The sequence below is a fragment of the Eretmochelys imbricata genome, chromosome 7 (genome assembly GCF_965152235.1).
Source record: "Eretmochelys imbricata isolate rEreImb1 chromosome 7, rEreImb1.hap1, whole genome shotgun sequence".
NCBI lineage: Eukaryota > Metazoa > Chordata > Testudines > Cheloniidae > Eretmochelys > Eretmochelys imbricata.
This window is the reverse complement of record NC_135578.1, coordinates 34018206-34079552: the sequence shown is the minus strand read 5'-3', so window position 1 is coordinate 34079552 and position 61347 is coordinate 34018206. Positions and strand designations below refer to the sequence as shown.

At 50.4% G+C, this 61347-nt stretch overlaps 1 protein-coding gene and 1 pseudogene across 1 annotated transcript; one reads left to right on the top strand and one right to left on the bottom strand.

The window, feature by feature from the left end:
* Window positions 1-1951: 1951 nt before the first annotated feature.
* On the bottom strand, window positions 1952-39013 carry AHNAK (AHNAK nucleoprotein). Its single transcript, XM_077821521.1, has 13 exons — window positions 38924-39013; window positions 23819-23900; window positions 22956-23106; window positions 21408-21595; window positions 18521-20917; window positions 17140-18478; window positions 15226-16896; window positions 14149-15063; window positions 6982-13971; window positions 6505-6867; window positions 5301-6282; window positions 4614-5237; window positions 1952-4529 (listed from the first exon to the last, which is right to left on the bottom strand). The coding sequence occupies exons 3-13, from the start codon at window positions 23104-23106 to the stop codon at window positions 2816-2818; spliced, it is 17334 nt and encodes a 5777-aa protein (XP_077677647.1). The 5' UTR covers window positions 23819-23900; window positions 38924-39013; the 3' UTR covers window positions 1952-2815.
* A 10971-nt stretch (window positions 39014-49984) lies between these two features.
* LOC144268021 (large ribosomal subunit protein eL42-like) lies at window positions 49985-50307 on the top strand (annotated as a pseudogene).
* The last annotated feature ends 11040 nt before the right edge of the window (window positions 50308-61347 follow it).

Below are 61347 nucleotides of genomic sequence, written 5' to 3'. Positions count from 1 at the left end.
ACAGATTAGTCATTTATTGGTAAATTCTGTTTTTCATCATAAGCAACCCGGATTCTCTAGTCTTAAAATTAAACTGTGGGTACTTTTCTTAACCACCACAACTATCAAAGCTAATAGAAACCATAGCTTTCTGAAATAAACATTCTGTGTTATTTTAAACCCCACATTACAAGGGAAAGTGACATATTTCAGTTGTATCTATATATTTTATGGAGTTTTCAATATATCCATTCTCATTATAGAAATGTAAGCCCTGCAAATAAAATCCAAAAGGTAATTAAAATGGAAACATTATTTCCATAAACTGACACTGAAAATATCCATTAAATAAATTTGTTAGTCTAACACAGCTCCTACTTTGAAACTCAGCTATATTATTATACTATCCACCCTTAGCAGAGAAAGACTCAAGCAACTCCCATAACCCCCCCACAAACCCTAGATTTTTTTTTTTCATTTGGCTTGCAGTTCACTACCCAGTGATTGTAGAGTGAGGTATAGGAAAGGATGACCCCTTATTTAGGGCATATGCACTACTGTTCTTCTCCCCTTTAGTCATGCAATCAGGCAAATAACATTTCATCACCCCTACAGCCAAGATTTACATTCATTTTAATCCAAAATGGCCAAAAATGATCACACTGGCCAGGTGGGAGTTGCCCATGCAAATGAGGACTCTGCTCACTCAATAGATGGTGAAGGGGGCTCCTTTTCTCTAAAGCCCTATCCAGATTTACATATGTCCATGGAGAGCCTAGAGCTGGGCTAGCAGAGAGGCTGAGGGTCAGGACTGAGGGGCATCGGCAGAGATGTTTGGAGGTGGTGAGGAGCCCAGGGCTAGGAGAGCAGGGGGGGGCTGTGGGTTGAGATAAAGGGGCATTGGCAGAGTTGTGGGGGAGAGACCAAGGCTAGACTACTGCAGGAGGTGTGGGTCGGTATTGAGGGCCATAAGCAAAGTTGTGTCTTGGGGGAGCCCAGGGCAGGGATAACCGGGGGAAATGCAGATCAGTCTTGAGGGGCATCAGCAGAGGTCTCTATATGTGGCAAGCAGGTAAGTCCAGGGCTGGGTGAGCAAGTAACAGTGGGTCAAGATTTAGGGGCATTGGTAAATCGGTGTGGTTGGTGAGCCCAGGGTTGGGATGTCTGGGGGATCGTAGGACGATTGAGGTGCATTGAGGTTGGAACAGGGGGTGCTGGTTGGTCTCGTCAGGTTTGAATTGGGAGGCCGATGTTTTGTCCAGTCAAGAATTGAGGGTGGTGGTGGGGTTTCTCCAGGATGTAATTAGGGGAGATGAACCTCACGAATTAGGAATGTGCACCCCATGAGCCAAAATACACCCATTCTAGTTCCTTCCCTGTGCCTTCACTAGGGGCTTTAAACCATGCTCTCCCCTCATCAGATAGGGGAGGGATTCACTGGGAGTTTCACCCTCCCCTTGTACTCCCTACCCGGGGAAGTTGCTTTGGATCTCCTGCCACCAGACCCTTCCAGCGTCTGATGTGGATTTGCTGGAGGATTTGCCCATCCTGGGTTGGGGGTGGTCACTGAGTGTTGTTATCCTCTCCTCCCTATGTAGGAGTGATTACAGTTGTGTCCAGGAGGCTGGGGACCAGAAGGGAAGGGAGCATGGCATCAGGCCTGTTCCACTTGTGTCTGCAGGATGGGACAGCTATAGTGGCTGTGTCTGGCAGGGGGTAAACGGGCTATAGGTGGGGATCAGAGAGGGCAAAAGCAGGGGAGCCAGGTGTATCAGCTAGAGCACCCGTGTCCAAAGGAGGTGAGGCAGAGGAGGGAAAGGAGTCCAGGTAGGGTCTGTTCCAGCTGCATCCAGGGGATGGGAGCAGAGAGCTAGGCACTGGGAAGCTTTTGCACATGTCTTCGGGGATAGGGGAGAGGTACAGCTGGAGCATTTTAACCCCCACCCCCTACAACAGCAAAGCGACAGAGGAGCAAGGTTAATAAACAGTTTATTTGCATTTTACAAGATCAATCTTCTTACATTCTCAATTCATTTGCCATTAAAGTGCTGAAAGATTTTTTTAAATCAAGATACATTTGTTAACAGAAATTATAACAAATATCAGAAAAGTGGCAGTCACAGATTTTTGCACCATAACTAAGAAAAGTCCTCTCTTATAATACAAATAATGAAACAAACATATGGAGACAACTAAGATGGTGTCAGTCAAATCCAACCAAAACAGGTTAGTCATTAATTGGTAAATTCTGTTTTTCATCATAAGCAACCAGGATTCACTAGTCTTAAATTAAACTGGGGTACTTTTTTACCACCACAACTATCAAAGCTAATAGAAACCATAGCTTTCTGTGATAAACACTCCGTGTCATTTTAAACCCCACATTACAAGGGAAAGTGACATATTTCAGTTGTATCTATATATTTTACAGTGTTTTCAATATATCCATTCTCATTATAGAAATGTAAGCCCTGCAAATAAAAGCCAAAGGGTAATTAAAATGGAAACATTATTTCCATAAACCGACACTGAAAATATCCAGTAAAATGAAAAGGATATCAAAATAGCTTGCTAGTAAACTTAAGCTCTCAGCATTTAATGCGCAAACCAAAGTCATGAACACAAAACTTTCAAATACATCAGATGAACTGTGGTACAGCTCCAAGGTCACTTGCTTTTAAACTCTCCTCTCTTTTGGGTAGGCAACATGAAGTCTAACATTTCCCTAGGTGCCACTCATTTTATTGCTGACGTTGAAAGTATTTCAAGCTATGAAATTTATATACAAACGCACAGAAGGTGTATATATATACACAGACATATTTACACGGACGCTTTACTCTTTCTTTTTGGCAACGGTCAGTTCTACTGCTGGCACTCGGAACCCCCCCTTTGTCCCGCTGTCATTACTCGAAGAGGAAGACAGGCGGGATTTCTTGGACGTTAACGAGACCCCACTCCCTGGCATCTTTCCTGCTTCATCGTCACTTCCAGTTACCTCATAAGAACCTTTATTTTTTGACCCTATCCCTCCAAATGTTCCAAATTTCATCTTGGCCTGCTTTTCTTTCTCTGCTCCTGAGCTGCACTCAAACTCCAAGGTGCCAGTGGGCGTTGACTGGGAGGAATGTTCATCGCTAAAGGAAGATGACCGATGACGTGGCTTTTTGCTTTTAAATAACGAAAACTTCCCTTTAGGTGAAGTGGCAGCAGCCTCTCCTCCCCCCAGTTCACCCTCCATAGAACCTAGACTTGCCTTGGAACTTTTCAAATCCCCTTTAGATCCTGAAATGGACACGGAGGCTTCTGGTGAGCCAACACTGGCGCCTTTGCCTTTAGGTTTTGAAAAATTAAACTTTGGCATCTTAATTTTAGATTTCTTAAGTTTGACATCTGGCTCTTCAAACTCAGCCTCCACCGCACCAGCATGGATACTGGCATCTGGCTGAGGAAAGTTAACATCAACCCCTACTTCTCTTCCTGTTACCTCATGTCCTGAAGACACAAATTTAGGCAATTTCATCCTGGGGAATGTCACTTTTCCTGATGCACTTTCTAAGTTACTTTGTGGAATATTCATATCTATGCCAGGACCTTTGATTCCTACCTTGGGACCTTTCAGACTACCCTCTATCTTTGGTCCAGAAACATGAAGACCCCCTGCAACATTTGGCACATTCATTTCTACATCAAAACCAGAAGATGAAAGCTGTGGCCCTTTGAATTCACCACCTGAATGCTGAATGCCCAAGTGTGGTGCCCCAACATTTACATCAGGAGCTTTCATGTCTCCAGAAATGCCAAAACCTCCTTTGATTTTAGGCTCTTTCAAATTTACATCAAAATCTGACCCAGAAACTTTTGGTGCTGATACACTGAAGGCAGGACCTGTTAAACTGACATCAGGAGCATCAGCAGCAATACCCACCCCAGAAACCTTCATGCCTTGGGAACCTGAAATGTCACATTTGGGCAGTTTAACTGACGGTATTTGAATATTTCCACTTGAACTTTTGATGCTGATATCTGGTGCTTCTACTCCAACTTTTGGGCCTTTAGCATCACCAGCAATATTAACATCACCCTTTAGGTTTGGTCCTTTTAAGTTAAAGTCAATGTCAGGTGCAGGGATTTTTGGAGCTGAAACTTTAAGTGGTTGCATTTTAAACGTAGGCCCTTTCAATTCTCCATCAATCCCTGAGCCAGTAAGGTCTCCTTTAATTTGTGGTCCTTCAATATTAACACCCATGTCAGACCCCTCAACATGAGGAGTAGAAATGCCAAATTGGGGGAGCTTCAGTGAAGGAAGTTTAATTGCACCTCCTGGACCTTCCAAGTTAACATCTGGTGCATCTACAGCCACCTTCGGGTATTTAATGCCACCAGAAAGATCAAGATCTCCTTTTAAGTTTGGTCCTTTCAAATTTACATCAAAATCTGGGGCAGAAATACCTACTGATGGCATTTTCACTGTAGGCCCTTTAATATCAAGATCTGGGGCACCGAGATGTACATCCATGCCTGGCACTTTCATGCCCCCGTCAATTTGCGGGGCAGAAAATCCAGTGTCCCCTTTCATGTTCAGATCTGCTTGAGGTCCCTCCAAAGTTGGAGATTTAAACTTGGGCATTTTAAGCTTTCCTCCAAAGCCTTTCATATCAATATCTGGTGCATGTATGTCCACCTTTGGACCTTTAAGGTCACTAGAAACATCCAGGTCTCCTTTTAGTTTTGGTCCTTTCACGTTTACATCAAAATCAGGTCCAGAGACTTGGGGCATTGAAAGGTTTACTGATGGCATAGTCACCTTAGGTCCCTTCAGTTTTGCATCTAGTCCTTCAGCTGCAGGAACACTCACACCTCCTTCAATACTCGGAACTGAAACATCCACACTTGCCGAGGGGAGCTGCACATCAGCTCCTTCTAAATTCAGACCTGGTTTCCCTATCTTGGGCAGTGAGAACTTGGGAAATTTTAGTTTTCCTTCTGGACCTTCCAGTTCTGCTGTGGGAAGACTGACATCACCTTTTACTTTTGGTCCTTTCAAGTTAATATCAAGATCAGATGCAGAGAATGAAGGAGCAGAAATGTCCACCGAAGGCAGATTCACTGTAGGTCCTTTAAGTTTCATGTCAGGGGCATTAATGTTTGCGTCAGTACCTGGGATTCTCAGATCACCTTCCATTTTTGGACCAGCTATATCAATATTTCCACTTGGAAGTTTGACCTTAGGTTTCTTAAGATTGATATCAGGACCTCTAATGTTAACATCAGGGAGATTCGCGCTGATACTTGGGGCTGTAACGTCAAGACCTGGTGACTTTATATCACCTTTGATACCTGGTGTGGAAACCTCCAAATCAGGTGCTTTAAATTCTCCTTCCATTTTAGGAGCTGTCACAGAAGCATCAGCTTTGAACTTAGGTGATTTAATATCAAACTCAACATCTGGAAAAGAGATTTTCCCAAACATTGGTTTCTTTCCTTTGGGGGATTTGACATTAATATCTCCTTTTATTGTTGCCTCTGGGCCAGTTACATTCAGATCTAAATCAGGAGATTTCAAATTTGCATCAATCTCACCACTGGGTAGATTCATATCAAATCCACCCTTCTTTCCTTTAATTTTAGGGCCACTCATATGAAGTTTAGGCATTTTAAATTTGCTTTTCTTTCCTTTGCCAGAAATGCCAATATCAGGAGACTCCACATTCAGTTCACCTTCCGGGACAGCAATATCCACTTCAGGAGATTTGATTTCTGCCTTAGGACTTTTAATTCCAAACCCAAATTTTGGTTTCTTAAATTTGGGAAGTTTAACATTTCCCTCAAGGCCCTCAGTGGTCACATCTGGACACTCAACATCAAGCTCAGGACTTCTAATCCCAAATTCTGGGCCTTTGATATCAACTTCAGGACCTTTTAGATTACCCTCAATCTTGGGAACAGAAACATCAAAGTCCCCCTTCATTTTATGACCTTTCAAATTTACGTCAATGTCTGGCATTGAGATTTTGGGTGTCTTAAAATGCATCTCAGGCATCTTAAATTTTGGCCCTTTCAGTTTTCCTTCGGGACCTTCAATGTCCAAATCAGGAGCGCCAATATCTATCTTAGGACCTGAAATATCAATCTCTCCCTTTGGAAGACTTACATCCACATCTGGGCCTTCCCCTTGGAACTCAGGCGTACTGAATTTAGGCAGCTTCATTTTGGGTAACTTCAGTTTTCCTTCAGGGCCATGAATATCGATGTCTGGTGCATCAATGTCCACTTTGTGACCTTTGATATCAAATTCAGGACCTTTCAAATCACCCTCTATTTTTGGACCAGAAAGATCTAGGTCTCCTTTCAGTTTAGGTGCCTTTAGATTCAGGTCTACATCTGGCATGGAGATTTTGGGTGCTTTAATGTGCATTTCTGGCATCTTAAAGTTAGGACCTTTCAGTTTTCCTTCTGGACCTTCAATGTCAAGATCAGGAACATCAACAGACATTTTGGGGGATTTAATGTCTATCTCTGGACCTTTTAAATCACCTTCTATCTTAGGGACAGAAACATCCATGTCTCCTTTAATTTTAGGGCCTTTTAAATTTAAATCAATGTCTGGCATGGAGATTTTAGGTGCCTTGATGTGCATTTCAGGCATCTTAAATTTGGGACCTTTCAATTTTCCTTCAGGCCCTTCAATATCCAAATTGGGGGCATCAATGTCTATCTTAGGACCCGAAATATCAACCCCTCCTTCTGGGAGATTTACATCCACATCTGGGCCTTCCCCTTTGAACCCAGGCATGCTGAATTTAGGAAATTTCATTTGGGGCATTTTCAGTTTTCCTTCTGGGCCATGAATATCAATGTCTGGGGCATCAATGTTCACTTTGGGACCTTTGATATGAAATTCAGGACCTTTCAAATCCCCTTCCAACTTAGGTTCAGAAACATCTAGATCTCCTTTCAGCTTAGGGCCCTTAAGGTTCAAGTCCACATCCAATTTAGGGCCTCTGATATCAACCTCAGGCCCCTTCAAATCCCCTTCTAGTTTTGGAACAGAAACATCCACATCCCCCTTCACTTTAGGACCTTTCAAATTAAAGTCAATGTCTGGCATGGAGATTTTAGGTGCTTTAAAATGCATGTCAGGCATCTTAAATTTGGGGCCTTTCCATTTCCCATCAGGGCCTTCAATCTCCACATCAGGGGCATCTATGTCCAATTTAGGGCCTCTGATATCAACCTCAGGCCCCTTCAAATCCCCTTCTAATTTTGGAACAGAAACATCCACATCCCCCTTCAATTTAGGACCTTTCAAATTCAAATCAATGTCTGGCATGGAGATTTTAGGTGCTTTGAAATGCATCTCAGGCATCTTAAATTTAGGACCTTTCAGCTTTCCCTCTGGACCATCAATGTCAAGATCTGGAGCATCTATGTCCAATTTGGGACCTTTAATATCAACTTCTGGGCCTTTCATATCACCTTCAAAATCTGGTACGGAAACATCCACATCCCCCTTCACTTTAGGGCCTCTCAGGTTCAAATCAAAGTCTGGCATGGAGATTTTAGGCGCTTTAAAATGCATGTCGGGCACTTTAAATTTGGGGCCTTTCCATTTTCCCTCTGGGCCTTCAATCTCCACATCAGGGGCATCTATGTCCAGTTTAGGGCCTTTGATATCGACTTCTGGGCCTTTCAAATCCCCTTCTAATTTTGGAACAGAAACATCCACATCGCCCTTCAATTTAGGGCCTTTCAAATTCAAATCAAAATCTGGCATGGAGATTTTAGGGGCCTTAATATTCATTTCAGGCATCTTAAATTTTGGACCTTTCCATTTTCCTTCTGGTCCTTCAATCTCCACATCAGGAGCATCAATGTCTATTTTAGGTCCTGAAATATCAATCTCCCCCTTTGGAAGGCTTACATCCACATCTGGTCCCTCTCCTTTGAACCCAGGCATTCCAAATTTGGGCATTTTGAATTTAGGCATTTTGAGTTTACCCTCTGGGCCGTGAATATCTGCGTTTGGTGCATCAATGTCCACTTTGGGACTTCTGACATCAATTTCAGGCCCCTTCAAATCGCCTTCCATCTTAGGGCCAGAAACATCTATGTCTCCCTTCAGTTTAGGGCTCTTGAGGTTAAAATCAATGTCAGGCATTGAGACTTTCGGTGCCTTGATATTCATTTCAGGCATCTTAAATTTGGGGCCTTTCCATTTTCCTTCAGGACCTTCAATCTCCACATCAGGGGCATCTATGTCCACTTTGGGACCTTTGATATCAAACTCAGGCCCTTTCAAATCCCCTTCTAGCTTTGGTACAGAAACATCCATATCCCCCTTCAATTTAGGACCTTTCAAATTCAAATCAATGTCTGGCATGGAGATTTTAGGAACATTGAAATGCATTTCAGGCATCTTAAATTTGGGGCCTTTCAGTTTTCCATCAGGACCTTCAATTTCCAAATCTGGAGCATCAATGTCTATCTTGGGACCTGAAACATCCACCTCCCCTTTCGGAAGTTTTACATCCACATCTGGTGCCTCTCCTTTGAGCCCAGGTGTGCCAAATTTAGGCATTTTCAATTTGGGCATTTTGAGTTTACCCTCTGGGCCGTGAATATCAACATCTGGTACACTGAAGTCTATTTGGGGGCTTTTGATGTCAACTTCAGGCCCTTTTAAATCCCCTTCTAACTTTGGGCCAGAAACATCTAGGTCTCCTTTCAGTTTAGGCCCTTTCAGATTTAACTCCACATCTGGCATTGACACTTTAGGTGATGAAATACTTAGGAAAGGCATTTTAAATTTAGATCCTTTTGCTTTCCCCTGAATATCCACATCTGGAGCACTCACATCCACCTTTGGTCCAGAAATATCAATATCAGATTTCTTAAGTTTCACATCCACATCAGGGGTTTGAACTTTAGGGCCGGAAAAACTGAATTTAGGAAGTTTAAATCTTGATTTTTTTGTCTTTCCTTCTATATCAAGTTTTGGAGCGTCAAGATCAATATCTGGTCCTTTCACTTCAACTTTGGGAGCTTTCAAATCGCCCCCTACTTTGGGAAGAGAAACATCCACATCTCCCTTCAGTTTAGGACCCATCAAATTTAAATCAATATCTGGCATGGATATTTTAGGAACGTTAAAATGCATTTCAGGCTTCTTAAATTTAGGACCTTTCCATTTTCCTTCTGGTCCTTCAATATCCAAATCAGGAGCATCAATGTCTACTTTTGGACCTGAGAGATCAATCTCCCCTTTTGGAAGGCTTACATCCATGTCTGGTGCCTCCCCTTTCAATCCAGACATTCCAAACTTGGGCATTTTGAATTTAGGCATTTTGAGTTTACCCTCTGGGCCATGAAGATCCACATCTGGTGCATCAAGGTCAATTTTAGGGCCTTTGATATCAAACTCAGGCCCCTTCAAATCACCCTCAATCTTTGGAACAGACACATTCACATCTCCCTTCACTTTAGGGCCTTTCAAGTGTAAATCAACATCTGGCATGGAGATTTTGGGTGCCTTGATGTGCATTTCAGGCATCTTAAATTTAGAACCTTTTAGGTGTCCTTCTGGCCCTTCAATATCCAAATCAGGAGCATTAATGTCTACTTTTGGACCTGAGAGATCAATCTCCCCTTTTGGAAGGCTTACATCCACGTCTGGTCCCTCCCCTTTGAACCCAGGCATGCCAAATTTCGGCATTTTGAATTTAGGCATTTTGAGTTTACCCTCTGGGCCATGAAGATCCACGTCTGGTGCATCCAGGTCAATTTTGGGGCCTTTGATATCAAACTCAGGCCCCTTCAAATCACCCTCGATCTTTGGAACAGACACATCCACATCTCCCTTCACTTTAGGGCCTTTCAAGTGTAAATCAACATCTGGCATGGAGATTTTGGGTGCCTTGATGTGCATTTCAGGCATCTTAAATTTAGGACCTTTCCATTTCCCATCTGGCCCTTCAATTTCCAAATCAGGAGCATCAATGTCTACTTTTGGACCTGAGAGATCAATCTCCCCTTTTGGAAGGCTTACATCCATGTCTGGTGCCTCTCCTTTGAACCCTGGCATTCCAAACTTGGGCATTTTGAATTTAGGCATTTTGAGTTTACCCTCTGGGCCATGAAGATCCACATCTGGTGCATCCAGGTCAACTTTGGGGCCTTTGACATCAAACTCAGGCCCCTTCAAATCACCCTCAATCTTTGGAACAGACACATCCACATCTCCCTTCACTTTAGGACCTTTCAGGTGTAAATCAACATCTGGCATGGAGATTTTGGGTGCCTTGATGTGCATCTCAGGCATCTTAAATTTAGGACCTTTCCATTTCCCATCAGGGCCTTCAATCTCCACATCAGGGGCATCTATGTCCAATTTAGGGCCTCTGATATCAACCTCAGGCCCTTTCAAATCCCCTTCTAGCTTTGGTACAGAAACATCCACATCACCCTTCACTTTAGGGCCTTTCAAATTAAAGTCAATGTCTGGCATGGAGATTTTAGGTGCTTTAAAATGCATGTCGGGCATCTTAAATTTGGGGCCTTTCCATTTCCCATCTGGACCTTCAATCTCCACATCAGGGGCATCTATGTCCACTTTGGGACCTTTGATATCAAACTCAGGCCCTTTCAAATCCCCTTCTAGCTTTGGTACAGACACATCCACATCCCCCTTCAATTTAGGACCTTTCAAATTCAAATCAATGTCTGGCATGGAGATTTTAGGAACATTGAAATGCATTTCAGGCATCTTAAATTTGGGACCTTTCAGTTTTCCCTCTGGACCTTCAATGTTCAAATCTGGGGCATCTATGTCTACCTTGGGCCCAGAAATATCCACCTCCCCCTTTGGAAGTTTTATATCCACATCTGGTCCCTCCCCTTTCAATCCAGACATTCCAAACTTGGGCATTTTGAATTTAGGCATTTTGAGTTTACCCTCTGGGCCATGAAGATCCACATCTGGTGCATCAAGGTCAATTTTAGGGCCTTTGATATCAAACTCAGGCCCCTTCAAATCACCCTCAATCTTTGGAACAGACACATCCACATCTCCCTTCACGTTAGGGCCTTTCAAGTGTAAATCAACATCTGGCATGGAGATTTTGGGTGCCTTGATGTGCATTTCAGGCATCTTAAATTTAGGACCTTTCCATTTCCCATCTGGCCCTTCAATATCCAAATCAGGAGCATCAATGTCTACTTTTGGACCTGAGAGATCAATCTCCCCTTTTGGAAGGCTTACATCCATGTCTGGTGCCTCCCCTTTGAACCCCGGCATTCCAAACTTGGGCATTTTGAATTTAGGCATTTTGAGTTTACCCTCTGGGCCATGAAGATCTACGTCTGGTGCATCAAAGTCAACTTTGGGGCCTTTGATATCAAACTCAGGCCCCTTCAATTCACCCTCAATCTTTGGAACAGACACATCCACATCTCCCTTCACTTTAGGGCCTTTCAAGTGTAAATCAACATCTGGCATGGAGATTTTGGGTGCCTTGATGTGCATTTCAGGCATCTTAAATTTAGGACCTTTCCATTTCCCATCTGGCCCTTCAATTTCCAAATCAGGAGCATCAATGTCTACTTTTGGACCTGAGAGATCAATCTCCCCTTTTGGAAGGCTTACATCCATATCTGGTGCCTCCCCTTTGAACCCTGGCATTCCAAACTTGGGCATTTTGAATTTAGGCATTTTGAGTTTACCCTCTGGGCCATGAAGATCCATATCTGGTGCATCAAGGTCAACTTTGGGGCCTTTGATATCAAAGTCAGGCCCCTTCAAATCACCCTCGATCTTTGGAACAGACACATCCACATCTCCCTTCACTTTAGGGCCTTTCAGGTGTAAATCAACATCTGGCATGGAGATTTTGGGTGCCTTGATGTGCATTTCAGGCATCTTAAATTTAGGACCTTTCCATTTCCCATCTGGCCCTTCAATTTCCAAATCAGGAGCATCAATGTCTACTTTTGGACCTGAGAGATCAATCTCCCCTTTTGGAAGGCTTACATCCACGTCTGGTCCCTCCCCTTTGAACCCAGGCATGCCAAATTTGGGCATTTTGAATTTAGGCATTTTGAGTTTACCCTCTGGGCCATGAAGATCCACATCTGGTGCATCCAGGTCAACTTTGGGGCCTTTGATATCAAACTCAGGCCCCTTCAAATCACCCTCGATCTTTGGAACAGACACATCCACATCTCCCTTCATTTTAGGACCTTTCAAGTGTAAATCAACATCTGGCATGGAGATTTTAGGTGCCTTGATGTGCATCTCAGGCATCTTAAATTTAGGACCTTTCCATTTCCCATCAGGGCCTTCAATCTCCACATCAGGGGCATCTATGTCCAATTTAGGGCCTCTGATATCAACCTCAGGCCCCTTCAAATCCCCTTCTAGTTTTGGAACAGAGACATCCACATCACCCTTCACTTTAGGGCCTCTCAAATTAAAGTTAATGTCTGGCATGGAGATTTTAGGTGCTTTAAAATGCATGTCGGGCATCTTAAATTTGGGGCCTTTCCATTTCCCATCTGGACCTTCAATCTCCACATCAGGGGCATCTATGTCCACTTTGGGACCTTTGATATCAAACTCAGGCCCTTTCAAATCCCCTTCTAGCTTTGGTACAGAAACATCCACATCCCCCTTCAATTTAGGACCTTTCAAATTCAAATCAATGTCTGGCATGGAGATTTTAGGAACATTGAAATGCATATCAGGCATCTTAAATTTGGGACCTTTCAACTTTCCCTCTGGACCTTCAATGTTCAAATCTGGGGCATCTATGTCTACCTTGGGCCCAGAAATATCTACCTCCCCCTTTGGAAGTTTTATATCCACATCAGGGCCCTCCCCTTTGAATCCAGGCATGCCAAATTTGGGCATTTTGAATTTAGGCATTTTGAGTTTACCCTCTGGGCCATGAAGATCCACATCTGGTGCATCAAGGTCAACTTTGGGGCCTTTGATATCAAACTCAGGCCCCTTCAAATCACCCTCGATCTTTGGAACAGACACATCCACATCTCCCTTCACTTTAGGGCCTTTCAAGTGTAAATCAACATCTGGCATGGAGATTTTGGGTGCCTTGATGTGCATTTCAGGCATCTTAAATTTGGGACCTTTCAGTTTTCCCTCTGGACCTTCAATGTTCAAATCTGGGGCATCTATGTCTACCTTGGGCCCAGAAATATCTACCTCCCCCTTTGGAACTTTTATATCCACATCAGGGCCCTCCCCTTTGAATCCAGGCATGCCAAATTTGGGCATTTTGAATTTAGGCATTTTGAGTTTACCCTCTGGGCCATGAAGATCCATATCTGGTGCATCAAGGTCAACTTTGGGGCCTTTGATATCAAACTCAGGCCACTTCAAATCACCCTCGATCTTTGGAACAGACACATCCACATCTCCCTTCACTTTAGGGCCTTTCAAGTGTAAATCAACATCTGGCATGGAGATTTTGGGTGCCTTGATGTGCATTTCAGGCATCTTAAATTTAGGACCTTTTAGGTGTCCTTCTGGCCCTTCAATATCCAAATCAGGAGCATTAATGTCTACTTTTGGACCTGAGAGATCAATCTCCCCTTTTGGAAGGCTTACATCCATGTCTGGTGCCTCCCCTTTCAATCCAGACATTCCAAACTTGGGCATTTTGAATTTAGGCATTTTGAGTTTACCCTCTGGGCCATGAAGATCCACATCTGGTGCATCAAGGTCAATTTTAGGGCCTTTGATATCAAACTCAGGCCCCTTCAAATCACCCTCAATCTTTGGAACAGACACATTCACATCTCCCTTCACTTTAGGGCCTTTCAAGTGTAAATCAACATCTGGCATGGAGATTTTGGGTGCCTTGATGTGCATTTCAGGCATCTTAAATTTAGGACCTTTTAGGTGTCCTTCTGGCCCTTCAATATCCAAATCAGGAGCATTAATGTCTACTTTTGGACCTGAGAGATCAATCTCCCCTTTTGGAAGGCTTACATCCACGTCTGGTCCCTCCCCTTTGAACCCAGGCATGCCAAATTTCGGCATTTTGAATTTAGGCATTTTGAGTTTACCCTCTGGGCCATGAAGATCCACATCTGGTGCATCAAGGTCAATTTTGGGGCCTTTGATATCAAACTCAGGCCCCTTCAAATCACCCTCGATCTTTGGAACAGACACATCCACATCTCCCTTCACTTTAGGGCCTTTCAAGTGTAAATCAACATCTGGCATGGAGATTTTGGGTGCCTTGATGTGCATTTCAGGCATCCTAAATTTAGGACCTTTCCATTTCCCATCTGGCCCTTCAATTTCCAAATCAGGAGCATCAATGTCTACTTTTGGACCTGAGAGATCAATCTCCCCTTTTGGAAGGCTTACATCCATGTCTGGTGCCTCTCCTTTGAACCCTGGCATTCCAAACTTGGGCATTTTGAATTTAGGCATTTTGAGTTTACCCTCTGGGCCATGAAGATCCACATCTGGTGCATCTAGGTCAACTTTGGGGCCTTTGATATCAAACTCAGGCCCCTTCAAATCACCCTCAATCTTTGGAACAGACACATCCACATCTCCCTTCACTTTAGGGCCTTTCAAGTGTAAATCAACATCTGGCATGGAGATTTTGGGTGCCTTGATGTGCATTTCAGGCATCTTAAATTTAGGACCTTTCCATTTCCCATCTGGCCCTTCAATTTCCAAATCAGGAGCATCAATGTCTACTTTTGGACCTGAGAGATCAATCTCCCCTTTTGGAAGGCTTACATCCACGTCTGGTGCCTCTCCTTTGAACCCAGGCATTCCAAACTTGGGCATTTTGAATTTAGGCATTTTGAGTTTACCCTCTGGGCCATGAAGATCCACGTCTGGTGCATCAAGGTCAATTTTGGGGCCTTTGATATCAAACTCAGGACCTTTCAAATCACCCTCAATCTTTGGAACGCACATATCCACATCTCCCTTCACTTTAGGTCCTTTCAGGTTGAAATCAAGATCTGGCATGGAGATTTTAGGTGCCTTGACGTGCATTTCAGGCATCTTAAATTTGGGACCTTTCAGCTTTCCCTCTGGACCTTCAATGTTGAAATCTGGGGCATCTATGTCCACCTTGGGCCCAGAAATATCCACCTCCCCCTTTGGAAGTTTTACATTAACATCAGGGTCTTCCCCTTTGAAACCAGGCACACCAAATTTGGGCATTTTGAATTTAGGCATTTTGAGTTTACCCTCTGGGCCGTGAACATCCACATCTGGTGCTTCAATGTCAACTTTGGGGCCTTGGAGATGAAATTCAGGACCTTTCAAGTCACCTTCTAGCTTTGGAACAGAAACATCCACATCTCCCTTCATTTTGGGACCTTTCACATTCAAATCAATGTCTGGCATGGAGATTTTGGGTGCCTTGATGTGCATTTCCGGCATCTTGAATTTGGGACCTTTCAGCCTTCCTTCAGGACCTTCAATATCCAACTCCGGAGCATCAATGTCTATTTTGGGACCAGAAATATCCATTTCCCCTTTTGGAAGCTTCACATCCACGTCTGGTCCCTCTCCTTTGAACCCAGGCATGCTGAATTTGGGCATCTTGAATTTGGGCATTCTGAATTTACCCTCTGGGCCATGAATATCCACATCTGGTGCATCAATATTAACCTTAGGGCCTTTGAAATCCAAATCAGGACCTTTCAAATCTCCTGAAAGTTTAGGAGCGGAAATATCAGCTTCCCCTTTTATTTTAGGGGCTTTTAAATTCAGGTCTACATCAGGAACAGAGATTTTTGGGGCCTTGACGTGCATTTCAGGCATTTTAAATTTGGGACCTTTCATTTTTCCTTCTGGCCTGTCAATGCTGATGTCAGATGCATCAATGTCCAATCTGGGGCCTTTCATATCAATCTCAGGTCCCTTCAAGTCACCTTCTATCTTTGGGACAGAAACATTCAAGTCTCCCTTCAGTTTGGGCCCTTTCAGATTTAAGTCCACATCTGGCATGGATATTTTTGATGGTGACATTTTCCAAGAAGGCATTGAGAATTTGGGCCCTTTCAGTTTTCCTTCAGGGCACTCAAGATCCATATCAGGTGCTTCAATGTCTAATTTTGGCCCTTTAATATCAATTTCAGGTCCTGTCAATTCACCTTCTATCTTTGGAACAGTAACATCCATCTCCCCCTTCATTTTTGGTGCCTTGAGATTCAGGTCTACATCTGGCATGGAGATTTTAGGTGCTTTAATATTCAGTTTAGGCATTTTAAATTTAGGTCCTTTCCATTTGCCTTCTGGGCCTTCAATGTCCAGCTCTGGAGCCTCTATATCTACTTTGGGAGCTGAAATATCAACCTCTCCCTTTGGCACATGTACATCTATATCAGGTCCTTCAAGTTTAGGGCCTGACACATTAAATTGAGGCATCTTCATTTTGGGCATTTTCAGTTTTCCACCTGAACCCTGCAGCTCAATATCTGGTGCATTAATATCTATTGAGGGGGCTTTGATGTCAACATCAGGACCTTTCAAATCACCTTCTAGCTTTGGAATAGAAACATCCACGTCTCCTTTTAGTCTGGGACCTTTCAAATTTAGGTCAATATCTGGCATGGAGATTTTAGGAGTCTTGATGTGCATTTCAGGCATCTTAAATTTGGGACCTTTTATTTTTCCTTCTGGTCCTTCAATATCCAAACCTGGAGCATCAATATCCACTTTGGGACCGCAAATATCCACCTGTCCCTTAGGGAGTTTCACATCCATGTCAGAGCCCTGTCCTTTGAATCCAGGCATGCCGAACTTTGGAAACTTCATTTTTGGCATTTTCAGTTTGGCTTCTGGACATTCAAGGTCAACATCAGGAACATCAGCGTCAACTTTGGGGCCTTTAATGTCAATGCTGGGTCCTTTAAAATCACCTCCCATCTTTGGAACAGAAATATCCATCTCTCCTTTCAGTTTAGGTGCATTTAGATTCAGATCAACATCTGGCATGGAGATTTTAGGGGCCTTGATATTCATTTTAGGCATCCTAAATTTGGGGCCTTTCAGTTTGCCTTCTGGACATTCCAAGTCCAAGTTAGGCACGTCAATATCCATTTGGGGACCTTCAATATCAATTTGGGGCCCCTTAACACCAATGCTGGGTCCTTTCAAATCACCTTCCATCTTTGGAACAGAGATATCCATATCTCCTTTCAATTTAGGTGCCTTCAAACCTAGGTCCACATCTGGCATGGAGACTTTGGGTGTCTGAATATTTAGCTCAGGTAGTTTAAACTTGGGACCTTTCACTTTACCTTCTGGCCCTTCAATGTCTACACTTGGGATATCAATGTCCACTTTGGGACCGGAAATACCCACATCCCCTTTTGGAAATGTTATATCCATGTCTGGTCTCTCCCCTTTCAGCCCAGGTACACCAAATTTAGGCATTTTCAGTTTAGGCATTTTCAGTTTACCATCTGGGCCGTGAATATCCACATCTGGTGCTTCAATGTCCACTTTGGGGCCTCTGATATCAATTTCAGGAGCTTTCAATTCCCCTTCCAGCTTTGGAACAGAAACATCCACATCTCCCTTCAGTTTAGGGCCTTTCAGATTCAAGTCGATGTCAGGCATGGAGATTTTAGGGGTCTTGATGTGCATTTCAGGCATCTTAAGTTTGGGACCTTTCAGGTGTCCTTCAGGCCCTTCCATGTTCAAACCTGGAGCATCTATGTCTATCTTGGGACCAGAAATATCCACCTCTCCCTTTGGAAGTGCTATATCCACATCTGGTCCCTCCCCTTTCAGCCCAGGTACACCAAATTTAGGCATTTTCAGTTTAGGCATTTTGAGTTTACCCTCTGGGCCGTGAATATCCACATCTGGTGCATCAATGTCAACTTTGGGGCCTTTAAGATCAAATTCAGGACCTTTCAAATCACCTTGTGTCTTTGGAACAGCAACATCCACGTCTCCCTTCAGTTTAGAACCTTTCAAGTGTAAATCAACATCTGGCATGGAGATTTTGGGTGCCTTGATGTGCATTTCAGGCATCCTAAATTTGGGACCTTTCAGTTTTCCTTCTGGTCCTTCAATATCCAAATCAGGAGCATCAATGTCTACTTTAGGACCTGAGAGATCAATCTCCCCTTTCGGAAGGCTTACATCCACATCTGGTCCCTCCCCTTTGAACCCAGGGATTCCAAACTTGGGCATTTTGAATTTACCTTCTAGGCCATGAAGATCCACATCTGGTGCATCTAGGTCAACTTTGGGGCCTTTGATATCAAACTCAGGCCCCTTCAAATCACCTTGTCTCTTTGGAACAGAAACATCCACATCTCCCTTCAGTTTAGGACCCTTCAGATTCAAATCGATGTCTGGCATGGAGATTTTAGGGGTCTTGATGTGCATTTCAGGCATCTTAAATTTGGGGCTTTTCAGGTGTCCTTCTGGCCCTTTGATGTCAATGTCAGGAGCATCTATATCTAGCTTGGGGCCTTTTATGTCAATCTGAGGTCCCTTCAAGTCACCTCCTATTTGTGGTTCAGAAACATCCATGTCTCCCTTCAGCTTAGGCCCTTTCAGATTTATATCCACATCCGGCATGGATACTTTTGATGGTGACATTTTCCAAGAAGGCACTGAGAACTTGGGCCCTTCCAACTGACCTTCAGGACTTTCAAGGTTAATGCCAGGAGCTTCAATGTCTAGTTTGGGGCCTTTAATGTCCACAGTGGGTCCTTTCAGATCCCCTTCGATCCTTGGCCCTGAAATACCACCATCTCCCTTCAGCTTGGGGGCATTTAGATTCATGTCCACATCTGGCACGGAGATTTTTGGTGTCTTGATGTGCATTTCAGGCATCTTAAATTTGGGACCTTTTAGTTCTCCCTTGGGTCCTTCAATGTCCAGTCCTGGAGCATCAATTTCTACCTTCGGACTGGAAATATCCACCTTCCCCTTTGGAAGTGTTACATCCACGTCTGGTCCTTCCCCTTTCAGCCCAGGCACGCTGAATTTTGGCATTTTCAGTTTAGGCATTTTCATTTTACCATCTGGGCCGTGAATATCCACATCTGGTGCATCAATGTCCACTTTGGGGCCTTTAATGTCAATTCCAGGAGCTTTCAACTCCCCTTCCAGCTTTGGCACTGAAACATCCACATCTCCTTTCAGTTTAGGATCCTTCAGATTCAAGTCGATGTCTGGCATGGAGATTTTAGGAGTCTTTATGTGCATTTCAGGCATCTTAAATTTGGGACCTTTCAGGTGTCCTTCTGGCCCTTTGATGTCAATGTCACGAGCATCTATATCTAGCTTGGGGCCTTTTATGTCCACAGTGGGTCCTTTCAGATCCCCTTCGATCCTTGGCCCTGAAATACCCACATCTCCCTTCAGGCTAGGGCCTTTCAGACTCAGGTCCACATCTGACATAGTGATTTTTGGTGTCTGACTAATTAATTCAGGCTTCCTAAATTTGGGGACTTTCCATTCTCCTCCAATGTCTATATCTGGTGTGCTAATGTCTACCTTGGGGCCTGCAATAGCAACCTCCCCCTTAGGAAGCGTCACACCCATACCAGGGCCTTCCCCTTTGAAACCTGATGCAGTAAATTTAGGAAATTTCATTGAGGGCAATTTTATTTTTCCTTCACCACTTTGAATATCAACATCAGGAGCCGCAAGATCAGTCTTGGGATCCTTGACACCAACTTTGGGACCTTCTAGTGTTGGAGAGGACACTTCCACCACTCCCTTCAACTGAAGTCCTTTGAGAGCCATGTCCACATGTGGCTTTGCAACTTTAGCACCTTCCACTGAAGGCACTGTAAATTTCAGTTTTTCCTTTGGACCTTCCATATGAACAGATGGAGCTGTGATATCCAGGTGAGGAGCCTGTATCTTTGGCGCAGAAACGTCTACACCTGCCTGTGGTGCTCGAACATCAGTATCAGAAGCTGAAGGTGAGAAGCCAAATTTAGGCATCTTCATTACAGGCATTTTTATCTTTCCTGGGCTTTCAATGTTAATTCCTGGAGCTTTAATGTCCTGCATATCACCTTCAATGCTCGAAAGAGGAATGTCCACCCTTGGAGCTTTGATATCACTTTGAATCTTAGGGCCAGAAATATCAACTGAAGGACCCTTGATTTTTGAAAATGATACATCAACTTTGGGACCTTCCATATCACTTTTTATCTTGGAGCCTGAAATATCAAATTGTGGCAGTTTGCCTCCTGGAACTTCAGTTTTAACATCTATACCTGAAACACCCATTTTTCCATTTAATTTAGGGCCGGTAATGTGAATATTTGCATCCAGGTTTCCCCGCTGTCCGTTTGCATCGATTCTGGGCAAGCTGCTGTCTGGGCTTGTGACTCTAGTGCCAGAAACATTAACTGATTTGACAACGTCCACACCTGGAACTTGGATTTCTGCTGGTTTAAAGTCTGTCTGGGTTCTCAGGTGAGCGCCTGTGACTTGAGGTCCTGAGACATTTATCTCAGTGTCCACCTTGGGCTCTCTCACGTGCACGTCAGGGGCACCAAAGTCCAACCTTTTGGTGGATGATTCAACTGTTGGTCCAGAATATGAGATGCCACTAGGTCTACCTCTGATCCCCATACTGAAGTCTGTTGATCGGGTTGTTTTCCCAGACAAATCCACCTGTGGTATTTTGATCACGGTTTTCCCAGGTTCTTTTTCAATTTCTGTTGTTGTTATATGAGTGAGTTGATGGCTTGGAATCTTAACTTTAAATTCTGGGCTGCTGATGTCAATCTCTCTTGCTCCCTCATGTCCAGTGACATCTACGGTATAAGCTGTGACCTTTTTGGTGACGGTAATGGTTCTGCTTTCTGTGTGTTCAGCTTCTGCTGCATCTTCTGACTTCAGACGTGGTTTAATTTTCGTTGTGTATATTCTCCTGTACTCTTCGTCATCCCCACTCTGGAAATAAGAGACATTGGTTAACACCAGAGCGTCGTAAAGAGAGATTTGAAGGAGAAGGGGGAGATTGGCTAGTGCTGCAGTATGAAATAATCACTGGCCTTGACTCCCTCCTGAAGGGTTGCAATTTGCATCTCCTTCCTTCAGGGGGGCTGCTGTGACAGAAGGTCAAGTCACCCTGGGCCCTGCTGCTCTTTTCTACGGGCAGCTTTACATTCATAGGAGCTGCTGCCCCACAGAGATGCTGACTCAGCATACCTGGCCTGTCCCCATCCCAGACCATCTCTGCAGTGGCTGACTCCAGGCTCTCAGGGGTATCGGGTATCTTTCTGCAATGCCCTCTCTGGTCTGGAGGATTTCCTGACATAAGGGATGGCAACCAGGGTTCTGCAGTAGAATAAATCTGCTCCAGTCTCCACATGGAGTAGTTTGAAGGAATGTTTGGGCTGCTTTCCCTCCCCGCGGGAGCTTGCATCACTCCCTCACTCACCAGAACAACTTCTGGGCTCCTGGGTGAGAACACATCGTGTGACCATGACTGTCCCGGCAATGGAGACTTGTCCCCCTTTCGCTGCAGCCGCAGCCCCACCGTGTGGTGGCCCATGCTGTTCAGCAACTGCGTGACCTCTCCGGACTGCAGGTTGTCAAAATAGATGGTGGCACTCACAATCTGATCCCCTACAGGCGCAGAGAGAAAGGAGTGAAGCCAAGCTGATGGCACTGGCAATCCAGGGCCCAAGCAATAAACAAATCTCATTCAGTTACACATAGGGCTGATTAAACTAATCAAAAGCCTCTTCAATAGCATTGCAGCCTAAGCAGGGGCAACTTTGCCAAATGCTTTCCAGCACTCAGCTAATGGCTGTGATCTGCTGGCAGGAACATAGAGGGGATAATCTGGAAGGTCTTGCTGCCTCCATACTGCTGATTCCCTGTTTCATTCCCAGGGTGGCTGGAGGAAAGACACACACCTCTGTTACCACACATGTCTCTGTGGGCTCCCCCTTGCCCCCCACAGCACCGCATGGAGCCATCAGTGACTGAATCCCGCCTCCAGGCATAGAGAGTCAGTGAGACAGCTCTGCAGCAAGAAAGGAGGGAGTGTCAGCACCTTGGAGCAGGCCCCAAACATGCTGTGGAGGCAGCACTGTCCAATGTATAAGGCACTAGACAGGACCCCTGGTTCTAGTCCTAGCTCTGAGAGAACACTAGGGTCCAGTGGGTTAGAGCAAGGGGCACTGGAAGCCAGGACTCCTGGGTTCTATTCCCAGCTCTGAGAAAGCAGTGGAGGTCTAGTGGGTTAGAGCAAGGGCACTAGGTGCCAGGACTCCTGCCTTCTATTCCCATCTCTGGGAGGGCAGTAGGATGTAGTCAGTTTGAGCAGAGGGTGCAGGAAGTCAGGACTCCTGGGTTCTATCCCTGGCTCTAGAAGGACTGTGGGGTCTGGCGGGTTAGAGCAAGGAGTACTGGGAACCAGGACTCCTAGGTTCTATTCCAAGCTCTGGCACTGACCTTGGGCAGTCCCTTCCCACCCTCGGTAACTCTGTTTCCCCTTCTACCCTGTGTCTGTTTAGACTGTGAGTTCACTGGGGCAGAGCCTGTCTCCCACTGTGTATCTGTGCAGCACACAGGGCATCTAGGTGCTACCGTAATGTACATAATATATGGGCTGTGCTACCAGCACAGCACAGGAAGGAGAGAGAAGCTGAGTGGCAGGAAAACCTCCACCTCAGGGAAGAGGCAAAGAGACAGGGCAAGATAGAGAAAGGAGTCTCCATCAGCAAAGAATCAGGACTAGGACCCCCAGGCAGGAGGAGCCGTCTCCATGGGAGCAGGGAGGGAAAACCAGCTGCCTTAAAGCTACAGAAGCAGCAGAGAGAGAGAGAATTATGATAAAAGGGTTGCAAAGGAACAAGGGAAGTGGAGTCAGAATTTCGCATAATCCTCATTCTTTCCCCAAAGTGATAATAAACCAGCACAACCCCACCACCCTCCCACAACAACACGTGTTGCTCCTGAGCTGGTGCGCTGTACTCACCTTCCTTCACAGTTCTGGCAGCAGGGGAAGTCTGCACCACCTGCTTCACGAAGACCCCATCTTCCGTCTGGTCAATGGTGATACCATGAGAGCCACTTCCTTGCCAGTTGGGGAGCAGGATCTCCCGTGTTTCTTCCTCTTCCTTCTCCATCTAAATGAAACAAAACTAGAACTGAGTTCAGAAAATAATGAGTTAAGTTTATGGAGGATAGGTCCATCAATGGCTATTAGCCAAGGTGGTCAGGGGCATAACCCCATGCTCTGGGTGTCCCTAACCCTCTCACTGCCAAATGCTAGGATTGGAAAACAGGGGATGGATCACTTGATAATTGCCCTGATCTGTTCATTCCCTTTGAAGCATCTGGCATTGGCCACTATCAGAAGACAGGAAAAGGGACTAGATGGACCATTGGTCTGACCCAGTAATGGCCATTCTTAAAACAATATGGACAGAAAAGTTTACAGGCCAAAGCTATAATCTTTGGGCCCGGCTCTGTCTTCAGTTACTGGGGTGCAGCCCCATTGAACTCCAGGGGTCAAAGCAAGTGGGCTAGAACAGAGCAGTCACGGGCCTTTGTGTTTATCTCTGTAGTTTAGCTTTGGAAGCTGACAGTCTGGATGGACATGGGCTGAGCACAGTCTCCAGGCCCCTAAACCGTAAAGCATAAATTGCAGAAGTGAATCATCCCTATGCAGAGGGCTTGGACAATGGGGATGTAAGTGCTTGCACAGGCTTAGTGCTGGCCTTCTGCACAGGCTGGATTTCACTCAGCGTGGATATTGCAGGAGGTGTAGCAGAGAGAGCAAGAATCAAGCATGTTTTATTTTTTGAGGGATGAATGGGCTGATCCTCTTTGACTGACCTTGTTGGGACTTTGGTCCTGGCTGGAACCGCCCCAGGAATTCCTCTCTTCACTTGCTGACCTTCGGTATCAACTTCCCAGCCTAGCAGAGAATTCAAAGAGTTCTTAATAAACCACCTGTTTGCATGTTTTTTACATTTAGCTTTTTCTGGTCCATTCTAGGGTGAGCCCAGTAAGACAGTTGTAGGATCTAACAAAAAAAAGACACTGGTATCTGAACTACTCATGCTGTTACAGAAAACAATCCAACATAGAAGTCACTGAGGTTTGATTGCCAGTTTTTTAATTGCTTCAATGGGGAATGATTTGAAAAGCTGTACATAAGAGCTAAATAGTATTCTTTAAAATTGATAAATGTTCATAAAGTCAAAATAAACTTTGAGAGGGAAATCCTGGCCCCACTGAAATCAATGGGAGTTTTGCCTTTGACTTTAATGGATTTCACGGTAAAAGAACACAGAGGTGTTTAAAAAAAAAAGAGAGAGAGATGCAAAGCCAGGAGATGTGTATCACAGTGAAACTTTAAACAAACCCCAACACTTGGATAGGCAGGAAATACAAAGTTAAGGTTTTCTGGAGGCTTTAACTATGCCCACAGAACCTCACCCCAAATTCCTGAGACCAGCCCGTGCCTGCATGCCATGCATTTGTGCACCACACTGCAGCCAGAGCTTCCCAGCACAGAGTGCAGTATGTGAAGAATGGCACATGTCAGAGAACGTGAGAGCCCGGGTCAGGAGCAGGGATTGTGGTTCATGGCCAGCACCAATGAGCTCAGTAAAAGAAAAGGTTTTTTTGAATGAATTGTTCCTAATCAGGCCAATGGGAATAGCTGGACACCCCCACCACCATGGTCTACAAAACCATTCTTTGGTCAGAGGCTTTGCTGAGCAGGAAGGGGTTAACTAGGGATGAGGAAAGAGACTTGATGTAACAAGTTGGGGGGGGGGTTGCTTGGGCCGGGCCGCCTATGGGACTGTCACCACCAGGGGGCGCTGTGCCTCTGCTAGTTCTGCCTGGTTGGTGTTTGTCGGCAACACCCACGCAAGCTGCCCCACCTTTCCTCTTCCCTAGCTAGCAAGGCAAAGAAACTTTCCCATTTCCAGCAAGCACAGGCCCCAGGCTGGAAGCCTACAAGGGACCCAAGCCTGCGAGGGACCGAGTGCTCAGTGATGTGTCAGCTCTTGCAGAATCAAAGGCGTCTGAATTCAGGAACCAAAATTGCAACCAGAAGCATAACATAATTCAGGGAATGTGCCCCGGAGCGGGGTGCAACCTACAGACCACAGCCCTTTCTGGCTTTAAAATCTATGAGCGGTTGCTGCAGAGCTCAGAAATCAATGGAAGCAACCATGAAGCTGGAGATCTGGTGCTAGGGGCTGCCTGGGGAGTATGCAAGGCTAAAGTAGACACTTCCCACCAGGAGAACTGCCAAGATGCAAATCTAAAGGAGATTGTGGAATTGAGTGAGCCAAAGGCAGTCCAAACGTTTCGTTTAAAATCCGAAGAGAGGCAATAATGTTAACAACAATGTGAAGGGAGATTGGCTACCACAGAATCTGCTCCCAGATCCATGATGTTGGGCACTGCTATGTCCTGCCCCCAACCAGTTGTCCCAGCGTGCAGCCCCCTGGGACACTGCACTCAGTCATGAAATCCACTGAGCACTCCTCCCTCCCGCTGAACTCCGCTGGAGAGGCCAAGGCTCAGCATCTCTCCAGCTCAGAGCCCTAGATACCACAGGCCGGATAGGCCAGTCTCCTGTTGCCATCTGCAGGGCTGGCAGAACTTTGCATTGGTGGAAACTGCCCAAGCTGCAGAGAATCGGACCCAAAGTGTTTCCTTGTAAGTCCACAGCTCCCAAATGGCCACCAGCGGCAGTCAGTCTGTGTCACCAAGGCACAGAGCTGTCGGGGCATTAACCTGCATTTGTGCTTAAAACAAAACCCACCACCCCCAGCTGCTCTTGAAGAACACAGATCTGAACATGGAGTGTTCAAAAACATCACTAGGGCAAGGAATAGCAGCAGCTGTGCAACACATTGTCAAATGTAACCCTGATTGCCCCTCTCCTTTAACTGCCACACCCCCCTTGCCTGCCAGGGGCACTGGCCAGCTGAGTCTGGAAGCATCACAGGTAATATTCAGAGCCACTGGACAGCTTTCTAAAGGCAGCTGCTTAAACCTGAGCCCCTCCCAGCTCCCCAGACTAGTTCCTAGGTCTCCAGTCCAGATGTACTTTCAATGCACTCCCAAGTCAGGAGAAGGACAGCCTAGGGCAGGGGGAACAATGGCACCACTGGCCATTCCAGCATTTACACATTTTTAAAACAATATTTTAAAGAAAAGTTAATGGGATGTTGTCAGGCAGGTTAAACCCACACTGGATCCACCTCCCCGACTTAAAACTCAAACTGGTTGAGTCCTCCAGCATCTCAAACACCTGGGGAGGTGGGTTGTCTTTGCAAATCCATAGCATTGTTGCAGGAAAATAGTAAATAAAAACAATTTTAGTGGGTCACACACAATTATGTGTCAGGCTCCCTTTGTAACAAGAATGGTGTATGCACACGCACTCACCTGCACACACCTGTGCACTGGCAAGGCGTGTGCACACCCACCTGTGCCTCAATCGCTATACGTCATCCCATTCTGTCACCCTTCCGCTGTGCAGCACCTTACTCCCGGGCAGCTGCACAGCTGTTCACAGACTTTGGTGGTCTGCACTGTAAGGCACTCAGATCTGGCACAAGCTTCCTACTGGAGTTCTGACCAGCCCCAGAAAGGCTCTCACTAAGCAACCTGGTGGCTCTGCTCTCCTGCAGGTTCATGCAGGGTGCCCGGACCTGAGAGGCAATGTCTGTGCCACACAGGGTCACACAGGCTGGAACCACTCCACTTGTTTGGTTTCTGAGTAATTTGGAAAACTGCAGTAAAGTGGAGAACAAACTGGTTTGTTCCTCTCAGGTGGCTCAGGAGAGAGGCCTATGGGGTGGGTGTGGAGGCCTCCGAAGTGACTCAGCATGCACCAGGGCTGCTATGAATGGAGGGAGAGGCCAGAAATCTCAGCCAGCCCTCTTGAGCCTTTCAGTCCCAGATGCCAGCCAGCACAGGGCCCAAAGTCCAGCCCATCTGAGACCAAAGCAGAGAAAGAATCACATAGCCAGCTTGTTCTGCCCACTTGAAGGAAAGGCCCCAATGGTCTTTGTGTGCCTAACCCTCCTCTCTCCCCCACCACACACTACCTCCCAGCCCCATCCCACAGCTGCTGTCTTCCCCTCCCTTTAGGCCATGCCCTTGCACTCCGCTCTGTGGGGTGATCTCCCAGCATTACGCTAAGCCTGGTGCTGCAGCTCTGGGAGCCCTTGGGGGGCAGGGCACCTCCACATCATGGCATCTTATCCCGGCCATGGCAGCTATAGACAACATGGCAGGGAAAAGGTTGGGGGTTCCCTGTGCCCCCAGCAGGGCCCACCGGAGATTTCCCCAAGGGAACCTGGTGTGGAGAAGGCCTTAGGCCATGGTAATACTTGTAGCACCAACACCTGAGAGTTCACAGCCCTATTCACCATGAAACAAGTGATGGAGAAGTATCCAACTAAGGCACTCAATACATGTCAGTTCCACCACAGACCCGGCAACGGCCAAGCTGCAAGAGGGGAAGGTTTCCAGTGAGCGCAAGAGCACTTGCCCCTCCAGCCTGGCAAGGGGAAACCCCGCAGGCATCCTGCACAGCAATGCCAGCCATGTAGTCACCAAGCTGCTGGTGCTATTCTCAGGTTCACCACGTGTTTAATTTCTTGATATTTTTAGATGCATCTGCCCTGCACACAGGTCTTTCGCTGGGCAAACTCATACTCCGGGAGGAGAGCATTATTCCTCCCCTAGGCGAACAGTACGCACAGCAGCTGTGAAACAAAAATCCCTCCCTAGTCTTGCTGGGGCTTTGCAAAGGTACAGTCTCTGTCCCTCCAGCCGTAGCTCCCCTACCCACATAGATGCACCTGGGCATGCTGCAGTCCCTCTGCCTCACTGGAAAGGTGACAAAGGCTCAGCTCCTAACCCTGGCCTCCAGCCCTGCCTCCTTGGGCTGTTGTGCACGTCGGACATTTCAGCTCTTCCTCCCACAAGTCCCAACCCCTGGAGAATCTCACAAGTGACTGTCTTTATTTCCACACGGGGCTGTGAATGTTCAGATTCCACAGAAACCCCCAGTGTCCCGTCCTCCGGGGACAAGCAGCAGCCAGGCAGCTGGAGTGCTGAGACCATTGCCTATCATGCTGACCCACCCCGTTTCCTTGTGTTCCCCTCTTGGTCTGTCTGCATCCACCGCTCGTCCCCTGTCTTATACTTAGGCTGTGAGCTCTCGGAGGCAGGGACCATTCTTTTGGTCTGTGTTTGTCCAGCAGTTAGCGCAGTGGGCCCTGGCTTACGACTAGGGCTCCAAGGTGCCTCCACAATACACATCCTACAGAAGAAACCTTCAGCAAGGGGAGGCTAAAGGCAGGAAAATGCTTCAGCGACTCTGTGTCTGTTTTAGCCTCCGACTTCAAGCAGAGAGAAAACTGGCTGCACAGGGATTGTGATCCCTTGTCCCCAGGGAAAGGGTCTCTGCCCCAGCGGCCAGGCACAGGGACAGCAGGGCAGCTGGAGTTCTTGATGGTTCCCTGTTAGGGCCAGGAAGATCCCTGGGGATTCCTTCCGTATGGCAAAGGACAGGCCTGAAGCACAGGACTCCTTACCTCTAGATTCTAAAGTGGCCAGAACAGAACTTGAAAGGCAGGAGCAGGGGACTTATCCTTGTGTCTCCTGGTATTGATTCCAACAGGGAGAAGCAGAGGCAGGGAGCAAAGCTAGGAAGCTCTGGGCCTAGGAAGACTAACCTGTCATCCCTGCTGTGGCATCATAGCCCAGAACATGGAAGAAGCTGGGACCTTCCTGCAGGGCTTGATGGCCCAGGCAGCCCCAAGTTGGGACGGGTGGCACCCCCCACCCAGGACATTATTCCTCCCCGTATTGCAAAGCTGGGTCTGAGATGGCTCGGGGAGTGCAGACTGCACGGTCCCACTCTGTGCTCACCCAGTGGCGCACACACAAGGCTCAGCCTAGCCCGGCCTCTACATTTCTCTTTTCTTGCACTCGGGTGTCAGCTCCAGGGCCAGTTCCACTCCAGGTCACAGCAGCCTTCATTCCTCCCCCATCTCCAGGCGTTTGGAAAGAGGGAGCAGCTTGTGGCGAAGCTGCTGTGCGCGCCCAGACACCTGCCCCACCCTGCCCCAGAGGCAGCTGCATTTCCCAGCTGGCTGACATGATCCCTCTGCATCGGTTTGTTACATGTGCAAAGAGCTGGTTTCACAGCTGGCTGATGGCAAACAAGAGAGGCTGCTGCCAGGCCCACGTAATCTGTGCTTCGGGGGTTTCCTCCAGACATCAGTGATCCTTAACGTCCTCTCCTCAGCACCTCCACGGGCTGAAACCCTGCCTGCTGCACAGCCAGGTCATTATACCAATTCGCTCCAAACACACTGAGATAATCATCCCCAGGCCTCAAGAAAGAGGAGAGCCGCACACTTCTCCCAGACCAGGGGATAATCTATGATCCCAGGCCACCGGTCAGCACCTCCAGCCTCCAATCTGCAATCAGGAAGGGTCCCGGGCAGCCACCTCCGGAGCTCCAGCTGCCATCACCATCCAAACCATCTCCAGGAGAGGGAGGACAGAGACTGGAGGCAGACCAGAGACAGTTAGGTGTCTAGGACACACAGAGCGTAGGGAAGGCACAGGGCGGCAAGAGCACTAATCCCCTTAGACCCACTGGAGACTGTCAGTTACTGTTGTGTGCACAGAGACGACGGGCTGACACAATCCCAAACCTCCACTCAGGACACAAAGGGAAGAGATCTGCTGAGCGAAGCTGGGGCTGCAGTGGCAGCTAATCTCGGAAAATCCATGGCCAGCACACAGTCAGACAGCCTCAGTGGAGCCCGAGCAGAGATTTCACAGGGTGAGTGAGGCAGACTCCAAGTTCAGCACCAAACCACAAATGCATCCCCTCTGCTCTAGCACAGCACCCATGTTAAACCATGTTCTATACAGCTTGAGACCTTTAGAACAAGGCTCTGTGGTTTTCACTCTTCCTATGCTCGTGCCGCGAATGCAGAAGCCTCCATGCTACACCCCTGTGGCAGCAGGACACTTGTTGGGCTATCCACATAAGCGCCAGGCAGCTACCAACCAACCACTGGGCCACCGCACACACGCAGCATCCAACCACCCACTCCAATAGCTCCCACTCTGCAGCCTCTCGGCTGGGGAAAGATAAAGGCTCAAAAACTCACTTGGGGAGATTCCTGCTCCCCTAAGTCCTCTCTTGCAGTCCCTTCAGGCTGAGTCTCTGCCAGCGCTGCCAGGGTTCCGGGGGAATTGCTCGCCCCTCAGCCAACTGAACCTACAGGCTCTGCAGAGCAAGGGGTGCGACACCACATGGCTGCCCTAAGCAAGGAAACACGGGGAGGCAGGTGGCCAGCGACCCTCCCAGGCTCCTGTTAGCAAGGCCGGCTGCAGTAACACAGCCTGTGCTAGAACACTGTCCCGCTGCCCCGCCAGCCCACACACCCAGGGTCCTGTTCTTGACACCCTTCCCCCACAGCCTGTTTGATCTGTGGGGACTGGAGTTAGCCCAGCTCAGGATGCCACTCCCTCTGGCAGAGTCGCTCTGCTTCATACCGGCTTAATTGTACATGGCAGCAAACACAGACAAACGACTCCTGTAGCCGCTGCAGCCAGTTCTCAGGAGATTCCCCAGAGTGTTCCTCCAGCTACAGCATGGGTGGTTACATCCCATCACACCCATGCACTAGGGTGTGCACGTGGGCACACACGCACACATGCATGCACACACGCATCCCCAGACAGGCGCACACACGTGCACAGACAGATGTGCGTGTGCACACCCACGCAGACCGAGGGACGCCTGCACACCCCCCCAGAGATAGATGTACACGCGCGCACACATACAGATGTACATGCATGCACACACCCAGACAGAGACAGAAGTATGCACCCACACACAGACGCACATACAGTGAGGGGTAGGCACATGCACCCACACAGATGTACACGTGTGCGCACGCCCACCCGCCCACCCACAGAGACATGCATACACGCGCACACCCACATGTGCACACGCACAGACTGACGCACAAACAGACATGGGCACAAGAAGGGAAACAAAGTACGAGCCCAGGAATGAGGAGGAAGACAGGACAAGGGCAAAGGAGGGTGCTGCAGAAGCTGTTCTGGTGTCGCGGAAGGAGCCTGGGATGATTCCGCACTGCACCTGTGGACGCGCCCCACATGGGGGCAAGCAGAGGAGGGAGCACCCACCGTTGCCAGTGAGACATGTCTAGCTCTGCTGCCCACCGATGTTGGCAGGCTATTGTGGGGTCCGCTCCCGCCCAGCCGCTCCGTGGCGCATGCGAAAGTCCTTCTGTGCTCTTTGCCTAGCGCCCTGCAGATTTCACACATCCGTCTTCGGGTGTGACCGCGAGGGGTGCAGGGCCGAGAACAACGGGCCGCTTTGCTCTCGGCCTCTGTGAACAAGTGGGCGCCTGTGTTCCCCCGGGACACACGGCTGTTTCCGACTAGTGCGGAGAGCCAAAGGGGGTGGGTTGTGCGGGAGGCAGAGCAGCAGTTCTCACCAGAGCCCCTGGGACAGCGCCATGTCCCTGGCGAGTTAAACAACACCAGAAAGTCACATGACTGCCTTCGAAATCCAGTGACTGACCCAGCCAGGCACATTGGCTTCAGCCACATCAGCATCTGAATCACAAGGCAACCTCTGATTTTCTATCACCATAGTGACCCACCATCCAGCCTCCTTACGTGCCCCTCTAGCTCTCTATCCCCATTACACCCTCCTCCATCTATCCATCCATCCAGGCATCCCCACACAGCTCACTCTCACTCTCTGTGGGTTTTAGGCTGCTGCCCATCACCCTAGTATCTGAGCACCTGCCATGTAAAAACAATAGTGGGCTCCATGGAGTCTCTGGAGAGGAGGGCTGGACCAGTGGAGAAGGGCGTGGAGCCTGGGCCTTGGGAGAAGTGGGCTCAAATCTCTGCGCCACAACAGGCTTGCTGTGGGACCTTGGCCAAGTGCCTCTCTCTGGGCCTTGGTTCCCACCTGCCCAATGAGGATAACAGCAAGGGTGTGAGAGGATAAATACAGTGTAGCCCAGATGCTACAGGGACAGGGAACAGGGAAGTCTCTAAGGGCACTTCTCTCTTTGTGGGGGGAAATAGTCTGCCTAGTGTTGGAAAACTTTTCTGCATCCAAAGAGAATGGGGAAGTGAGGGCACAATGGAGGGGTTGCAACAGGAGACCAGCCACTCGCTATCCAAAGAGAAGGGATCCCCCGGCAGCAGGAAAGGGTCAGAGGGAGACTCTACCCTGTGCGCAAACATCGAGTGCATCACGCCCGCAGGCCTGTGCCAATGCAGCCAACTTCTCATTTCACAGAGGGGCCCAGAGCACAGGTTGCTGGGGCAGGCTGACAGTTCTGGTGGCTGCAAACAGGGCAGAGTCACTCTAAACAGCCGGCAGGGTGGGAATCGGGGGAGGGTGCACTATCCAGAATTCCTGCTGTCTGCTGGCCACAGAGAGTGACTACTGGCTAAGGCCTTGCTTGGCCTCAGCTTCCCCTTTGCCTCTTGGTTACCATCCTCCATAAGAAAGAGGTTCCACGCAAGCCCCGATACACCTCCCACCCCACCCCAAACCCCTACACACACACCCCAAACCCTGAATCCTTAGTAAAAACACACTGCAAATCCTTACGCACACCACCACCACTAGGCTCCACAAATGCACACACCTCCAAATCCACTCCCCACCCCCCCAATACCATTGCCAACACCCCACCCACAAACACCACCAACTCGCCACTCCTCACACACACACATTACTGCAATAGTCATTTATATAAGAACTTAGACAGGCTGACACACACCCATGCTGTGGGGATAGGTGCCTAGATAAGAACCTGGCTAGACCCATATACACACACATACACACACACTTTGTTGCTCTCACTTGTTGCAGCTTGTCTCACGTTTTGATGGCGAGCTCTCCAGGGCAGGGAACGGGCCTATATTTCATTCATCTGTGTAACACCCCGTGAGTTTATGGGTGCTGCAGAAACCATAGTAATCGCTCCTGGGGCTGGCGCTTCCCACAGCACCCAGCTATTTACCTAACCGTGTTACAACACTGGGGCAGGCCCACGCAGAGAGATCCTTGCTGCTTCATATTCGTATTGCACTGGAGCTGCAGCCTCTGCCTGTCACACCCAAGTTCCCAGAACCAGAGAGGGAGCAAGGGGTGATGAGAGAGGACACCTGGCTCCTCCTATGCCCCCTCGTGTGCTCCACACTCCACCCTGTCTCCTCTATCTCTCACACTGGTAAGTCTGCTTGGAAGGGCCCCTGAATTACCTCTCACCAAGTCCTGTCCCCCATTTCCATGAGCTGTGAAAGCCAGGCAGCTTCCAGAGTCTGTCCCATGACACATCATCCTGCCTTTGTGCCCACTAGGCAGATCCCTGGTATTTCTTACCCGCCGTACAGCAGCCTGGGCACCCAGACTGCTGCCCTCAGAACAAAGAGTCCATTGTCAAGGGGTGCTGGAACAATTTGTATAGTGGGGGTCCTGAGAGCCACTAAACCAAACTGTAAATCCTGTGTATATGGAAACCACTTCAATCCAGGGGGGGCCCACCTAGTTCCAGCACCTATGCCATCATCTAGCACAGGGGTGGGCAAACTATGCCCCGCAGCCCACATCTAGCCAGCTGATTTAATCCGGCCCTCTAGCTCCCGCTGGGGAGCAGGGTCTGGGGCTTGCCCCACTCCCCGCGCTCCAGCTGGGGAGCGGGGTTGGGGGCTGTTCTGCACGCACATGCCGCAGCTCCTGGAAGCAGTGCCATGTCGCCCTCCGACTCCTATGTTTAGGGTCAGCCAGGGGGCTCCGCGCATTGCCCCATCCGCAGGCACCGCCCCCGCAGCTCCCACTGGCCAGGAATTGCGGCCAATGGGAGCTGCAGGGGTGGCGCCTGCGTATGGGGCAGTGCACAGAACCACCTGGCCACACCTCCGTATAGGAGCTGGAGCGGGGGACATGCCTCTGCTTCAAGGAGCTGCTTGAAGGAAGAGCCACCTGGAGCCTGCATCCCTGACCCCCTCCCATGCCCCAACCCCCTGCCTCAGCCCTGATCCCCTCCTGCCCTCCAAACCCCTCGGTCCCAGCCCAGAGCATCCTCCTACATCCCAAGCTCCTCATCCCCAGCCCTACCCCAGAGCCTGTAGCCCCAGCCGGAGTCCTCACCTCCCCCACACCCAGCCCAGAGCCCCCACTCACACCCTGAACTCCTCATTTCTGGCCCCACTCCAGAGCCCTCACCCCCAGCCAGAGCCTTCACACACACACACACACACACCCAGTGTCCCAGCCCTAGCCCTGATCCCCCTCCCGCCTTCTGAACCCCTCAGTCCCAGCCTGGAGCACGCTCCTACACCCCAAATCCCTCACCCACAGCACCACCCCAGAGCCCACACCTGCAGCCAGAGCCCTCACCCCCCCGCACCCCAACTCCCAGCCCCAGCCCAGAGCACCCTCCCGCACCCTGAACTCCTCTTTTCTGGCCCCACCCCAGAGCCCACACCCCCAGCCAGAGCCCTCACCCCCTCCTGTACCCCAACCCCAATTTTGTGAGCATTCATGGCCCGCCATACAATTTCCATACCTAAATGTGGCCCTCGGGCCACAAATTTTGCCCACCCCTGGTCTAGCACAACTCCCCATACACACAACCCCCACCACCACAGCCTCGCCTGGAGAGGTGGGGAAGATCCCTGTGAATGGACCAAAAAGCCCAATTGTGTCATCCAGACGGTTCCAACATGCATCTAGACCAGGGGTGGGCAAACTTTTTGGCCTGAGGGCCACATCTGGGAATAGAAATTGTATGGCGGGCCATGAATGCTCATAAGATTGGGGTTGGGGTGAGGTCTCTGGTTGGGGGTGCAGGCTTCGGGGTGGGGCCAGAAATGAGGAGTTCAGGGTGTGGGAGGGGGCTCTGGGCTGGGGAGTAGGGTGCAGGACAGGGGATGAGGGCTCCAGCTCATGGTGTGGGCTCTGAGGTAGGGCTGGGGATGAGGAGTTTGGGGTGTAGGAGAGTGCTTCCAGCTGGGACTGAGGGGTTTGGAGGGCAAGAAAGGGATCAGGGCTAGGGCAGGAGGTTGGGGTGCAGGAAGGGGTGTAGGGCCTGGGGTAGGGCTGGGGATGAGGGGTTTGGGGTGCAGGAGGGTGCACCGGGCTGGGATCAAGGGGTTCAGAGGGTGGGAGGGGGGATCAGAGTTGGGGCAGGGGCTTGGGGAGTGGGGAGGGACTCAGGGGTCCAGACTCGGGGTGCCGCTTACCTCAAGTGGCTCCTGGAAGCAGTGGCCATGTCCCCCCTCTGGGTCCTACGCAGAGCTGCAGACAGGCGGCTCTGCGTGCTGCCCCATCAACAGGTGCCACCACTTCAGCTCCCATTGGTCGCAGTTCCCTGCCAATGGGAGCTGCGGGGGTGGCGCTTGGGGCAGGGGGCACTCTGCAGAGCAGAGCCCCCTGGCTGCCCCTACATGTAGGAGCTGGAGCAGGGCCATGCTGCGGCTTCCAGGAGCTGCATGAAGCACCCCCGACCCTGCTCCCCAGCTGGAGTGCCGGAGTGGGGAAAGCCCCAGACTCCGCTCCCCAGTGGGAGCTCGAGGGCTGGCTTAAAACAGCTGGCAGGCCGGATCCGGCCCCCCAGGCCGTACTTTGCCCACTCCTGATCTAGACAATCCATGGGCTCTTTGTCAGAAGGAGAGAGGATTTACAGACAAGTTTCCATTCCAAACACAGACAGGACGTGGTCCTGGCCCTTCACTGGGGTATCCAGTCTAGTCTCCTCATTGAAGCCCGTGCACTGGGGTGCACAAGGCAGACAGGCAGGGGCAATGCTACCGTCACAGAGAAAGCAGCTGAGGAATGATCCCTGGGTGGTGATCCATTCTCCGACTGCATACGCTTCCCCTTGTGCTCTGCATCTTCCCCTGCAGGAATCCCTGCTCTTTGAAGGAGGGGAAGAAGGAAGTCAGAGTGGATGGAACGGCAGCCCTCTCCGAAGGGCCAGGAGATGGTCTCATGCCAGCTGGGGGAAACACACACTGCCCCCCACCCCCATCAGTTTGCCACACACTTCCAGGGGGTGCAGGGACAGTTAAGCCGCCTTGACTCTTGCAAACACCAAGCACAAGATTATATATGTAGCTACCCAAGTCCCTCTGCAAATAAGTGTATTGCCTAATAATAGGCCAAGGCACAAAAGAGCTGCAAGGGGATCATGGAAACATATTGTAACTTCTAACAGCCTCGCCCCTCCTTCCCCCACACACGCACACACACAAACCCTGTACAGCTCACAGGCCTCCTGACACTCTTTGCAAACTGCCTCAGTGTCATAAGACCGCACCAAACAGGCCAGCTCCAATTACAGGGTGTGGGATACCCTGGGATACCCGGCTGGAAGAGGGACCCCGAGCTGCTCAGAGAACTGCCTTGGGAGCTCTAGGCCACAAGTCAAGCTTCTCTGCAACAGCCCCTCTCTGTCACTGACTCTGCCCCACTGCTCTCTCTTCACCTCTCTCAGTGCTCCCTTCTCTCAGGCAACCACCATGGGGGAACTGTCTGCTTGTCCCTTCCGTGCCCCTAGACCCCAGCTCAGTACCAACTTACTAATTAGTGTCCTCTGGAAAAACATCCCCAGTGCCTGTAATAAAAATAACAGCTCTCTAGCCCCTGGCACTCACAGGCCTAACGGTGCTTTCTGACTACGACCAAGCCACATTTGTGAGCTAGTGCAGAACTGTCATTTTAACAAGGGCCAAAGCAGTTGATATATTTTCGAATAGAACCAAGGAGTTCAGACTCTCAGACGCATGCTCTAACCAGTAGATACCAGTCCCCTCCCACGCTGAGAATAGAAACCAGGTGTCCTACTCCCAGACCCCCTGCTCTAACCCATTAGACTCCACTTCCCACCCAGGGCTGGGGAAAGAACCCAAGAGTCCTGGCTCCCAGCCTGACTCTAATCCAGTAGGCCCCTCCCAAATACACCAGTGTTCCCAAGACTGAAGTTACATCTCCCCAAGCTTCAAAAGCCTCAAGAAGAGCTTGTCATATTATAGACTCCTAGGTTTCCAAACCCGCAGGTGCCATACTGCTCATCTAATCTGACCTCAGTAGGACAGGCCAGAGAATTCCAGCCCGTAACCTCGCTCTCCAGGGAATGCTACCTCCAGCGAAGAGAAGGCTCCCCACAAGCCCTCCCCATAGCGAGTGACAGCTGAAACGCAAATCATCACTTGGTGCTTAGGCAACCCAGCTGACAACCCACAGGGACCACAGCACCAACCCCTGAACTCCTGGCTGCCCTGCACAGAGTTCTCCATCTAACACTCACACATCAGTCCTTCTGTCTGTCTGATGCCTCCACTTCAGTCTGTCCATCTCTCCAGGCCTTTGGGCCCCACTCATCTCCAGTTTCCCAGCCCAAGTACAAACTGATCTCTGACTTCCAGATACAAGGGTCTCTCTGCACAAAAAACAGGTCCCTGTGAACTGAACTTGGAGCCTGCTACCAGCCATTCTGGGCCCTTTGCCACAGGAAACATGGAGTTAATCTTGAGTGGCAACAACAGTCAAATAAACGTTTGTAGGAGTGGAGCCCGAAACAGGCTGCCAGGCCCGGAGCCGCAGAACGGGAGGGGGGCTCCGGGCCCTTCTCTCCCTGTGAGTGAGGAACAAAGGGACTGGCCCTTCAATCAAGGGCTGGGTCAGTGTCTAGAAAGGGGTTGTGACGGCCCCACGGGCTGCGCCGAGGCACCACAGCGCTGCCGCCTCCAAACTGGCGGAGAAGGTGCCACACCCTGAGCGCCACTAAGCGCAGCGCCCGAGCCACCCACCAGCCCGCAGCGCCCAGAAACCACAGGCGTGGGGCTCCTCAGCGCCCTGCAGGCTTCCCTACCCTGCAGCTGCGCGAGTTCCCCAGCCCGGCTCGCAGCTCCCCAGAGGGCACCATGCGCTCCAGCATAGGGTGGGGCGGACGCACGTTACAAGATTGGGGGGCGCTTTGCTCCCCGACTTGAGCAGCGACACAGTTCGCCCCCCACCCCTGCACACACACACCCCGGGGCGCCTCTCCCAGGCCTGCCACTGGCGACGCCTGGTTTGAATTAGTCACTCTTTCCAACCACCACATTCCACAGGCGGCTGGAGTGGGTCCAGTGCGGGGGTCCCCACCCATCGGGAGAGGGGGGCTCGGGACAGCTCCACCACCGCGGCTGCATGGCCACTCAGCAAAGCTCCCCAGAGCAGATCCCAGGCTCCAGCGCCCCGCCAAACCGCCCCCAGCCCGAGCCCGGAGCAAGGGAAACTTTCAGCACGCCCTCTATACAACCGCCACCTACACACATACACCCTGTGTACAAACCCCGCCGATACACATCCCCCTGCATGCACGTCCCAAATACAACCCCTGCCTATAGAAACACACAACACCTATACACACCTCCTATGGAACCCCACCTATATACACCTCATAAACACACCCTATCTGCAAATGCCAGCTATATACAGCCCATATACATTCCCCCATATACAACTCCCACACACACACCCAGCCCTCACACACACACACACCCCCACAGTCCCAGCCCTCACACCCAGCCCCTCCCTCACGCACACACGCCCCCTGCAGCTGCGGGGACTTTTACCCCCCTGTTGCGCCCCCCCCCCCCCGCAGGCGCAGCGCCCCCAGGGCTCCCAGCCCCAGACCTAACCCGACCCGCTCCCTGCCCTACGCGCAGTGAAGGCTCCACTCCCGGGACACCCGAGGAGCGCAAACGTCCAGCCCGGGAGGGGGCAGAAAGTTCCGCCTGCCCGGCCCCAGCTCCCTGCCCCAGGTTCGGTGCCAGGGGCGGGTCCCCTCTGCCCGAGCGCGCCCGGGACGGCTGGTCCCCTACCTGCGGGTCAGTGGCTCTCAGCTCCCCGGCACAGCCATGCCCGGCAGAGTCCCGGTACTGCCCAGCCCCGAGCCCGCTCCCGGATTCCTGGCGGCGGTGGCTGCTCCCTGGCACGCAGGGTCCGGTCCTGTCCCGGCGGCGGAGCGCACGAAGTGGACGCCGCTCGGCGCAGGGCTGGGCTCTTGTAACTCAGCCCGGGCTGGGTGTGTCTCTCCTCTTTCCAGAGCCGCGCTGCTGGGAGGGAGGGACCAAGAGCCCAGCCAGCCTCGAGCAGGGCAAGCGAGTCACCCTGCCGAGCCGGGCCGCGCTGCGCTGGGCAGCCCGGCCGTGCCCGGGGGCGCACATCCCGGCCAGCCCTCCCCCTCCCATGCCCAGGTGCGCCCTGGCATTGGCATACCCCAGGACAGCAGCACCCTGCTCGGGTCCCCGGGCTGAGAGCCCCTTCCACGGAGAGACATGCATCCACCTCCCCAGAAAAGCCCCCGCCCCCCCGCTGGGGGCCCAAGCCTGCACCCCTGAAAAACTAGAGCAAGCTGGCCCCGAGGGTTAGACTTGTGCCGCCCCCTCCTACCCTGTGGGCTCCACCTCCCCGGATCAGAGGGCTGAACAAGAAGCTGGCTGTGACCCTCCCTGCCCCGGCATCCTTCAGACTGAGCTCCACTCCCCTGCTCTGGGTTTGAGAGCTGCTCACAGACAAAAACCTCAAAAGATGCAGGGAGAGACCTGCCCAAGGTTAGCACCTTCCACCCCATCCTACACACCCTGCCTGCACCAAACTCCACACAGCCACGTGAAAAGAGGACACAGCTGCACCGAGAAAAGGGGCTGCAAACCTCCTACAAGATGGCCCCAGGAACAATCAGCCCCCAGACACAACTGCATCCCCTCTGCTCCAGCACAGCACCCGGCACCTCCAGCCCCCCCCCCCACAACTGCGTCCCCTCTGCTCCAGCACAGCACCCGGCACCTCCAGCCCCCCCCCCCACCGCACCACAACTGCGTCCCCTCTGCTCCAGCACAGCACCCGGCACCTCCAGCCCTCCCCCCCCCCACAACTGCGTCCCCTCTGCTCCAGAACAGCACCCGGCACCTCCAGCCCCCCACACACCTGCGTCCCCTCTGCTCCAGCACAGCACCCGGCACCTCCAGCCCCCCCCCCCACAACTGCGTCCCCTCTGCTCCAGCACAGCACCCGGCACCTCCAGCCCCCCCCCCCCCCCGCACCACAACTGCGTCCCCTCTGCTCCAGCACAGCACCCGGCACCTCCAGCCCTCCCCCCCCCACAACTGCGTCCCCTCTGCTCCAGAACAGCACCCGGCACCTCCAGCCCCCCACACACCTGCGTCCCCTCTGCTCCAGCACAGCACCCGGCACCTCCAGCCACCCCCCCCAAAACTGCGTCCTCTCTGCTCCAGCACAGCACCCGGCACCTCCAGCCCCCCCGCCCCCACAACTGCGTCCCCTCTGCTCCAGCACAGCACCCGGCACCTCCAGCCCCCCCGCCCCCACAACTGCGTCCCCTCTGCTCCAGCACAGCACCCGGCACCTCCAGCCCCCCACACACCTGCGTCCCCTCTGCTCCAGCACAGCACCCGGCACCTCCAGCCCCCCCCCCCCCCCCACAACTGCATCCCCTCTGCTCCAGCACAGCACCTGGCACCTCCAGCCCCCTCCCCCCCCAACTGCGTCCCCTCTGCTCCAGCACAGCACCCAGCACCTCCAGCCCCCCCACACACAACTGCATCCCCTCTGCTCCAGCACAGCACCCGACACCTCCAGCCCCCCCCACCCCCCCGACACAACTGCGTCCCCTCTGCTCCAGCACAGCACCCGGCACCTCCAGCCCCCCCCCCCCCAACTGCGTCCCCTCTGCTCCAGCACAGCACCTGGCACCTCCAGCCCCCTCCCTCCCCAACTGCGTCCCCTCTGCTCCAGCACAGCACCCAGCACCTCCAGCCCCCCCACACACAACTGCATCCCCTCTGCTCCAGCACAGCACCCGAGACCTCCAGCCCCCCCCCACCCCCCCGACACAACTGCGTCCCCTCTGCTCCAGCACAGCACCCGGCACCTCCAGCCCCCCCACCACAACTGCGTCCCCTCTGCTCTAGAGACCTTCTCACACCAAGATGTGGCTGCATCTCAGTATTCTAACATGGTTTCCAAGCAAAGAATATTCCTTCAAAATCACAAGGCACCCAGTGTTTAAGTCTCTTCCATCCTGCTTTTTTTGTTTTTTTTTTATTTGAAACATGACTTTGGAAGCGTCTGCTGTCATTCAGGCCCAGACCTGGCTTTTAATAGCCCTTTCCCATTACTCAACTTACTCATCACGTTTTGTGTTAAATACCTAATTATGGCCTTACATGTCCCAGTGAGTGTCCTGGAGTAAGACATGTACCAAAGACAGCCTTTCTGTGCTGCAGCTTCCTTATTGACTTTTCTCAGAAATTCATTTTTTCCCCCCACTTTCCTGTTTCCCATCTTCTTCCACCTGCCTTCCCCACTCCTCTCTCTCTGCTGTCAACGGTTTGCTAACACTTACTAATGAGCATTTCCAAAATGAACAATTGGGCTGTGTCTGATGGAGAGTGCAGTACACATGCCTGAAGATCAGGAAGATATTCCTATGTTATAGCCACTGCATGAAACTAGCAACCTTATATTTCAGGCTAGGTACATACACAGTCCCCTTCTCCATAGCCCCTGAGCCCCTCCCAGCTTCCTCCGTGGTACTGACAGAGAAATGATTTGCTCCAAATCACACAGGTACCTTAGCAGCACCAGCTACTGAACCCAAGTTCATTGCTTTAACTACAAGATCCTTCCTTCTCCATAACACACGGTAGATCTGGGTTCTCCTGTTCTGTCCCATCTCCAGCCGAAGCCTGGTATTTTGAAAGTGCCTGCAAGGGTCTCCATCCCTGCCTCCCTGGAACTGCTGCATTGGTGACTCTACCAGGCCTTCCTTTAGCACACCGCAATAATATCTCGCACCTAGACAGAGCTCTGCATTTCCCAAGCCCTTACGAGCTCAGTAACCCTCACGATCCACTTGTGAGGCACTGAACTAGCCGCAGGTCAGAAGTGAAGCCAGAATGAGGACTCCAGAGCCCCTGGCTCCCAGCCCAAGCTTCATTCGCTGGCTACTGGTGCTTCATGCCTCAGCCAAAGGACAGCAAAGAGTGGCTGGAGGGGAAAGCTGGGAATAAGAATTTCTGCTAACACAAGTGAGATCCTGTACGGAGCCCCTAATAAGAGCCTGTGGCAGTCAGGCATGGAGTAGCCTGTGGTTTCAGCCACCAGTCCTTACCCCGCAACCGCCAAGTTTGTTTACAAGCTATAATGACCCAGTGAGTTTGGTTTGTTTAGATGCTATAAATATCACATGAGCCCTCCTCAGCCTCCGTTATAAACACCCCAGCCCTCAGCTTTGTTTATCAGTTACAAGCCATCCAGCAACTCTAGTTTGAAATGCACCCCATGCAGGCTGTTGCACCATAGAGGGGGGTTGTTGTTTGTTGTAATCCATCTCATTGAACTAGAGAGGGGGCTTAAGTGACTGACCTGCTGCCTTTAAAAGACCAGAGGTCAGCCCCCACCTGCTGCAGGGCAATCCCAGGAATCCCAGCTGGGAAAGCCACTGGAATTCACACCCAGGAGAGAAGCTGAAGAAGGCAGGTGGGTCACGAAGGGACACAGGGCTCTGCACCCCCCTCTCCCCAAGCACAGGGACCCCAGAGAGGCAGCCGCACGGCTCCCTGCAGCATCTAGGCACTTTGTGGTGGCAGGGTGGAAACGCTTCACTTTATGGCAGGCCCTTGGGTTCAGGAGGCTCAAGGGGTAAAGATCACTCCAGTGATCAAGCCGGCGTCACTTCCTTATGGATGGGTGAGGCAACCTGGGGGTCTGAAAGCACAGTGTAGGGAAGTCACTCCCTTCACAGAGGAGTTAAATGACACTTTGTGGGTATTTGTCATCCAGCCCCAGGTGGAAACATCAGCTAGTTGTACTTACTGGTGCACCCAGAGAGCCAGGCAATGGGGCACACAGTAAAAGGTGCTCTAGGGAGGGGGCAGGTGAATTTAAAGGGGAGGCCATCTGGTCCAGGTAGTGGGCTACTGGCATGGGAGTCAGCAAACCTGCACTCTGGTTCTCTCTCCCACTGACCTGCTGGGTGACCTCGGGCAAGTCCCTTCCTCAGTGCCTCAGTTTCTCCATCTGTGAAAGGAGGTGATGCTGCTGTCACCTTTCCAGTGACATATATCACATGCACAAACTGCATTTAAAAGAACATTGTTAAGGTGGCAAAGCCAAGCAGTCCAAAGTGAGGAAATGACAGTGTTATCCATAATTATCCAGTGTTATCCATTAAGTCAGTGTTTCCCAGACTTGTTCCGCCGCTTGTGCAGGGAAAGCCCCTGGCGGGCCGTGCCAGTTTGTTTATCTGCCGCATCCGCAGGTTCGGCCTATCGCGACTCCCACTGGCTGCGGTTCGCTGCTCCAGGCCAACGGGGGCTGCGGGAAGCAGCGCGGGCCGAGGGATGTACTGGCCGCCGCTTCCAGCAGCTCCCATTGGCCTGGAGCATCAAACCGCGGCCACTGGGAGCCGCGATCGGCTGAACGTGTGGACGTAGCAGATAAACAAACTGGCGCGGCCTACCAGGGGCTTTCCCTGCACAAGCGGCGGAACAAGTCTGGGAAACACTGCATTAAGTTATTCTTAATTCAGCCCCTTTGAGCACACAGATTACTATACTGCCTGTAATTATATATTCACAGGCTATTTTTTCCACAAGATTCCTGCCTCATCGACAGGATGGACAGTGCTCATTTAATGAGCAGTATTCAGTATTTTGTTTTCACCTCATTGATCAATGTGTGGCTCCAGGCTTTGTTTACAGCACACTGTTCAAACGCTGCTCTTAATACAAAATTATCTATTTCCTCATGGGCTTTTCTGTGGCTATCACTATAATTATTGGAGTGCTTCCTGAATATTAATTAAAGTAACTTCACAACATCTTTGGGAGGTGAGAGAGGTTTATGCCCATTTTACAGACTGGGAACTGAGGCAAGGAGAGATTAAGGTCAAAAGTAGCCACTAATTTTGGGTGCCCACTTTGAGACACCTAGGGCCTGATTTTTCAGAGAACTTAGCGTCATATACCATGTTATATTTGCAAAGCCCTGCTCAGTCCCATTAACTTCAGTAACAGCCGTGCGGGTTGAGCACTTCTACAAGCGAGATCCCCAAGATTGACATTGGGAACCCAGGAAATGAGGAACACACAATCAGTGACCACCTGCGAAAAGTGATTTGTACAGTATGACGACTTGGGACTCTGCCTGTACAGGCTATGAATTTGGTGTGAGATGATGGAATTCTCTCCGCAAGGATCTTTACCAAGATGGAAACTCCACTTTGATTGTGCCGCCCCTTTGACTCCTTTATTGGCTGTTTGCTCCCTTCTGTGGCTGAAATTCCAAAAGCTGGTAGCAAAAGGACAAAAGAGGGTCCTTGACTTAAAGTGCTCTTCCATTGAAATGGAATAGCTCTAATCAATAGTCTGGCTCCCAGCCAGGAGAATTGATTTGTCAGGGGAGAGATCACCTTGAACATAAAGTCACCTGGTAGGGGTCTGTGATCCCCGGAGGAGGCTGAGCAGGACATCACCTGACAGAGGGAGCTAAAAGTTATAGAAGGGCAGGAGCTGCTGTTCTTCTTTAGGGCACTTTTTCTCCAGCTCAGGATGAAGGAGAGGCAACCCAGCATCTAGAAGCCCAATGAGGCACGGAACCCTGTTTATCTACCTGAATATAGCTGGTCTTCCATGGAAACGGTGAGCTAGTGAGGGGCATCACAGTTAGGACATTTGTTGTTTTCTATATGATCTGAACTCTCTCATGCTTTATCTGTTAAGTAAAAGGGTAATGGCATGAGACTGAAAAATATCTGCATGTGTTACATGCTACATATCCAGGCCTCCTGGGAGAAGAGGCTCACACCTTTGGGTGGAGTTCTGGGAGAGGGGGTGTTTAAGCTACTGGGGGGTCAGCACTGAGCCCAGGGGGTAAGCATTTGGACAGCGAGTGCTAGCTCTCTCCCAACCCCTGGTTCCTTGTCCAGCCATTCCCAGTTTCCCCTCCTCCAGCTCCTCATCCAACTAGTACTCTTCCCCATCCCACCCCCACAGCTTCCAGACACCCCACTGCAAACATGAATGGAGCCTCCATGGGAAACTGGTCAATCTTAGTGTGAGGAATGTGGGAATTTTGGGTAATAGTTTTATGAGCCATATGTATGCTTCAGTTTACCCACCCATTTTATATTGCTATCTTCTGGGTTTAAATGGATTGACTTCTGGTAAAGGAAAGGGAAATGAGGCATGGCCAAATGTCACATATGCTGTCTGGGTTGGGACCAGATACTTTAACAAGAACTGGTTGGATTCAACACATGAATGAAAGGCCTGGAAGAGACAATGGAAGAGCCAATGACCAGAACATTGACACTTAAGGAATGGAAGCCAAACTAGGCTGGACATGTGAACACCACATCACTGGAGGCAGGAGACCAAAGGGACAAGGCATGAGGTGGCTTTGGCCATGTCTACACTACAAACTTTGGTCAACACAAGTTACCTCAGTGTACAGCTGCCACAGTTTGTATGTCTCTCGGGCACATGCATAATTAGCTGCAATTCATGCTCACCAGGTGTACTTGTGTCAATGTAAAGTGTGGTGCACTATAAATAGGCATTCCAGGGTCCCATGTGCGCCCATCCAGCAGAATGCCTTGTAGGATATTTTTGCAACATTTTGTGAGATAGAAATGACTCACCCCGGGATCTCTGGGAGCTAGAGGTCAAGTTCCCGGCATGCTTTGTCCATCCCATAACGCCATCCATGTCTCATCATTTTCATGTCATTTTTTAAAATCCCGCATGGCACTTTTCCATGTCCACTGTCTGACAGAAGCATGGAGCCTGCAGAGTTCCACACTGTTCTCATGAATGCTGTGAACACAGGATGCAAGATCCTCTTCTATTTGCACACCTGCAGGAAGTACAGCAACAACAGGGGACATGACTGTTTCTCTGAGGACAGTGTGCTGTGGCTCATAGCAAAAAGCAATTCCAGGTTGGCGGTGCTGTTCTCAGAGCGGACGCACAAGGTGGAGCGCTGCTTCTGGGCCCGAGAAACAAGCATTGACTGGTGGTCTGCATCGCAGTGCAGGTTTGGAATGACAAGCAATGGCTGCAGAACTTTTGGATGCGAAAGGCCACATTCCTGGATCTGTGTGTAGAGCTTGACCCAGTTCATTTCCAGTGCAAGGGCACCAGAATGAGAGCTGCATTGACAGTGGAGAAGCAAGGGGCGATCGTGCTCTCCAAGTTTGAAACACTGGATTGCTACCGGTTAGTGGTAAATCATAGAATCGTAGAACTGGAAGGGACCTTGAGAGGTAATCTAGTCCAGTCCCCTGCATTCAAGGCAGGACTAAGTATTATCTAGACCATCCCTGACTGGTGTTTGTCCAACCTGCTCTTAAAAATCCCCAATGATGGATATTCCACAACCTCTCTAGGCAATTTATTCCAGTGCTTAACCACTCTGACAGTTAGGAAGCTTTTCCTAATGTCCAACCTAAACCGCCCTTGCTGCTACTTAAGCCCATTGCTTCTTGTCCTATCCTCACAGGTTAAGAAGAACAATTTTTCTCCCTCCTCCTTGTAACAACCTTTTATGTACTTGAAAATACTGTTATCATGTCCCCTCTCAGTCTTCTCTTCTCCAGAGTAAACAAACCCAATTTTTTCAGTCTTCCCTCATAGGTCATGTTTTCTAGACCTTTAATCATTTTTATTTGCTCTTCTCTGGACTTTCTCCAATTTGTCCACATCTTTCCTGAAATGTGGCACCCAGAACTGGACACAATACTCCAGTTGAGGCCTAATCAGCGTGGAGTAGAGCGGAAGAATTACAATGTCTTGTTTACAATACTCCTACTAATACATCCCAGAATGATGTTTGGTTTTTTTGCAACAGCATTACATTGTTGACTTGTGATCCACTATGACCCCCCAGATCCCTTTCCACAGTACTCCTTCCTAGGCAATCATTTCCCATTTTGTATGTGTGCAACTGATTGTTCCTTCCTAAGTGGAGTACTTTGCATTTGTCCTTATTGAATTTCATCCTATTTACTTCAGACCATTTCTCCAGTTTGTCCAGATCATTTTGAATTTCAATCTTATTCTCCAAAGCACTTGCAACCCCTCCCAGCTTGGTATCGTGCACAAACTTTATAAGTGTACTCTCTATGCCATTATCTAAATCATTGATGAAGATATTGAACAGAACCGGACCCAGAACCGATCCCTGCGGGACCCCACTTGTTATGCCCTTCCAGCGTGACTGTGAACCACTGATAACTACTCTCTGGGAAAGATTTTCCAACCAGTTATGCACCCACCTTATAGTGGCTCTATCTAGGTAGTATTTCCCTAGTTTGTTTATGAGAATGTCATGTTAGACAGTATCAAAAACCTTATTAAAGTCAAGATATATCACATCTACTGCTTCGCCCCATCCACAAGGCTTGTTACCCAGTCAAAGAAAGCTATCCAGTTGGTTTGACACGAGTTGTTCTTGACAAATCCATACTGACTGTTATGTATCACCTTATTATCTTCTAGGTGTTTGCAAATTGATTGCTTAATTATTTGCTCCATTATCTTTCCAGGTACAGAAATTAAGCTGACTGGTCTGTAATTCCCCTGGGTTGTCCTTATTTCCCTTTTTATAGATGGGCACTATATTTGCCCTTTTCTAGTCTTCTGGGATGTCTCTCATCTTCCACGATTTCAAAGATAATTGCTAATGGCTCAGATATCTCCTCAATCAGCTCCTTGAGTATTCTAAGATGCATTTCATCAGGCCCTGGTGATTTGAAGACATCTAACTTGTCTAAGAAATTTTTGACTTGTTCTTTCCCTATTTTAGACTCTGATCCTACCTCATTTTCACTGGCATTCACTATGTTAGACATCCAATCGCCACCAACCTTCTTGGTGAAAACCGAAACAAAGAAGTCATTAAGCACCTCTGCCATTTCCACATTTTCTTTTGTTGTCTTTCCCCCCTCATTGAGTAACGGCCTACTCTGTCCTTGGTCTTCCTCTTGCTTCTAATGTATCTGTAGAATGTTTTCTTGTTTCCTTTTATGTCCCTAGCTAGTTTGATCTCATTTGTGCCTTGGCTTTTCTAATTTTGTCCCTACATACTTGTGTTATTTGTTTATATTCATCCTTTGTAATTTGATCTAGTTTTCACTTTTTGTAGGACACTTTTTTGAGTTTGAGATCATTGAAGATTTCCTGGTTAAGCCAGGGTGGTATCTTGCCATACTTCCTATCTTTCCTACGCAATGGGATAGTTTGCTCTTGTGCCCTTAATAATGCCTCTTTGAAAAACTGCCAATGTCTTCAATTGTTTTTCCCCTTAGACTTGCTTCCCAGGGGATTTTACCTACCAACTCCTTAAGTTTGCTAAAGTCTGCCCTCTTGAAATCCACTGTCTTTATACTGCTGTTCTCCCTCCTACCATTCCTTAGAATCGTGAACTCTACCGTTTCATGATCACATTCACCCACGTTGCCCTCCACTTTCAAATTCTCAACCAGTTCCTCCCTACTTGTCAAAATCAAATCTAGAACAGCCTCCCCCCAGTAGCTTTCTCCACCTTCTGAAATAAAAAATGGTCTCCAATACATTCCAAGAACTTGTTGGATAATCTGTGCTCTGCTGTGGTATTTTCCCAACAGATGTCTGGGTAGTTGAAGTCCCCCATCACCACCAAGTCCCGTGCTTTGGATGATTTTGTTCGTTGTTTAAAAAAAGCCTCATCCACCTCTTCTTCCTGGTTTGGTGATCTGTAGTAGACCCCTATCATGGCATCACCCTTGTTTTTCACCCCATTTATCCTTAGCCAGAGACTTTCAACATATCTGTCTCTTTTTTCTATCTCAACCTCAGTCCAAGTGTATACATTTTTAATATATAAGGCAACACCTCCTCCCTTTATTCCCTGCCTGTCCTTCCTGAGCAAGCCATATCCTTCTATACCAATCTTCCAGTCATGCATATTATCCCACCAAGTCTCTGTGATGCCAGCTATGTCATAGTTGTGTTTATTTACGAGCATTTTGAGTTCTTCCTGCTTATTCCCCATATGTCTCGCATTAGTATACAGACATCTAAGATACTGATTTGATTCCCCCCACCCCAGTTCTGTCTTGTCTCACCCTTACTTCTGCTATAACAGCCCATGCTTCCCCCCCCCCCCAGTGTGGGCCATTGTCATGTAAGTGTGTAAGACCATTAATCATCTCCTGTTACACAGGACTGATTCTTGGGCAATGTGCAGGAAATAGTCAATGGCTTGCAGCCAGAGGGTTCCCGCACTGAGGTGGGGTGATAGACAGCTCACCTTGCCACACCATAGATCAGCTGAAAGGGCTACTTTTCTATGGCTATGCAAGTAATGGTGGTTCACTGGGGACGCTTCACCGATATCAGTGTGGGCTGGTCAGGGACAGTACATGACACTCGCATCTTTAAGAACACCAGGCTGTTCAGAAAGCTGCAAGCAGGGACATTCTTTCCAGCCTAGAGCATTACCACTGGCATACTCAAATGCCAGTTCTGATTCTGGGGGACCCAGCCTACCCCTTGCTCCTTGGGCTCATGAAGCCATACACTGGCCTCCTCGGCAGCACCAAGGAAAAATTCAACTACTGGCTCAGCAGGTGCAGAACGCCTGCTGAATGTGCTTTTGATAAATTGAAGGGACTCTGGCAGTGTTTACTCACTAGATTGAGACACAGTGAGAAAAATATCCCCCTGGTTATAGCTGCCTGTTGTGTCCTGCACAATATCTTTGAGGCAAAGGGGGAAAAGCTGCTGCCGGGGTGAAGTCAAGTAGCTGTCTACCACCCTTCAACACCCAGACACAAGTGCTATTACAAGAGCCCCGATGCTGCTGCTGCTGGCAGGATGGTGAAAGTCCCCAAAACCTGCAGGACTTACTGCAAGAAATGTGGCAAGCACCAGCTGCACAAAGTGACCCAGTACAAGAAGGGCAAGGACTCTCTCTACACTCAGGGAAAGAGGAGACAGGATCGGAAGCAGAGTGGTTATGGTGGTCAGACAAAGCCTATCTTCTGTAAGAAGGCCAAGACCACGAAGAAAATTGTGCTGAGGCTTGAGTGTGTGGAGCCCAACTGCAGGGTCGAAGCGAATGCTGGGCCACTAAGAGGTGCAAGCGCTTTGAGCTGGGAGGAGACAAGAAGAGAAAGGGCCAGGTGATCCAGTTCTAAACTCCATCTTGTCCATTGTTATGGAATCCATTAAAGTACGTGGAAAGACAGAAAAAAAATGAAGCTATGCAGTTAATGGAGGCTTTGAAAGAGCACTTTACCAGTAAGCTACAGTAGCATTCTCTGCTGGAACGTTCCCTGGGCCTGGAGCTTTGGGTGTCACTAAGAATTGTATCGTGCTTGCTGTACATTTATAAATGTGGCTGGGTGTACTCCTGAAGCTATGAATTCTGTGGTGCTTGGTGTGCACTTACAAGTACTGTTTGCTTTGAGTACCACTGTGCATTCTGCAATATTTATTGTGAAGTAATAAAGATAATAGAGTGTTTGTATTTAGGAAAAAACAGTGCAGAAAATCAGTGTGCAAACCCCAAAACAAACCACATGCAATGTTATACAGTTTTTCACATAACTTAATGGGAGTGAAAATTTAAAATTAGAAAGGGAGTAAACATTTCTGTTCATTTGAGTGCACATGTAGTCTGTTGTTGCTACACATATACACGTGTGAGAACCACGGTTGGTGTGTGAAGCTGTGGTTTTCTTTCATGAGGAGTGCCAGGGTAATCATACATGCTGTGATGCCAAGTGGTATGTGGGGGGATGTAGGGAGTGGTGACCAGGGAGTTCTCCAAGAATGCAAAGAGTGGAAAGTCCAGGATTTTGGACCTGTAGGCCAACCAGGGTCTGCAGCATTTGGGTATGCTGCCTGAGAAGACCCACTATGTCCTGGTGCATTTCCCGCTTCTTGTCCTGATGACTCCTGGGCCTTTTTCCTATCCTCTCTGCCTTTCTTCACGCCGTCAGTCATACTGGCCCTCCAGGCTCCTTTGTTTACAGTCTGATCCAGCACTGGCTTGCAGGATCTCTCTGAACATGTCCTCCCTCGTCTTCTTTCTCCTCATCAGGGTCACGTGCTCTGTGAGTGTGGAAGGGGCACTCTCCAAGGCCACAATGCCCAAATGTGCTGATGAAAACAGTCAGCTGCACCACTGGATTTACAGTCACAGCAGAAAGGGAAATACACTTTTCAAAGCTCCCTTCTTTTAGACCCATAAACACTTTGAATAAGGCATGCTTATTGACACTGCACCTTGGCACAGCACCGTTCTCCAGCCACAGCCATAATGAGTACAGCCAGCGAGCAGTGAAAGGGAAAAGGCTCATCTGTTGCATGAAGCTATCAATGTTGGTCCCTATGAATGGAGGGCAATGGCAGTGAATATTGGCACTATTTCCACAGGCCATGGTGATTTTAGCTGAGATCTCACTCTTGAGGGTCACAAAGGCACAGAGAATACAGCTGCTACTGGCACCCCAAAGCCACCCTGACCCATATGCTGCTAACCTGTTTACTGCAATGGTTCCAGCCGAGGTCTTTGCAGAATGGCATGGGGAAGTGTCCTACCGTGGAGGAAGACATAAGGCAGCCATCCCTAGAAACCCTTGGGAGAGGACTGCAGAGTATCTCCATGAAAGTTTCAAGATCTCTCAGGAGGATAAATGGGACACCTGTATGTACATCCACAAAGTGCTCCGCATACCGCCTCACACACCTAACTCAAGAAGTGAATGAAAAGCAGATTGCAACTCTGCCTCTGTTTGTTGTACCTCTCTCTCCTCTCATGCGAGGAAAACAATGAAAAGTCAATACTTTTGTCTTGTTAACTTGGAGATGAACTGGGTACCACCTTTAAACGTAAACATTGTAAGGAAAAATGCATGGACATGCTTACCTGACTTCCCTTCCCCTTCATTAGGCTCATGTGTGCTCACCTGGCAGGACGGAGTCTCAAACAGGTGCTGGCTCACAGCATGGCTGGAGTCCCTCACAGCATCTGCCCCCTCCTCTTCCTCTTCTTCCTCCTCCTCCTCCTCCTTGCTGTTCATGGCAGGGTTCTCTGTCTCAGAGTAAGGTAGCCCCTTACGCATTCCTGGAATACCAGACATTCCAGCTCTTCCCAGAACAGCATGGGCCCTCCCCTGCCTGCATGATGGTCGCGCCACATGGGGGAGGCCATTTTGAAGAGCGCGCCACTCTTCCCCCACCAGTCTGAGCTTGCATGCAGTGTGCCTGCAAGATCAGGCTGGTGGGGGTGAAGTGGCATGCTTTCAAAATGGCATCCCATGTGATACAGACAAAACCACAAGTGGTTTTGTCCTTGTACCAGACTGGAGACAAACCAGTCAAAACGAGAACTGTCTGGTTTTGGCCTCCCTATCTCGGGCTCCTCCAAGGTATCAAATGGTCTGCAGGGTGCTGGTGGAGTCTCCACCACATATGCCATGCAAGTTCATTGTAGCCCTGACAGGTCTGTGGCACAGCACCAGATCTATTGTGTACTCCCTGGCCTTGTGGTATCCCTGGTAAAATTCATTCATTTTCACACAGCACTGCTGCTGTTCCCTGTCAGACCCCTTCACCTGTATCTCCTATGCAATCTGCCTGTAGATGTCCACATTTCTACTGCTGATCCATAGCTGTGTTTGCACAGCCTCTTCTCCCCACAGGCCCAGGGGATCCAATACGTCCTGTCTGCTTCAGGCAGGACTGCATGTAGTACCTCTCCGTGTGCATAGAGCTGGCATGGTCGGCTGGGCAACTAGGGAAACCTGCCAGGTGTGCTTCCCAAGGTGGGCAATCAGGAAAAGGCATTTAAAAAACACACACATAGGGGTTTAAAGGGGAGGTGATGGAAGGTGGCATCCAGTCTCTGTGACCCCTGGGCAATGGAATTTAAAATTGTGACCAGAGCGGTGACCGTCACTGAGAATGGGGCATTGTGGAACAGCTGCTGGAGGACTGTTAGGATCGAGACAGGTCATGCAGTGTCTACACTCACACTGCATTGCCCTAAGTAGGTCAACCATGACTCCCTGCCAATCGGGGACACGGTTTTACTGCGTCGCCATAATGGGGCACTTACATTGGCTAGAGACAAATCTGAGTGTAGACACATTCACAGATAGGTCGGCACAAGGTGCCTGATGCTGGCCTAACTTTGTATTGAAGAGCAGGCCCGTGCTAAGAACTGGGCTCACAGACACACCACTTCTAACAGACACGGAGACGAGGAGCCAAGATGGACCTCAGAGGGGCCTGCTGTGTTGGGGGCCATTGCTTCTACCACGATGGACTCTGACTTGAGCCTGACTTTCCCATGCTAACCTAAGGGCTTCCTAATGCTGCATTCCCAGAGGACTCATAACCGCCACTTCGTTTTGAAAAGGCTTCCCTGTATCACTAAAGATATTCACTGTTTGCATTGCGCCTCAAAGGTACAGAGTCTCTACAGGCCTTTGAACAAAGGTGGACTCATTGCAGGGGCTCACGATGAGAAGTGGAGGTACTAGAGCCTCCAGGGCTCAGGCTTGGAGCTGGAGAGCTGCAGAGCTCACCCTGGTAAAAAGTATGGACCCCTAGGGTCTGGCACCCAACCAGCATCGCTCCCAGGAGACTGCTAAAAGGCTGGGGCGCAGCACAAGGCCTGCACCTCCATGACACTCAGCAGCAGAGGTGCAGGGACAGGACACGACTTGTCCAAGGAAAGTCCACAAAGGAAGTTGAGAATGGAACCAGGAGTCCTGACTGCCAGGTGCTGGGCCTCAGCCACGAGGCTCCCTTCACCCTGTGGAAAGGATTCCCAAGTCGTTTCAGGCTCTCTGCATCCCCTCAGCATGCTGTTAGTGACACACGCAGTGCACATTGCAGCTTGTGCTACTCTCCTGGGGGCTCGGCCCTTTGCACCACCCCTCAGCCAGCGAGCTGAGTGAGCGGGTGAGTCATTCAGACGAGGGGTTTCCCTGTTTGGGTCTCCAGCTGTCATTGCAGTTGCCTGGCAATACCAGCCCAGGGCCTATGTGCCTTTATTATGGTTTGGTATCCATGGCAACCAGCACTACACTGCTTCTCCCCAGCCAGTGGGGTAGGAGGAGGAAGTGTGGCTTCCCCACTCCAAATGCAGGGAAGTTTCTCCTGGGGAAGCCCAGCCAGCCGCATGGGTCCCATCCAGCAGGCTGGGATTGGCAGCTGCTCAGGACAGGCTGGGTCTTTCTGATTGCCTTTCACCTTTGCAGAGAATTCAAGTGCAAACAGGGCTCCACCTTCTCAAACAAAGCTGTGGGTGCACCCGGCTGCCTCCCTCCACTGCCTGCCTGGCAGGAGATGGACAGAAACAGCCTGACTCACTTGAGGAGGGAGCAGGAGTTTGGGGAGGCCCAGCCTTGCCTCCATGTCCCTGCCCCCCACTCCAGTTTCACTCAGGCTTGTCTCACATGGCCCCAGCCACACTGGGTCTCCATCCAGTGCCACGGCGCTGTGGTATTAATGGGGGAATCCCTGCCCCAAACCAGCAGCGCCCCCCACACCCCCAGCAGACATGTCTCCTGTACATCAGCCACTTGTGTGGACATGCTCAGCCCAGGTGTGGGGGCAAAGAGAACAGGGTCTGTTGTCCCCATCTCCATGGAAACAAGCCCTAAAGTTAAATTGACCCTAGCCTGCCCTCCCTCCCCCATTCTCCTCCCTCCACAATATGCTGGGATGGGAGACATGTCTGGCCAGTCCTTGCTGTTCAGAGAGAGCTCCCTGTCTCTCCCATCCCCAGGCGGGCCAGTGCAAGAGGAGACAGATGACAAGTAAGAGCCTGCAATGCTGGGGAGAGGGAGACTGCAGAACAGGTTTCTCTGATCAAAGAGATCATAAAGAGTGAGGTGAGGCTGGGCCTGGCCCGCCCTCCACCTCACAACTGCAAATCCTTCCTACCAGAGAGAGACTGGATATGAGAGACAGACAGGTGAGGCCCCGCCATTTAGTAGCATTATCACAGTAGCATCTAGAGGCCATCATCAGGGATCGGGGCCCCACTGTGTCTGGAGCTCCACAGACCCCAGCTGACATCAGAGCCCCCATTGTGTCAGGTGCGGCACAGACCTCCATCAAGATCAGAGGCCCCCCATCACGCCAGGTCCTGTACAGAGCCCACAGAGATGAGTGGGACCCATTGTACCAGGTGCTGCACAGCTCCTGAGGGAGATCAGGGCCCCCATTGTGCTGGGCACTGCACAAATGCACATTAAGAGACACTTCCTTCAGTCCCTAGAATCAGCACCGGGCCTATGCCAGGGCTAGCGTTGGTGAGGTCTCCATGTCCGCCACCCCGTGGTGGGGGAAGGCTTGCTGCTGAGTAGGGTTTCAAAGGGATCTGAAAAGCTGCCAGATCACCCCCCAGCCACACACTCCCTCCTCTGAGTCTACAAGAGCAGGTCCCTACAGCTAGAGCAGCAATACCTTCTGCAGCCACGCATAGCTCAGAAGTTATACTCACGTGACAATCACTATGTGTTGGCCAACTTCAGGGATTGAGCCAGGGATCACTAAAGCTTCAGCGCCCGGCCCCATGGAGCCCTGATCTCATGAGCTAAAGAGCCAACCTCTGTAGGTGGGGGGATATCAGAGACTCACATCCTTGGTGCACTGGGGACATGTACCACACACAGACCAGAGTGCTGGCTCTGTGTATGCCTTTCCCCATTCTTCCCCATGTGGAGGTTAGGGCTCAGGGGCGACTGGGGCTCAGTGCAGAGAGAGGAGAGGATGGGGACAATTCTCTCTGGCACCTCTTGCCACGAGGCCCTGGTACAGCATCCTGCTGGTGAGCAAGCGAATACAGGCCAAGTGCACATATGATCCTGGCCAAGTGCACATATGATCCTGGCCAAGATAAAATCAAGAGAGAAACCAAGCCCTGCGGTCTGGGCACATGACTCATTTGTGGGTTTTTTGATCATTCAGTGATGAATTCATGAGGCCTGGTTTGTTATCAGGGCTTTTTCCATTGCTACTACCAGCCCCCTCAGCCAGCTAAGCCTGGCAACACACACAAATACACATAGAAACACACACACTCACTATAGATACACCACATACGCAAAATATACATATACCACACACTACACTTCCCTCCCACACACACACAGCGCGCATGGTCATTATAGGTACACCACTCCCTCAGCCTACACGTGCCCACATCCTCATACATCATATAAATATCTCCTCACACACAACACTGCTCTGATTTTCCCCGGGACAGCTCCCCAGCCCACCAAGGTGCTGGCCAGCCTCAGCTCAGAAACATCTCTGGGGAAAATGCCTCCCTGCTCTGGCTACATGTGACGCCACTAAATGGAATCAGACATTTGCTCTTAAACCCTTATTTCCAGGATCATCTGACTGGCCCTCAGGAGCACATTACCAAAGGCACCTGGGTCAGGGACGGTGCTTGAGCAAGCCCCTGAATCCTCCTCAGTGAGACAGGCCTCCTCAGCAGCAGCAGCTGCAGAAAGCTCAGGTACCTGCAGAAAGAGCGGGCACATGGAGCTGGCGGTGACTGACTGAGACAGACCCAGCCTCTGACAGAGTGATGGGCTGGTGCATGAGACCCTGGGGAGGGAATGGCAGCCAAAGGCCACAGCACCAAGTTTGCTGTGTCTCAGGCTGTTCTCCTGAAAATGCTCCATAGAAGAGTCAGCATGACCAAGCAGAGAGGGGGAGGGGCAGGAGACCAGGGTTTACTATTTAATAATGCTCTCGTGAGAATGGCAAAGGCCACCTCCAGCCACTGTGCAGCCATGCAAACCCCAAGGCGCTGACAAGTCTGCGGTGTGGGAAAGAGAAGAGGGGAAGGTGGTGCTTCAGAGGTGTAAGGAGGAAGGACCGGTTTCAAGTGGGGCACCTCTGTTTGTGGTGTTTCTAAAATCTTATCCGAGGGGTATGTATGGGCCGGATGAACAGGCCATGAATGGTCCCTTCTGCCCCAGCTGGTTACAAGAAGGAGCTGTCTCACCATGAAGATACAAGTCAGTGAATTTAACGTCAGTTCGGGACCTCCAAACCACGATTTCTAAGTGCTTCGTTTGCACCGATTGGTGCAAGCTCATAGCCCCCCTGGCAAGCACATCAGGGCTATTAATCCTGTTTTACCAAGCGGGAAACAAAGGTGAAGAGACTCACCCAAGGTCCCACAACACGTCAGAGCGGAATAGGGACTGGAATGCGAAAATCCGAGTCATTCCCCACCCCAGTTCTTGTCACTAAACCCCACTCCCCTCCCCGAACAGGGGATGGAACCCAGGAGTCCTGGCTCCCAACATCCTGACTCTAACCCACTGGATAGCCCCCTACAGCCAGAGATAGAACCCAGGAGTCCTAACCCCAGCTCCCTCTCCTATAAAATAGCTTTATTACACAACAGGTACTCGTACTCCCCTGTGGGACTCTGTGATGCCAGATACCAGTGAAGCCCAGAGACCCATCAGAATCAAACAAGCACGGATGAATGGATAGAGCTGTGCAGGACTCTGATTAGCCCGTGCAGCTACAATCGGAACAGCTACAAGGACAATCTAGTGCCAGTGGGGTCCTTGGCCTGTGCTAGGAAGACCCCACCTCCTTCAGCATTGAACACTGACCCAATGCATTACGTGGGTGGGGGATCTGCTTCCTCTGGCAGAGCCCAGATGCCAGGTTAGATGGGCCACTGATAACCAGCAGCCCCTGTGAAGAAAGGGGCAGGCCATGGGGTGCAGGGTCTGACCCTGAGAGGTGCCAAGCCCTGTCTTTTCGATCCCAGCCCCCGGTGAACAGCACTTCCAGCCATTGCAGCACCCCCACTGAATCTCCCTCTGAATGAGCACAGCCAGCCAGCACATACCTGAGGCATGGCTCATTGAAAGGAGACACTCCAAGCCTCCCCTCCCCCAGCCACTGGCAGAAGGAGCCCTGGCTGCACTGTGATGCTCTGGTGCATCACCAGGAGGGGCTGAGACTAGCAGATGGGGGATTGGGCATGGGGTGGATGGCCCTGCATTGGGCGAGGGACCCTGAGCATGTCAGTTCCCCTTTCTGGCTAAGGGGAATCACTCATCAGAGTGGCATGATTCACCTTCATGCCATGCCCCAGGGCACCATGTGCATCACCTGCAAACTGCTACCCTGAGCACTGGAGGAACCACTCCCCAGTGCGCCAGGGCCAGGCGTTACACTCCCAGCTCCCCACTCTGGCCTCCCCCGGAGCCCATCTCCACCAGCTCTATGAGGGACTCTTCTCTGGCTAGCACCCTATATTTTCCCCCTCCCCCCATGTAGGGGCATGGCCAGGGAGAAGAGGGAGCGGGGGCGGGGGGGGGGGGGCATGGCCATTGCACACTGAGGCTGATTCCCAGTCTGCTCTGCATGTAAAATGCTGCTGCTCTGATTGGAAACGTTTCAGTCCCTTAGCACATGTTTGAAGGGCAGCAGAGGGTCCTGCCCACGGTGTTCCAGGTATGTTGGACTCCTGCATGGCTCACAGGAAGCCCTGGCCCTCACAGGAAGTCGGAGCTGCTGGATCTTACACAGTCCCCTGTCCACCACCCCTCCACGCTGCACCAAGTCCAGCTCAGAATTGTAATTGGGTGCAGCAGTCATCAGACACAGGTGCCAGGCTTCCCCACGGCCACTGGATGCAGGTGCCAGGGCACAACTGCTTTGGGCTACACACCCGCCTGGCCTGACGGAGCTCACTTGGCCTGTGGACGTGAGAAGTAACCTGGCCACAAGTTCATGGTCTTCCCCGGGCCTCCTCCCCCTCTTGTGTCAGTCCTGCTGGCATGGGGGTTGGGGCATTTCAGAGCTGGGTTAGGAAAGGGTGCCTGCCTCTCCGACACTGACAGCACTTGGATCCCCCCCTCACACCCCCGAGAATCAGAGAACTGGTTTGGCGAGAAGATGCCAGAGAACAGCGTGAGGCATGTTTGTGATTGATGGAGAGGGCAGGGTGGGGAGCAGTGAAGAGCTGTGTGGGGCATGGGAAAGCAGGCTGACTTGGACAAGCACCTCTGGGGCACCATGAGTGATGTGCCGTTGCAGCCTGCTTGTAGCAACAATGCTGTCAGCCAGGGAAGGGGAAATTTGCCCCTGCCTTGAAGAACTGACCCTGAGGAGCAACTCAGGCTTCATGGACTTGAGAACACTGGCAGCAAAATGAGGTCACCACCAGCAGCTCTCAGGAAGTGAGCATGTAAAGGGCATGGTATGGGGCTGCAGGGCAGGTGCCCGGGTGCAGGGATGCCTGGCATAAAAAGGGGCAGGAAGGCCATTCTAAGGTGGGCTCCCATTTGGCTTCCACAGCACCTGCAGGAGAATCCACTGGAGATGTTACCAGCATGGGAAAGGGGCATGCTAGGACCAGACCCAATGCCCGGGACTCCAGCAGGGGATACTGGGATGTTCCTCTGCCCCTTCTCCTCTCATACACACAATATCCAATAACCCCATGAGAGGCAAGCTGGCCTGTCCCTGGTGCTTTCCGACGCCTTTGAGCCCATGCTCAAAGGAGCCAAGTTTTGGACAGGCAGAACGAGATGTGTGCAGGGCCCTGGTGCAAACGTTTTTGAGCTCTTAACACAGGAAAGAGAATCTGTCGCATCTGAGAGAGAAGGGAGGCAGGAAGGAAGGCAGGTTCCACTCTCTATTAGCTGCACAAGGAGCAGGGAGCGGATTACTAAGCCGAAGCATTTGTAAACAGACCTGAAGGAGGCTGTGCCTGTCTGGAGCTAAGACAGGCCTGCTGGTCCAGCTCGCTCCCTCTGTCTCCAGGCCCCTGGGGCTCTGTTTAACACAGGATCTTGCTAGCTGGCTCCCACAGTAAAGAGTTTGACTTTCTAACTCCTTGGCCTGGCTCCAGGCTTGCTCCCCGCCTCCTGGGAGACTCTCTAAGGGCCTAGTTCTGGGAAGCGTATTTTCCACACAGGCTGAGTGGCTGCAAAGTGAAGGAAAAGGGGAGGAGGATGCTGGGGGCTGGCCCCAGCGTAGGCTCCCGTGGAACGGTTGAACGGTTTCTTGCTGACTCCTCTAAAGCGGCTCTGGCTGCCACTAGGCAGAGAGTCAGAAGCCACCAATATGAATGGGAGCGGCCCTGGCAGGAAAGGCCCAGTCTAACCGGCATGAGTCAGTGGAAATGCAGAAGCTGAGCAGAGATTCTTAAAAGAAAATTCATATTGCCATAGCGACCTAGTGGGGAGGGCCCAGGGCCCGTGGTTGCAGGAGTGAGCTGCCAGCTCACCCTGTCCCAGTTCAGCTTCCTTGGGCAGTTTTTAGCCACCCCACGAGGTCCTGGCAAAGGCAGCGGATTTCAAAAGGGCTGAGCTATTTGGGAAATCGATGCTCCCTCACATGACAGCTGCACGCCACTCCGGGCACATTCCAACAAAGGAGGACATTCACTCACAGCCAGCCCCCAGAAATAGTCCCCCTGTGCTTCGTAAACAAGCCTGCCCAGTTATAAAATGCAGCTCTCCGTGCAGGCAACTTTGTGACTGCGGCGGTACGGGTGGGGGCAGGTGAGATTCGGAAATGGTGGGACAGGCGGCCATGATCATTGCCAAGGCTGGAGTCAGAGACCACCATGAGGGAGAGGCACATGGACAAGGCTAGATAAGCAGACAGACAGATAGATCCGTTGGTTAGTCTCTGGCAGCTGAGCCCCAGCCTCTTGGTCTATTGGAAAGGGCTGCATGGCTCCATTCCACGCACACCTTTGCAGGGCCCAGGACAGGCAGCTGATATTTGGGGCTCTCATACTCCCTGCTTGAGCCCTGCCACTGCCAGCCCAGTCCTTATTCCTTCCCTGACCAGAGCACTGCTCCAGAGCCCTGCTCCTGCATCACTACAGAGCCCTGTGCACATGCTGCTCAGGTCTTCCTGGTGTCATTCATTCAGCAGCCACTCAGCCCTGTTCCCCTCCCTTGGGCAGGCTGGGCCCTCCGTGTTTAACCCTTTCCATACCCCAGCAGCATCTTTTCGGTAGGAGGTCTCAGATGCAGCAAGTATGTGCACAGTCCACAGGAGCAGGCACAGAAATCTTTCATACACACAGCTCCCATCTCAGGGCATGCATTCCCTTGGGAATCCCTTCATTGCTCTTAACAACACTTGGCTTGCTGGCAGTGCTGCCACCTGATTCTCTCTTACTCTTGGAGAAGATGTCGCTGGGTCTGGCC

Bases quoted from the DNA above. Each gene is read 5' to 3' on its own strand.
- AHNAK (XM_077821521.1), bottom strand. From the start codon at position 23,106: ATGGAGAAGGAAGAGGAAGAAACACGGGAGATCCTGCTCCCCAACTGG. The intron at 6,868-6,981 runs GCCCTAAATTGG...TTCATATCAAAG, and splicing joins GCCTGAGGTTGATATCAGAG to GTCCCAAAGTGAACATTGAT. The intron at 4,530-4,613 runs TAAAATGCCCAA...ATTTTCTGCCCC, and splicing joins AAAGGCTTTGGAGGAAAGCT to GCAAATTGACGGGGGCATGA.